This window comes from Melanotaenia boesemani, chromosome 17 (genome assembly GCF_017639745.1).
Source record: "Melanotaenia boesemani isolate fMelBoe1 chromosome 17, fMelBoe1.pri, whole genome shotgun sequence".
In the NCBI taxonomy this organism is placed as follows: domain Eukaryota; kingdom Metazoa; phylum Chordata; class Actinopteri; order Atheriniformes; family Melanotaeniidae; genus Melanotaenia; species Melanotaenia boesemani.
In genome coordinates this window covers 20,107,367-20,170,545 of record NC_055698.1, presented here as the reverse complement: position 1 = coordinate 20,170,545, position 63,179 = coordinate 20,107,367, and the positions used below count along the sequence as shown (strand labels likewise).

The following is a 63,179-nucleotide window of genomic DNA, read 5'->3' as shown; positions in this document are numbered from 1 at the left end:
TGGTTACAGACCTTCCATCCCCACACAATGTAAAACTTGTCTACTGGATTCAGGAAGGGGCTGCAAAGTGAAAGAAAAACCTTTATAAAACGCTGGGTTTTGGTGAACCACTCGCATATCAGGACAGGAACAGCGAAAGCTCACTTGTTAGTTGAATTCCAAACTTTGACAATTTCTAATTGATTAATTACTCATTGTTTACTGATAGTTAATTGTTGCTCCAGTTTGACCATTTTTAGGGACCCAAAACAGATCAGAGCTGAAAAGAGACATGGCCAAACTGAAAACTGGAACAATTGGATCTATTTTTACTTAGGTATGTAAATGTTTAAAATGCATACTCTAGTAAAGGGCACAGTATTTATCGTTTTAGTAAACAGACACCAGCATTTACTATGCATGCGTCAGAAACGGATACTTAAATATATCTCATATACAGGAGCCAAATTTAAACCTCAGATAATCAAATCAAGGATTAGACCACAAAAACACACCCTTGTTGTGTCAGTGTGTATTTCAGTGTGTTGATGGTGCTGATAAACAGGGTGCTCTGTCTGCTCTTTATTAGATTGAACTGCTTTTATCCACCAACATACACTGAAACTCAGTCTGCAACCATCAATCTCTGGGCATGTGCGTCAGAACGGGAAGATTGATGCTGTTTGAATTGGCAGCATTTGCTCCACAAGATCAACAACGCAACAACTATGTGTTTGAAGCTCAGCGTGTGTTCCAGTAGAGGGAGCTCTAAAATTAATGATTTTTTTTAATGTTATTCATTTATTTAATCATCTATTGATCTGATTGATGAATTAACTTAATCAAGGTCATGTTTATGCAGTAAGATTTTTTTAAATGTGACTTTTGAAAACATGACGCCTCAGTTTCAGAGTGCTGTGTTTGTTGAAAAACCTACTGGGTGTTTCTGGCCTCAAAGACTTTCTATGTCATTAATTTCCTATTCCGAAGCCCTCTACATTTTCTTTCTCAACATTATAGAATCTAAACCACTGCTTAGTTAAATCTAGAGCCGATGTTTTTCACAAATGGCTTGATGTTAACATGATTGTTTTCCATGCATTGGTCACTTGAAGCTATTGTTTATATTTGTGTTAAGAAGGCTGCTAAATAGTGGTGCAGTTATGCTGGCTCATCCACCCAAGGAATATCCACTTTGACGCATTAAGCATTGTTTACAACAAATCAAATCTAAGTTTCCTAATTAGTTAATCTGGTTTTTTTCTTCTTCTTTTTTTCTAGTTTATATCAAGGCTACATCAGAGTCTGTGAGCCAACTCCTCTAAAAATTCTAAAAATATTATTATTGATATCTATATCCACAAAGCAGTAACACAAAGTTTTTAATACTCTGCTGGATCACTGTTATAGAGAACATCTCGATTAATGTGACCTGGTAGTGGCAGTGTTTTTTATCAGTATTACAGTAAGTTTTTGCACTTGAAATCATCATGGTATACCACAAGGCTCTGTGTGTAGACCACTGCTTTTGAAGCTACTCTACCAAGGAGACATACTGTGTGATTTGTCAAATGGACTGTACTTATAAAGTGCATTCCTAGTCATGTAGACCACTTAAAGCCCGTTAACACTACATGTCACATTCTCTCATTTACACACACACACAAACACACACACACACACACACACACACACACACACACACAAACACACACACACACACACAATTATTCAGCATTTCTATTCAATTTACAAAGATACATAGTCTAATAAACTCTCCAAGAAATGGTTTGCTTTCAACTGCAATGGACACCTCAGCAGAAACGAAGACAAGAAAAAAAAAAGCAAATTGAATGGGGGGGGGGGGGGGGGGGGGGGGTCGGGGGGTATTGAACAACGGTAAAGTTTTTTTTTTTTTTTTTTTATTTACTCTGCTGTGATACAAACTGTATTGATTATTTTCAGGAAGAAAGCCTGGAGCTGCAGTTGACTGACTCCTTATATAGACTTTCTTTCTTGGAGCTTATCAGGCTCACAGTGATCCTCCACATGCAGGCAGGAAGAGATTTGTGTGATTTAATTGGCTGCCAGACTTTGGCTGGCTGGACATGGCGCAGAAAATAATTCTAATTTAAAAAGAAGAACAACAACAAAAATAGCAAGAAAAACAACTTCAGCTTGAAGGAGCTGCGTGTCTACTGCAAGTTTATGGTTTTCGTGAATTTATAAATATTAATAGAAGTAAAGAAAGCATGCACAAGACAGTCACGAAGCAAAAGTTTGAGGAAGTTTTACCTTATTTGTTTATGTAATCTGATAATGTAATGGGAAAGCTATTCACTGTAAACAAACCACTGCCAAAGTGTTAATGATAAACATAAGAAACAGTGTAATAAATAGTTTTAGTTAAAAAAAGTGCTTTATTATTTGGGTTCTTAGATGTAAAGATCAGAACAGGGCATAACAAAATGCATTAACCAAACATGGACAAATGTTAATACATGGTGCACAAGGATGCGTGTTGCATTCAGTTTATGAAAGATTTAAGGAATATAATGTGCCAAACATTAACATGGAATGTTAAATGTCATCACAATTAGAAGCTTTGAATGTTTTTTCAAGCTGTTTTCATTCCCACCCCCCCCCCCCCCACCCCACCCCCTCCCACTGTCAGATTTTTAGTTGCACTCCTGGTTTTTGTCAGGTTATTCGACTTAAATCAACACAGGCTTCTGGCAATCTGTGAAAAGCAAAACAGTCACATATATTTTAAATACAGATAAAAATACGTGACAGAGAAAAAGAACAACATGTTTACTTGTAACAATGATTCAAACTGTTGATGAAAACATGGCACCCAACATGTGCGGTGTTTGTGCAGGGGTGATGGGAATGGTGGAGATGGACGAATTTGGAGATAGAGAGATGGACTTTTCTGTGTGGGACATGACGGATCCAGAGTCTGGAGAGTTTCAGGTAAAATCCCTGCTTCTTCATGTCATCACTATGATGCAACAACTGAGAGAAGACATTAAGTTACAGTAGGTATTTAGCTGGTGGAATATTTCAATTGTGTTGATCTGTTTATGATGGCTGAAGGTAAATAAACACAGACAGACACATGAAGCACAGACTAAGGGTATTGGGTAGGGATGGTAACTACAGGTGTTTGTTGCTATTTGTGCTTTCAGGTGGTGTGTGTGTATAACAGCAGTTTAAAGCAACTGGTCATGCAGAAAGGTCTGAACTTCCAGTGGCCCGGAGGCTCTCCACCTCCAGATGTGCCCAAGTGTGGCTTCAAGAACGACAACCCAGCCTGCCTCACACGTACGAAATACACACAGACATATATTGATATAGCTCGAGATGCAACTACAGACACAACTACAGAGTACAGACACAGCTAAACACAATGAAATACTCATAGAGACACTGTAAAAACATACAAAGAGGCACACAGCTACTGTCCACAGTACAAGTATGAACTATGGACACATATAGTCACAAATTAACACAGCAGGCACACCTAAAAACACACCTGGAGGCAAACTTACAGACCTCATACTGCATGTATAAACACATTGACTGACCCCAGACACAACTACAGACTACAAACACACCTACAGGTCGTGTGCGTGGGACGGCGAACATGAGAGAACCCAAGTGTGTCAGCGAGGGGAAATCTGCATACAGGCAGGAAGAAGGTGATGAAGATGGGAAGACAGAAAAGGAAGAGGGAGGGTATTATTTTCATTCTGCAACCTCGCAGTTCTTTATGCTGCCGCCTCAACATGTGAATGTTTTGTTCGTTCAGTAAAGGCCCGGATGGGACTGAGCTGCAGGCAGAGATGAAAAGCTCTTTGATGCTTTTCAAAGCACTGACAGACTGGATTGAGCTCATGACCATAACAGTTCAGATTGTTTTTATTGCTGGTTTTCCCTGACCTCATTAAGTGGCTGCAGTGCCTGTGTACAAATACCACATGTCTGTATGTTCAGCCACTTGTTTTGGAAATTAGTCATTTGTTTTTCTTTTTTTGATCTCTTGTGCTTCTAACCACACAGGGTCCTGATTGGTTCTCATCCTCCTCTTCACTCCTTCCACTTTTATCTATTTTAATCATCTTGTTTGTGTTCAGTTTTCAGATTTTAATTTAATTTTTTTTTTTTTATCTCGTGTCAGGAATTTATTTCTTTTCTTTTAACAGTTTGACAGAATCTCTTGGAAGCTGTTCGTCACCATGCAGCTCCAGCTGGAGCAGGTGAGGGTCAAAGGCCGATCAGAGGCACCTCAATAAAGTCTGTAATGATGGGCATGTTATCTTGCACCTTTTCCACCCAAGCACCTGTTTCAGAATCAGCTTTGTACAGTAAAGAGCATTTTACAGTACAAGGAATTTCTCACGGTGACAGGTGCAACAGCAAAATTAAAGTGCACTAGATAAAAAGAAGAAAAGGTAGTGATGTACAGTTTTAATATAAACGCAATGGAATAAGGAAAAAGAGTTTGGGAATGAACCTGCCAACTCTCCAGTGATATGCTGACTTCTGTAATCTGCTTTTACTCAGACTGAACAGAAACTGCCTAGTTTGAGGTTCTCAGCTCACTTGAAGTATTCTGATTTAATCAAGCCTCTTTTCCACTTGTACCTACTCGACTCAGCTCAATTTAACTTGGTTTAGATCATTTTCCATTACAACTGAGTGGGAGCTCAATGTGGGAGGGGTCATCATAGCAAGGCGGCCTGAAAGTCCTGTGACATCATATGTATGTGACACAAACACGACACAACAATGGAGAACATCAGTGGCTTTTCATCAGACTCGAGCTTAAAGAAGAAAGTCAGACGATGAGGAAAAACATTCTGGAAAAGTCCAGGAGAGTTTGGTGAGGTTCGTGTAATCGCTTTCATGGCTCATCCTGTGACATCACCCTCTGGCCAATCAGTGGCCAGCAGTCAGTAGATGTCATATTTTCAGCTCGACTCGGTTTGGATCCAAGTAGATCCAAAGAGGTACTAATGAAAAAGGGCTGTAAATTAGTCCAGTTTTAATGAACTTTTGCACTTTTATTCGTACTACACTTTAGTTGCTGAAATGATCCTCTTTTAATTATTGTGATCTGCACGGACAGTTGTTGTTTGCAGAGTTAGAAATTGTTCAGGAAACGGCAGGTGTGTAAAAGTTAGTGATAACTGTGCTTAAAAGTCCAATCAGGTGTAACACTGATGGGAAAAATGGATAGCAGGTTTGTTTCTGCATGCTAAATCTAACTTTGTTTACTAGTTCTGCGTCCTTCAACCTGTTGAGCCTCTCCTCCTTCCTCAGTGCACTCTTCTTCTCCTCCGTCATATCTTTCTTCCCCACCATCTTTCTCATATCCCAGGTTTCTCTCCTCTCTACTACTGTACCCAGAGCGAGGGCCCTGGTCTCAGCAGCTTCCTGTCTCACAAAAGACCCCTCTGTTTCCCCCCTCTGAGCTTCCTTTGCTGCCACCCCACCCCCTTCCTCAACACCCCTGTGGTACATTCCCTCCCTCTCCCATGGTGCATTCCTTATTGACCTCTGCCGGCTGAGGAGTCCCTCTGTCAGCGGGCTCTGTGAGAGAACTGAGCCTTTTCTGAACTGTGGAAGCACTCGTTCGGTTTTCCTTTCAGCTCCAATCCATCTGTAGAGTTTCTCTCCACATATGGGTTGAGTAGTTAAAGTTCGGCAGCACCTTCAGAAAATAGAATAAAATATTTTTCTTGTGTTTGTGGCCAAAAATGTTCAAATGTCAAATCAGAAATTTCCCACTTATCTGATAATCCTAAAAAGTTCAAAATCTGTTGGATAACTGACATTTTAGAAATCAATACTTAAATTTATAGAATAGAATTACACAGCAAAAAAGACTAAATAGTTCAATTAAATTTACTTGATCCTAAAAAAAAGTCCACAATTTTATAATATGGAACACAAGTGAGTTGATTTTCTCAGGATTCTGTGTTAATAAGCAACATTTTCTTTATACTTAGACCCAAATATAGATTTTTGCTGCTAATTTGCAATAACTGAACGATTGGTACATTAATGACACAGTTTCAATGATCATTTGTGAATATGAAGCTGAAGAAATAAAATGGAATATATGAGAACTTGTCTTGTTTGAGTGCTTTTTTATTTGGATCCCACAGTGTGCATTATTCTAACTTTACTTATTATCACTTAGCAAATAATAAATTAACCAGGCAGGCTTGATAGATTATTATTGCCACAATCACCTGAAACATTTTACAGCTGAAGGTAAGAAAAAGCTCAAACAAAAACCAAATGATGTGTTAAAGTTGAGATGTTAGACGAGTAATTCTGGTTTAGTTAAATAAAACAAACAGACATACAATTTTATGTCTGGATGAAAACGTATTTTGAAACAAACTTTTTTTAGTGTAACATGTTTGTTTATTTCTGACCTGTAACTGTTTAACCCATCCCACAAATGTGTTTGTTCATGTCTAAATTACCTCGTTGAACCTTTCGGAACAACGCCTACCTCAAACGCTTCCCGGAGCCCCACAAAAAGACAGTTCTGCTCAGCTGATGTGTTGAGAACAAGCCATAGAAACTCTCAAACCAGGAACACGGGAACAAAATCACGTCATTTTGTTCTTGTGGCTTCGAGAATAAGAACAAAGTTCTTGCTTATCACAGAGAATGTAACAGGCTTTAGTATCTTTGGTCTGAACCAGCGAAACATTAGTGTTGCTGTGGCTCTGGTTTCCTGACAAGAAGCCAGTGTTTTAGTGGTCAAAAAGCAAGAACTGGGTCAGTTTGGGGGGTTTTCAACAGAATCCGCAGACTGAACCAGTTTATTCTGTTTAATCTGCAAAAGCTTTGTCTAGCATGGAAAATTGGTGCTACACTAGCTCCATCATTCACTGTTACGCTATCTGTAGAAAGCTGAAAACACAGCTGTGTGTGTGTGTATGCCAGATCTTTTTAATAAGCTGAGTTAGAGCTGGAACATTAATAAACAGCAAGCAGCTAATTCTTAGAAACTGTAGACATTTCTGTTGATTTCAGATACTGAGACACTTCTTCTTAACAGGCTGGAACGAGCTCCTGATTGCATCATTCTCCCATCGCTCCATCTCTGTGAAGGACGGGATTTTACTGGCCACCGGCCTCCATGTCCACAGGAACAGTGCCCACAGTGCAGGTGTTGGAGCCATCTTCGACAGGTAATATAGAGATGTCTTCATACAGAATAACTGAATTTTCTCTGTCATTTAATACACATTTACACAAAACCTATTGGGAGGCCCTTGTGCTTCATTTTAAAATCAAAACCACAAAGATTCTGCTTCTATTCAGTACAAGGATAACTTACTGTTAGTCTGTAATAAACTAATCAGGAAAAATTAGTAAAACTCATTTCATGGTAAATTAACAGGAGAAGAGAAAAGAAGTGTTTTATCAACATAAATTTCTTTGTCTCTTATGTTTTCATGCTCCCTGTTTTTCTACAGTAATCCAGACTGACATTTTCCTCAGGTTTAGCCTGATTAGTGACTGGGCTGAGAATTTAGGGTGGTGTCTCTTTCATCTTTGGTTGGCTGCAACTGCTGTTTTCTGCCTTGGCTGTAATTGGGTGAGAGATTTAGCTGCTGTCCTACTGCCTGTAAGGAGTCGGTGCATGCCAGGGAGGCTGGTGATTAATGCTTACCCTTAAACATGCATGCACACCCACACTCAGTCTTAGACATAGCACGAATCGTAGCATTTTTTAATATATATTTTTTAAATCAATATATATATATAATATACAAATGTCCCCTGAAACACTTGAAATTCTGTTCATGCATAAGTGTACATCCCATCATATGTTATAAAATTTCTTGTGGCATAGTTTTTATTGCCTTGAATTCATTTTTATTTTTTGTGGTCAAAACAGTTATTTAATGATTATTAGATCCAAATTCACAAGATGTTGATGATCATTAGTTATTTAAATGATTGAGACAAGCACTCTAAGTCTCTGTCTAATCTAGGGTCATGGATGCAATAAATTTCATAAAATTATTATAACTGCTGTGCTGCGTTTTTCACCCGGGATAATTTAGGAGAAAGGAAAGACGGTTTTGTCCAAGTGTAGGAAAATATCATGAAAGCACCAGGACATGATGCAAAAGGCTCACTGTGGGAATGGGTGTGTTTTGTTTACAGTATGTTGAGAATGGCAGATGTTTGGTGTTAGAATAATTTTTTTTATGAGCAGAACGCAAGATACAGGTCAGCAGAGGAGTATGAAGCAGAAACTTTCACCAGCATGCACTCAGAGGAGATTCATTCATTCATTCGTTCATCCGTCCGTTCGTTCGTTCAGCCAGCCAGCCAGATAGCTGGCTTTCAGATCTTCGTAAACATGAACTCTATGCACATTTGTGTGTTTGTTTCCTTGCAGAACATGTCTGGATAATTTCAGGACTGTGGTTCGTGTTTAAAGATGATTTATTATTTCTGGCCACAGGTGTGCTCTCAGTCCAGACCTTGTACATTTAACAAGTTTTCTTTAGTTCATGATCTTAAAATTTATTTTTGTGGAAAACAAAAACATAATCAGTCATGGCCTCTCCAGCTTTCTGCTGTAATGTGGCAGATTTATTTATTTATTTTTTTTATTAACTGCTTATAAATCCTGTCATAATTAGATACTACTGATTTATCCATTGAAGCCTTTTATTGACAGATTTTCATGTATTTTAGGTGTTAAAAGGTTTCTATTTCACTCTCATTTGTCTGGAGTAGAAAGTACTGTAGACATCAATACATTTAATACGCCAATCACATCAAAATGTGTTAATTCACTGTTAATTACACAGTAATTACGTTGTTACCGAGGATAAATTTTGAATCCAACAAGGTTTTTATCAAACTAACATGACTCAGTAATTTTTCCCTCAGATAATTTCCTCAAAGCTCTGCTCTCCTCTAGCAGCAGGCGTCTTTCAACTCTTTACTTCATTAAGGATGTACATAAAAACAAACAAACAAAAAAAAAAGCGTATTCAGGTTCCGAAGTGTAAAAGACAAAACTATCTCTTTACCACAAAACATCAGAAAACTAAACAACACTTAAACTGGAGCGAATAGATGCCTACTGCTTATGTCATTCTCAGGTAAAGGTTGTGGTTGGACTTTAAGTGTCCAGAGGAAATTTGCAAACCTTAGTCTGTATGGGTTCAGCTTATTTTTCCAATTTCAGCCTCTTCGTCTCTTCGTCTCTTCTCTCTGACATCTTCCTAACTGTGACCCAGAAAGCTAAAATGCATCAGAGAAGATAGGAGGCTTACACTCCAGTAGAAAAAAGTAACATGCAGGTGAATATATAACCAGAGGAATTGGGTTTTGGGTTATTTCCCGTCAATCTAAACTGTCCCACCCACAATATTGCATAATTATATGCTTCACATAATCTAAATGTTGAAGTTGTTAACATACAAATTCACCACCTTTTAAAATGGTCATTGATTAACAAATTGGCAATTAAGACATCTTAATTTCATGTCTTTAAACATATTAATTTCTGTGTTAATGTGGAACACTATTGATTTGCTCAATTTTTGCATGCAGCCCCAAGAGGTCATTGGAGGAACTGATGCTTTGCGACGTTAGTTTTGACTTCATGTTGAAATCTCGATGAGCAAAGGTTGGTGAATGAGGCCCAAAATAAACCGGAGCTTAAGACGACACAGCATGTAGCATGAATTCTTTATGTTGGACAATATTCATGTGCTCCTCTTAGCCCCCAAAATAGGTTGTTTTATATTAAATTAAGTTCAGGAAATTGCAGTTTCCTTAAAATGTCATTAACTTTAACTTTAAATATTTCTGCAGTTTTATGTAGATAGTGAATAACCTGAAATGTGATTCTCAAATTTAATTTAAAGTTTAAATAAAGGCTCATTTTCAGATGGTTAAATTTAGCTTTAATGTTTGTGCGCAGTTTTCCTCTTGCAGCTTTAGAGATAAACACAAAGACTTAAATAGTGGAGCTGATTTACTTCATTTTTTTTAATAGTTACCTGGTTTATTTAACTTTAATTACCATTTCATGCAGAAAATTAACTGTGCTAAAATTATTACAGCAAGCTGAATCTGCTTTAATTAACCATTAAAAAAAAACAGACCAAAAAAAAGTCACCCTTAATTTGCCTTGTAAGCTTTAAAACATTGATCCAGGCCATGCTTGGGTCTGTGGACACAACTTTGTTCAGTTCTTCAAAGACAGTCAGGATTATACTCAGAATTAAGCTTTCCTTTGAAGAAACAAAGCATTATAAAGTCATTTCACTCAATTTTAATGTATTTTAATAATTTTTTTATTAAATTATTATAGAAATGCAACTTGAATTAAGGAAGGTCTTACTAAACCAGAGCAGATGTTTTCACTTTTTCTCCTCCTTTACCAAGGTTTATTACAGAACGCTGAGACGTGTGAGTAGATTAGTAGCCCTTGTATTTTATTTAGTTATTATCTTGAGTATTATTGTGACTGCAGAGCTGCGAGGGTTCAGGCTGGATTTAACATGAGCACCAGATCCTTGAAGTGTATTTTCTCCTCTCGTCCACAGCATGTGGGGTGTGGACAAACAGTGCAGCGAGCTGTCTAGCCAGGTGTCCAGTCTGGCTGCCAATCTGAGGTGAACAGCCACTGCCAGTGTGTGCGTGTGTGAAATGTCATGGCCTTGTCTTCTTTGCATTTAAGGAATTCCGCCTTTAATGCAGCACACATGTTCAGCATGTTTTACTTTAGAGGCTTTAGATGTTTCATTTATTTAGAGACACAATAAGCTTAGCTTAAAATATACATACATATAGTTTTCATAATGACTAGAAGACATAACTTGTCATTAAAGACTTTTTACAGATAGATCATCTTTTAAGGATAAGAAATATATTTTCACCAGATTAAACATTTGAAAAATGTATAGTTACAAGCTAATCCATGTAGCCACCACAGTTTATTTACAGCCTTTACAAATTAGCATTTTAGTGTAACAGTTTAGGTTTTATTTAACCTCAAGATATAACTCGAACACCAGTTTTCAAATTGGCTTTTTATGCAACTTACTTGTGACATAACTCAGAAAGTTAAGCCTGCACTACTCACTTCACAGCTCACATTTTTTTTGAGCCACCAGGCAGGTAAATTACAGCAAAGCCCTCATAGTTCTACATTTTTCCCTGTGGCTAAACCACTGAAGCCCCTTTCAGACATGCGTTGCTTTTCAACAATCTGGTTGCAATTCAGCGTGTCCATGCAATTTTTTAACAAACATCCTGGGTTATCTGACCTATAAATACAGTATGTGCATCACTTTCAACATGTGCACATGCATGAACTGCAGCAGCGACATTAACAGACAGATTTGACACACAAGCAGCTGTTCAGATAATTTCAACAGATCATGTTATAAAATATCACTGTCTACACTGTGATTCTTCACAATTCGCCCTGTCAAAGCCTTTAAGTTGCAGCACCAGCTTGTTTTTATCAGTGTCTCAGTGAAATGAAGGGAAAAAAATTTGCCTGGAGCTGTAGTTTCTGCACACACATAACTGCTGTGTGCTTGTAAGGCTGGTGTTTCTATGACAAAAGGGTGTTATAAGAAAACTGTTATATCCTCTTTTTTACATGCTGTAACAGTGGAACAGTAGTGCAATTAAACCGTTAACTCTGACTGTTTTATAAGCTTAAACATACGAAAATTATATTTTCTGTCTTCATTTACTGCTGCTCTGTTTCATACAAACATTGTACTCTTAGCACGTTAATTTGAAATGACAGAAAGATATGGGATACATGACAAAACTGTGGCTCTACAATACATGTGTAAGGACTTTTATTTTAATAACTTATTTGATTTACTGTCTAGTCTCAGTCGAATTGCAAATTATTGCATGCAGACTCTGGCTCTTTGTCACTTTTTAAAGGAACATCTGCATAAAGCATGAAGTACATTAATGGAAAATTGACCTATGACTGAATGCTGCTGCTTTAACGGGTTGATGAAACCGTGCATATTGTGTGTCTCATGTCTAAAAAGGGCTTTAGTCAGCTAACGTTACACTGTATGCTTTTTTTTTCTTGCTGAAGTCATGTAAATGGCTTTAAATAATCAAACTGCAAATTCTTCACTCGTATTTTATTCTGCATCTCTGAAACATGCACAAATAAACACATGCAAGAAGAAAATCATGAAGCTTAGAATGATAAAAATGCTGCAAATTTGAACAGTAAACAACACAAAACCCTGTGATTTGTATGCATGCATGTTTTTACACTCAGTCTCTTACTTAGGAGGTAAAGCCTAGCCTAGATGTTTATGGTTTTTTTGCAATAACTGTAGCACAGATTTTGATTTTTAATAGCCACTGTACACACACAATGCCACTGTCCTGATGAACACATCTGTATAAATGCTCCGCAAACTGTGTTTGTAGATCAGAAAACAATCTTGTCATGTCTCATTCGTGGTGTGCTGCAAACAAAAATTGTTTCTAAAGAAGAACATTATTGCTGTTGTTTGAAACAAGAAACAAAACAAAAACATGCGTGCAATAATGTTTCACACCTTTCTCCACACATGCCTTCTAATCCACCTGTTCCTTTGGTTTGGGCTCCAACATTTTGTTTTCTTCCCACAGTGTTGGTTCTCCGTCCAACCTGCTCTTGGGTAGAGATGAGTGGTTGGGCCGGTACTGTATCACACTTCCCTTTTCCTGTGTGTCTGTGCGCTTTTGGCTGCCTCCCTCTAAGCATGTTACACAGGAAAGAGACGTAGTTCTGGTTTCTGCCGTGTTCTCTAACATGAGATTATTTTTTGTTTTTTCATTTTGTTTCTTCACATCACAGCTGACTCATTGCACACCACCCTGTCACACACTGATCATTTCATGCTTTCAGGCTGTTCTGTTGATCTTTTGGGAGCAGTTGGGGTGTTACTTCTGCTTTTAAAAGGCTACAACAAAAGATTGTTCTTGAATAATCAAGTGTTGCTTTTTCCTGTTGGTGCTGTGCTCTGTAATGTTGGGTTCTGTCTTGACATGAGTGGCCTTCTTTAAATCATGCGTTTTTGTCTAGTGGCTAAATATTTGTAATTTATTCATTTTTTGCTTTCCTCTTTGTTCCACCCCTTATCTTCCTTCCATTTTTTTCCTGTCTTTGTGAACCTCTTCTCAGACCGGTGACCAACATACATCAAGGTGCCATGCTAACCGTCAACACAAACTCCAGTGTGAGCATAAAGTCAGAGCCTGTCTCACCTGGCCGGGATCGCAGCACCCCCTGTCGTCCTCCATCTTCAACCACGCCGTCCTCAACCTCAGGAGGAGCCATCCTGACCACTCCACCCCAGTACCCTGGCTCACTGCTGTGCCTGGAGCCCCCGACTGGCCGTTCACCTGCAGACAGTGTAAGCAGCAACGCAAGCTCCTTTGAAGGCAGCGATCGCGATGACGCCAGCGCTGCAGGCGGCGGTGGCACAGGTGGAGGTGGCGGCGGTAGTGGTGGAAGCACGACCGGCGGTACCAGTGCTGAGCTCCTTAGGGTGTCAAATGACCCAGAGCAGGAGGGAGGGAACATAAAGCGCATGAGATTGGATGCCTGGGTCACATAGAGGCTCAACCTCTCTGCACCTGCAGTCAAGTTTTGGTGACTCTTAAACATTTAATAACACACACCCACACTTAATGTTAATCCCCCCCACTGACCCCACCCCACTGCCATGTGACACTATCATCACACATCTGCCTCTGTCCAGAATTATACTCCTCGGCTGCGCCACCCAGACTTATGAGGCTTTGCCAAAACACATAAAAACACAAAAATAAATTTAAAAAATCCTCTGGGGATCACGCTCTGATTGAGCAAAAGGTGGCTTAGAGCTCAGCTGGATTTACGTCCCGGGTAGGCCCTTGAGTAGAGGGGGCAGTAGATTTTTAAAGCCTTTTTGCTTGAATGGACTTCTGTATCGTGATTTTTCTTTTGTTAGGAATGAGGAGTTGAGCCTTTTTGTTTTTTGCAATCTGACGAAACCACGTAAACATTTCTTTCACATGGTTTCTGCATCACATTCTCATATTTACACGCCGCTCTTACGTTGTTCACAATGTGATTGGTGGCTCGTCAACCTTATGGGACACCTGCTGCATGACTCGCCACTTCCTGCTCTTTACAATCCAACATCATTTAAATTGTGTGTTGTTCATTCTTCCGTAAGTCACTTTCAAACTGCACTAATGGAAACGACTTGATGTGGGCAAGTTTGAGGACTGAGCGCCTATCTGGCACTAATGGGACTCAGACCGAGTCTTTGTGGGTATTGATAGTGCTGCCACTGTCACCGACCTCATGCAACCAGGCAGTCCCGAGCCCTCAGGTGGCACTCTGTGGCTGTGGAGTCGAGCACCCTGCCAGAGTGCCAATATCAGCTTCTCTTCAAGGGGAAAAAATGCCAAATGCCTCTTGCACACAGTGCAGGAACACTGACACAGGATCAGTCGTACTGTCATGGAAAAGTTGAGAACTAGAAACTGACTACAGGCTTTGTTTAAGCCGTCACTTTGTCCACAGACTGGGTGCTCCTCCCATTCATTCACCTCATCTTTTCTGGATGGAAATTGTTGCAACAGAAATCCAGCCAGTCACTCAGCTTATCACAAGGAGTAGATGCCATCCAGTTTAAATGCATAGGAATTTTATGAGCCTCCTTTTTGTTTTGTTTTGGGGTTTTTTGTTTTGCTTTTTGTTCGTTTTTTTTTTTTTTTTTTTTTTTTTTTGAGTAGGGAAGTGTTTGGTTCCTTCAGTCCAAGTGTTCTTTATCTGTTTGTAATTGGAAATCTGTTTTAAAGGTCCATTAGTCGTCCAGAGGTAGAAAATCTGACTTTGTATAAAAATCACTCCTTATACAAAAGCTTTGATGTCCTCCTTAGCTCTCTATATCTCTCCTTAGCTCTTTGCCGTGTTTCAAAAAGTGAAAGGAAAAGACGTTTTCTATATTTCTACTGCTTCAAGTTGGCGACAAAGTTAAATAGCTTTTCAGCTTCAACAACGTGTATGTACATATGAATATATTTGCATAGACTTTGCTAGGTATCCCTAAAAACAAGCAATGTGTTAATTCTCAGTGGATCTGTTTGCATATATGAGTGTGAATTTGATATGTTTCGAGCTACGGTGCAGGAGTTACGCCACACTCTGTAGTGTTGGTGAATCTGACTTGGTTTTAGTAACCCTATTTTATTCTAGTGTTGATGGTGTGCGCACTTTGTCTCACTCACAGAGGCCTGCTTGGTTGTGGTGTCATCATATTCTCTTGCCACACTTTTTTAAAACCCTACAATTGAAGGTAAATTGTACACAGTGATGTAAACTCATTATTATTATCATTATTATTATTATTATTAGGACACTGCCATTCACATATATTGTAGTTATAGAGATAAAAATACACTTTGAATTGAGTGTATTGTATAAAATATTTTCCACATTAAGCAGACAGATATGCCCATTTCCCCTTTTTGAAATTAAGTCAATATATTTCAAAGATTTAATTGTCTAAAAAAATATTCAAGTTGGTGTACGAGTGTGTTATCCCATTTAATTATAGATCATAGTTTCTCTTGATTGCCTGACCTTTTTTTCTTGAGACAATACTCAAAAGTGCACACTAATGTGTCAGTTCATGCTGACTTTAAAGTCAGCGTATGTGAGGCAGCTGCTTAATTTATAGATGCAGTCAGAAGCAGCCTGCAAACCACAGTTCTGTACCGTGGTTTGTTGGTGAGGACGACACGTTAAAAGGCTGTGTTGTTTGCCACGATCAAATAAAAGTGGAGAGCGTTTCACTCTAAGTTCAGGATTGAATATCGCATTCAACAAGCTAATGTTGAAGTAAATTTGAACCTTAAAGGGATTTTAATATTACCGAAATGTTATTTGCTTTCTTGCCCAGAGTTAGATGGCAAGGTTGGGAGCTCGAGTTTTATTTGTGTGAAGAATATGAAGCTTTAGACAGAATCTAGTTTACCCTCCTAAGAAACTGCTCACTCTGCTCTGTCCAGTGCCAACACAGCTCATGGGCTGGTAAACATCAAGCTTATTAAATTATGTCCAATAGTAATTGATTAGAAGTGAAACTGATAAGAAGAATCAGAACATTTTCACATTTATTAACTTTTAACTCCATTTGAGTTGCCAATCTAAAAGCAATAAAAAATAATAATAAAAGTAGGAAAAATCTAATAGTAACCTCCAAAAGTACAAAACAAACAAAAAAAAAAACACAAAACATTATAATTAATTTGGATTTGCAATACTTAACTGCACCAGTACTGACATTTAAAAACAAAAATTATATTCATTTTAATATTTAATTTTTGTTCAGATATTTGTTTATAATGTAATGTGACTGCAATTTACTTCTCATCATGTGTGATTTCCTTTTTACTCTTTTACTGACCAAGTTTCTCCAGTTTCTTTCAATGTGGTATTTTAAAAGTAATTTTGGGGCCTAAAAAAGGGAAACAAAAGCCACAACAAATGGGGCTAACGATGGATTTTTTTAGTTATTATATTTTCTGTATGTGTTGCAATAATATTATAATTTTTTATTTTTGTGCTGCTTCTGTGACAGAACAAGCAAACCTCAAAACAAATCTGATAGAACTAAAAATGTAGGTCACATTTTCACATGTAGCAGCCAGGTTCAAGTGAGTAAACTAATCTGAACTTATCAGATGGTGGAAGATGATACTCATGGATTTAATAAACAGTATTTATTACTGACCTTGAAACTGAAACCAGTTGCCTGAACCAGATATGAAAAACCAACAACAGAGACCTTCATGTTTTACTCTAAACTATGCGACTCAGTTGAATCAGTTGATTTGTTTGCAGACCAAGACATAACATCTATTAAATTCATAAATGATTGTTTATTCTCTTCAGTTTAAAATAATTTTAATACGTTAGTCTTACTGCAGCTTTAGTTGTGCTGACTGTCAGGTTTTGTTGTTTTGGACAGAGCTGGGATGGCTGTTTCTCCAGGTTTCTATACTAAGCTAAAGTAAGCAAGCCTTCTTCTTCAGCTTCAAATTTACTGTTTACACAAGAGTGAACTTTTAAGCTCTCAGCCAGAAAACAAAAAGTGGTCCAGACAGAGACAAATAACAATTTCATTGCCTTTTTTCCCACCCTTTTACACATAATCTCCATAGCAACTCTTTGTGGTTGCTGATGGTTAACTGAAATGTGACACCACTCCGATTGGCTTTGTCCATGTACAAAAAAAAAGGTTCTCTGTCCAATCTAGCAGTGTAGTCAAGAGACAATCTATATGAGCAACATGATAAAACCTGCACCCCTGTTACTTGTTGTGTACAATGTTTTTTAGAATCTCACTATTTTTGGATTAATTTGTGCTGGTGACAGTTCCATTGTCTACTATTACTATGATATTATTATGGAGCTTTTCTTTTATTGCTATTTTGTGTAGGATAGCCAACTGTTTTTATTTCCTCTCTTCTTTTATCTTCCTTATCATAAACATACAGTACTGGTTTCCTTTTTTGAAACAACTTGCTGAAAATTGCACGATCAGTTCTTGTGGTATTAGCAAATGCAATGAAGGAAATACCAGTTAAATGCTGCAATTTTAATCAAGATATAGAATATATTTATAACAATGGGACATAACTGAAATTAGTAAATCATGAAATTTGAAAAAAACAAATGCATGGGATACAGGTAACAAAAAAAGCTTATGTTACATACAGTAATGATAAGGACATGCGTCACAAATGAGTTCTAAAACAGCTCAGAATAATGTAGCATATGAAATACTAAAGATGAGATTTATAGCTAATATATTGTCGAGCTGGTGTGCTTTGGGTTTTATTGTAAAGAAAATATTTCTTTTTGTTGTTCTTTTCTTTTCTTTTTTTTTTTTGAGAATGATATACATTTGTGTATATTTTCATATACAAAGTATGCACTGATATGTTATTGAAATTCTATACCGCTTTTACAAAAAAGTGTTTGTTGTACCAAAGTATCCAAGTTCCTTGAAACCTTATCCTTTTTGCGTATGTTTTACCGTATTTTATATATTAAATAGACAAATTGAGTGAAATGAATCAGAATCTGTGGTTTATTTTCTGGTTGTAACAGCAGTGCTTGGGTATGTTTTTCTCGGATCTCCCCTCTTCATCCTCAGTTCATTGTTACAGCTACACAAGCTTCACTTCACACATTTGGTGATAACTAGACAGCTAAATTTAGCTGATCTCTCATGACCCGTTTGGATAAAAGCTGCAACAACAAATGAAATAAAGAAGGTTTTTTAATGGTACTAAAAAGTAGATTTTCATCCTGTTATGAAACTATTTTGCATTACATTGTTTTGTTTTTCTCTCGACTGCTTTTCATTTAAAGCACATTGATCAAAGAAGTCCAGAAAGGTTAATAGAAATTTTACTTTAAGTAACAAATTCATGAAGTACAGATTGTGTTTAGCTAACAAAGAAGAGCTTTTACATAAAGAAACTTGTGTTTAGTAAATTTCTCTTCTTTATTGATACTAATTGGTGTCTAGTCACCTTTACAACAAGGTATAACTTCAATGTTTTGGTATTCGTTCTTGTTTTGAGATAAAAGTGCTGCTAAGTGTGTGCCAGTCACAGGTGTATGACTGGCACTTCACTGAGAGACAGACATATTTGCATGAGATTTTGGAGCCAGTGGTGATCCCAAATTTCCAGAATCTGGGACTTAGCTCCTTTTTCCAGAATGACAAAGCTCTCCCACACAAGCCAGAATCATCCCAGAATACCTCCAGAATTTGGGAGTGGAGAGGATGGAAAAGCCTGCCGTGAGTCTGGACCTCAACCCAGCTAATCATTGTAGGATCATCTTTGAGACGTGCTGTTTGTGTTAGAGCAGGGCTCCTCAGTCCTGGTCCTCGGGGGTCAGTGTCCTACAGGTTTTTAGAAGTTTCCCTGCTATTATACACCTCCCTCAAATTAACGAGTAATCAACAGACTTTTACAAGTCAGGTGTGTTGCAGCAGGAAAACTTCTAAATGCTGCAGGATGGCCCACGAGAACTGGGACTGAGGATCCCTGAGTGACCAACAGAAGCACACTGGTCGATCTTCAGCAACTTCTGGTTGAGGAACGGAGGTCATCATATAGCTAAATGTGACCATCATGAGGAGATGCAAAGCTACTGTGGGTGTGTATGGATCTTCCAGACACCAGTGGAGTGTAAAAATCTCCTTTTTCTCATCACTGTGGAAGAATGCAATCATCCAATCCACAAAGCAACTCAAACAAGGCTGAATACCAACAGGAGAATATATATCCACACATTTAGCTGTGTTGCTAATGATCCTTCCAAGTTTATACGCTGCTGTGAAGGTGACTAATCAGGCTTTTCAACAACATATAATACAACACAAACTGGTATTAGAGAGAAGAAATAATCAAATATTTAAAAATCACAATGTGAAAAAAAAGTGATATTATATTGGAGAAAATAACCTATATTGTCTCTGGAAAGGAGTTAGAAAATGTCTGGAGACCTTTCATAAGAGTTTCTGAAACCAATGAAAATTACTTGGCTGTAACTTTTTTTTACGGAGGGATTTTATTTGCTCAGTCAGGGTGAGTGTTAAAGCGTTGGAAATGTCAAAACATTTGAATAAATATACTCAAGACCAAGTAATATCTTTAACTTTTATAAAACATTTTTCTTCTTACTTTTAGGTTTCTGTAAACATGACCAGTGTGCTTATAAGTCATGTTTCGTCATATTAAATTAGCATCTTCTCCAAAAAAATTTTTAATAAAAAACTGCTCTGAATAAAATAAATAAAATAAAATGTCTGTGTTAGAAGTGTTGCTGGTAAGATCAGAATGTAAAACAAAAGCTAGCAAATGCAGGAGCTTTTTGGCTTTCCTAACATTTGAGTGCAGTTTTAGTTTGGATTTACTGAAATTCTTACTCAAGTCACAACAGGCCTTGTGCTGGAAAAGACTGAAAAGTGATGGGTGTGTGCACATACAGTTTGCACAAGATCAGTTAGGGGGTAAACAGATAAAACAGTACACACATATCTACTCAAATGAATGGACAGAAGTATTAAACATGCACTTCCATCAGCTTCTGTCCATATTATTGTGTGTAGATGATAAACTATTAAACATTTAGCATATATTAACAGGATGAATAAGTAGGATAGACAACACTGATCTGCTAATATTTAGCCTGTTGATTCAGTAATTTGAGCTACATTATTGAGCAATAACTAATGGTCATACAAAAAAATAAAAAAAAAAGGCAAACGAACAAAAAAAAAAAAACCTGCAAGGACCTAAAAGTGAACTGCACTATAGAGAATTATGAAGTCCATGAAGAGAAAAACCTTTTAAGAAATCTTTACTGAAGAGATTACTCTGTCTTGAAATGAATCATATTGTAGAAAATCAGCAATATTTCAGCTGTGCCTTTTACGTGGGTGATTTTTGAGAAATCCACCATGTAAGTGGCCATTACGAGATAAAAGATAAGCAGCCTATTGATTTGTTACGTTTATTTTAATGTAGTATGAAGTGGAATGGCAAGTGGTGCAATAGCAGCAAGAGAAGAGAAACGCAGTGATTCTCAAACTGGTGGATTGGCCTCATCCGAGGGAATACCGCAAATACTAGAGGGTTATAGATGAGAAAGATCAGAAACATGGAGTAAAACAAAATCAAGTATGATAGATAAAAAAAAAACCTGTAGGGATTTGATTTGTTTGCCAAGTTTTCACTTCAGCAGTTTTGAAGAATAATTTGTGCCTCTTAAGACTTTTTGTCCTTTCTTTTCTAGGTTTAATGTAGCTGAAACCTACCTCATGTTCCAAACTCACCTCTTGAACTTTGCATTTTCTTTCACATCCAACCCCTTCTGTACTGGACAGTTGATCAATGAGCTATAGTGCAGTCCCCTCCATCAGTCTTTACATCTGAATCATCAGCTGCTACACTGTTCAGCATCGTGTTTCATAAAGCTTTATTTAACTAACTCAAAGCCCAAATATTGATATTTGCTTTTCTCGCCATTCAGACTGCAATATATATTTATATCCTTCAAAAGAAAGAAGAGATTCTACCAAAATAGCCTCGCAGTTTATGCTGCTGTTAAAGACTTTGATCAATAAAACAAAGAAGCATTCAACAGTCTCAGTTATAAATACCTCTTCGAGTTCCACATAGCATCAGCAGGAAGTCATAGATACAACTTGATGCTAACAATTTAAGTAAATAATTTTTTCTTTCCTTTTCATACTTAGATGAAAATCCAAAGAAGGAAAATGAAGGGAAAAATGTTCCATTATCCATTCATTAATCCAATAAAAGAGATAAAATAATAGCTCATTGATCACACATTAGACCAGGGATCCGCATTTCCTGGCCCCCGAGGGCTGGATTGAGGATCGCTGCATTAGACATTATGCTCTGGTCATACAGAAAATGCAAAACAGACCAGAGACTGACACTGAATTTGCTATTTATCATACTTGTGAGAACTGACTACTTTGCAAGTGGAAAATGTGCGAAAATCACAACATACCATAATAACCTAATTTAATGCATTGACATTAGCTTTTACAATTAATATATAATAAATGCAATATAAAAAAAAATCCATAAGTTCTGAATTTGTATGATCATACGACAGCAGTTGGGCTGATAGGTAATATGTTGCTATGGAGACTGAGTCGGATGCCAGGCAGCAACATAAATCCCATTTTATATTTAATATTTTGTAAAATATGGTGACTTCAGTATTTCATTTACTTTTTATTCTATATCCCTGGATGTATGTGTATCTCATAATCAGGATGGGGAACGTGCGTGCACCAGGATCCTAGAATTCAAGCCCTCCACCTAAACGGAAAATAAACACATGCCTTAAAAAAGAAAACGTAGGCTCAGTTTGCAGCACTCAGTAACTTCCTGGACGTGTGCACTGCGAAAGGAATAAACAACAGATCTAAACTTGCCTGAAAATCAGAAGATTTAAAGACTACTTCAGTATCATAGAAAGTTTTTTTTAGATATAAAATGCACAGTAGAATATTACTCTGTACATCAAAAACAGCAAACTTGACTTTCCAAAATATAAACATGTCAAATGGGTCTAATGTTGCTGCCCACGCTCAAACCATGTATCCATGGCAACGTTATTCTTGATGTTTCTTGCAAACGTATAAACCTGTTAACCAAAATGAAGAGTGCAAATGCAATCAAGCTCTGGGTTCAGTTCACTGCTGACCTGTACTGCACATTATTTGACTTTTTTTCCCCCCAAATTGTCTCAGTCTCCCTCGCTTCTTTAAAATTAAGGTGTAAAATGCAATGCCTTGACGTTGGTAGTTAAGCTTGTATTTATAGCTGGGTATAAATACAAGTACCACCAGTGCCTCAACATTACTAGCTGCAAGTTTATCATTTGCAAAACAAATATCCCAATCATGTAAATCAGGCAGATAAAACATCAAAACCAAATTTAGCCCCGTTTACACTTCCTTTTTTTTGCTTTAGCATAAAATCCAAAGTGCAAGAAACATCATCTCATCACATCTAAAAATAAATCAAACAGCTGTTTAAGATTCCTGAATGGAAGATGAAAGGTACCAAATTAAAACAAACAGGCCATGAGAATTTTTTCCTTATTAAATGAAAAAAAAAAGGAAAAAAAAAAAAATCAAGACTTTGTAAACTTAAAGACATCTTAAATTTAAATCTTGTGAAAACTGTTTCCTAAACAACGGTCAAAGAAAATACTAGAATGAATACTATTCAAGTATAACACAGTTTATAGTCAGCATTCAATATATTTACAGAAAATTTAGAAATTTATACTGAAGCTTTTTTTCCCCCTTTTATTGGCAGTGCTGTTTGTCATCCCCAGAAAAATATTTAGGTTTCACAAATAGAGAGTGGGGTTTTATCTAGTACACGACACACCTTTGTATTGATTTCTGGTTAAATTGGGTCATTAGTGCAGTTTAGTTCTGAGGGCATGTTCACACTCAACCAGTTCACTTTGATGGAAACGTTTTATCTGACTGGACCATTTTGAAGAAGCTTGAATGGCATCATCCGAATCTTGGTGTGCAGCAGACAAGTGGACCAAGGCTACTTGAAAAAGTGGGTCTCACTGTGGTCTGGCTGACGTCAACGCAGCAAAGACCTGAGACATAAAATACACAGTATTTGATTTTTTTTTCTTGATATTGAAAAGAAATGACGATATTTCAGCTACATAATTAAACCCTGAGTTTTTTTTGGCTGAGCTGTAAACAGATACACTAACTGCTCATCATTTCTAATCAAGTAGCTCATTACAAACTGTGCCTGCTGTTACCATGGCACCCACGAGGGTCTTCAAAATCAACGGGGACTGAATTTTTTGAGGGTTACAACTTTAAAAGAAAGAAAATAACAAACAACTCTGGTTGTGTGTGATGTGATGAGTTTTGACAGCTTCTCGCTGCTTTTTGAACACCACTCTTTAACCCCACCAGCGCTGCTTTGGGGGAGGTGCAGTCGTGGGCGGCGCCACATCAAAAACAGAATCCTGTCCCTCAGATGAGCACACGAAATAGAGATTGGCGCCCAGCATGACCAGTATGGGGAAGAAGGAGAAGGCGAAGCCGAAGCCCCTGATGGTACTGCCAAAAGAGAGGCAGAGCCAGTAGATCAGCCTGCAGCACAAAGATATCATGTTAGAGACCAACAAGAGGCTGATGAGACTCCTTTCTATTCTCTGCACATTAACAGTCAACTGGATTTAGATAAAGTAGCTCTAATCACTATTCACATCAGCCTTTTCAGCAGCTTCTTCACACTTTTCATCAGTTTTTCTGAATGAAACACTTGATGATTCAGAGCTGGATTATTAACTTAATGAATCATCCTTATTTTCTCGCATTATATATTTGTTTCTGCCCGAGAGTCTTTTCAGAGCCCACAATGACAACAAAAAACTTGATGCAGACATTCAAAAGTCTGTTTTTGTACATCTCAGTATCACAGATAAATAGTAGATAGATTACACAAAATGTTACTGGCTTTGATAAAGCAAGTCCTATCGATTATGATTATTTTTAAAGTATAACCCTGTGAAAATGTTCAACTGTCAAAGATCAGAAATCAACAGGTGCATTAGTCATGAGGAGGCAGATGACAGGCTTGAATGACTGTTTTACTGTCTGACAACAAGCAATGAGCAAAGTTACAAGACTTATCACATAAGTTAAACATTTACAGACGCCTTCATTCTTGCCCGCTGTAAGTAGTTTAGATAATGTGCTTTAACTGGAGACTTGTTCTCATCCTTCCTGGATCATTAGTGATTTTTCAGTGCAGGGTCATGTTTGCATATCTCAGGCTCTCTTCATTAAAGACAGAGTGTTAGCAACAGTAATTACTTATCAAGCTGAAATGATCAAATTTAGATACAAGACTTTTTTTTTTATACGCTAACAGTTTGAAAAGAAAGTGTGTACATTGTGTAAGCCATAACTCATTTATCTGAGGACAAATAGATGCCTATGAGATATCTGCTAAAAATGAAAGCCGTAACCTTAACTTAAGTTGATTTATTTGTCTTAGAGATACTTATATATTCTGGAAATATAAAGTCTAGTTTTAACAAGTCATTTTCTGGTGTTGCCTTAGTGGCTACTAGTTTAAATATGCTCATTTTGGGATTTTGGGAAATGTCAAAGTTCAGCTTTACAGCTGCAGGCATAGTTGTGGACATAAAACTTAATCACATTTAGCTTTTTAAGAATCAAACAAAAGCTAATTCATAAAAGATTAAGACATTCAAATCAAATATGCAACCAAAAATGTGACAGCTGAAGTGACCTCATGCATTGACCCCGTTAGACCAGCTGGACCGTTCTGCATGGAAGTTATTGTTTGCAACACATTACTTTTTTTTCTGAAGAAATATGCATGGGCTTAAAGGCAAAGGTAATAATAATAATAATAATCCACCCTCCCTATGATCCCACTTTTAAGCAGGTCAACACAGGAAAATTTGTGTTGCAAACGAAAACCTTAAATAGAAATCTGAGTCTCAATCAGAATAATTCCAACCAACCAGACGCCTCTTTCTTTCCTTAATATCCTGAACACTGTCAACACGGTGCTGATAGAAGGAGACATACCTGCCAAAAACAAATATGATGGTGAGCAGTGGCACCAGTTTAACCAGGTCCTGGCTGACGTATGTTGCCATGACAGCCAGCTGCAGGAAGTAGAAGAGGAAGAGAGCCAGGGATTCGTTGACGTAGTGCCAATGTATGATCACTTCCTTGTTAACTAATTTACTCTGATAGAGGGGGTTCAGGGAACTGTGACGCAGCCGTGCCATGCCCTGGACCACCACACCTGCAGACAGGTGCAGGTTATTGCCTTTTTGGTCATACATCAAGCACAGCTTTCAATGCACACTTAAAAAAAAAAAAACAAAAAAAAAAACATGGAGGTCTCACCGAGCAGGATGGGGATGATGGCGAAGAACGAGCAGCGCAGAGTGTACAGCACCCTGAGGGGGGCGCTCTCCAGCAGGGGCGAATCAAAAGGAAGCCAAGCGTAACCTCCCCAAACCAGGAGAGGAAAGAAAAGCCCTCCAGCCGCCACCGCTAAAACCAGCCTCAGTTTCTCACTGCAAAAATGCTCACACACATCTGAGGAAAAGAATAAAAGTTTATGTTTATTCATTTCTTTATTTCCCTTAAGTAGTGTAAAAATATAACAAACTGTTTAACTTAACAGAAAGATGGCAGCAGAAAAATATGACAAAAGCATCATTTCTCACAAGACAAAATTAATGAACAATGAAAAAAAAGAGCCTTATATTGTCCTGTTCAATCATAAGTACAATTAATTTAAACTGGCTTACATGTGTAATATGTGTGTTATTGTGGATAAAAGTTGCATATTAACAGGAATCAAAGTTTGAGGATTTTTAATTAAAAAAAAAAAATAACAATGATGTTTTTTCTGAAATCACTATCTTTATGTCCACATGCAAATAAGGCTTATAAAAGAGAAAACATGACAGATAAGACACAGCTGCTGGTCACATGATGAGGCAACAGCAATCTGTTCATTATTTATGGGCTCAAAGTTTTACTAAAGTGGATTGTCAGTGGATTACAAGCAGACCTTTCATATGGGTTGTTTCTACTCTGTATTGCAAGAGTTTTTGCATCAATCAAATCACAAGAATCTCAGCTTTTTTTGATGACTTTTTGCATGCGTACCTACTGGCTGGCCATCAGCAGAGGAAGTGGACCGTTCTGTGTCAGCCAACAGAACAGAAAAACTTCTTAATATCATTATATAGCATTATAGGGGTCAGGAGAATATTGCTCCTTACAAATTACACCTTATTGTAAAGGTGACTAATCAGGGTTTCCAATTATGTAACATACAACACCAACTGACATAACAAATGGGAAAAAAATAATCAACTAAAAACAAATGTCCTTACTTTTTGTGCTTAGTTTATATTTGTAGTTTAAATAATCAAATTTATGACTGAAAACAATAATGATTGAAAAAGAGTTGGTGCAAAGTTGTTGCTCATTATTTCTATTAACTCCAAATACAGATACTTTTTAGGTTTTGTTTTCATCTTCTTTTACTTATTTATCCAAATATCCATAAATATGTTCCTACTTATATTATTTCTTTATCTTGTAAATTGTTAGTGGTTATAAATAAACTTTCATATGAATATAACAAGCACTTTTTTCCCCAAAATTTGTTTTAAATAAAATGCAGACATAAAAAAAGACAATAGCTATGAATCCAGCTGTTCATAATTTTGGATCCACATTCTGTGTGATACTCACAGTACTTGTCATCCTGCTCCTCCCAGTCTGGGTAAAACTGTGCAGCCGAGTCAGGCTCCATCTTCGGCTCGTTCTCCATCTTTTTGTCTGTAAAGTACGTTCTCTCTTCAGGTGCATCTTTACCAGATGGATTCACAATCATGACATGTGGGGTGAAACCCAAAGCAGGCTTCTCTGAGATCCACTCCTCATCCTCTTCTTCCTCTCCCTCCTTCTCATCATCTGCGAGTGAGCCGTCGCCTTTACTGCCCTGCTGCACCTCAATTTCATCCTCCGTCCACCTCTCACCCTCAGGCATGCTCTCTCTCCATTTGGCTTTGCTCCTCATGTCACTCTCTGCTTGGCTCTGCTTCTCCGACAGGTCTTGGCTGCCTTTGCTGATCCCTGCGTCCTTGATCTCCAGCCCTGAAACGCCATCACCCTGGTCCAACAGGAGCTTCTTGCCTTGGTCTCCTGGCCATGGTAAAGTGCTTGGCTCCAGATGAGCAGAACTTGTCACTTCCTCCTCCTCCTCCTCTTCCCCTTCATCTGTTATCTCCTTCACCTCTTCACTACTAGGGCTGTGTTTTGGCTTTTTACTTCCTTCTATTTGTGGGTCTGCAGTTGGACCAGAAGGTAAAATTGCAACCTCCTCATTTAAATCAATGACTACAGCACCTTGCCCAGACATTATCGGTTCTGGGAATTATATTTTCTCTCTTTTCTGTCTATATCTGCATAACAAAGGTTTACTGTTAACAAATGGAAGCCATTTTGAAAAGGTGATTTTCCTGTTAGGAAGAGGGGAAAAATTTTTTCAAAACAATATTGTGCACCACATTCAGCTTCACAAAAACATCAAAGTTCAGTGTTTATCATGGGTGTGTTATCTTATATGGCGTGTCTTTCCCCCGTCACAGTCCAACATAGTTCATACAGTATGTTTGACTTTCTGAAGCTCTGATTTGTCTGACAGAAAAAAAAAAACATTTAAAACCTCTTTTAAAGATTCCAATAAAGTACAACGTTTGCTTGATTAAACTGTTAAGTAAAGAAGAAGAAAATGTACTTGTAAATAAATAATAAAAAAAACAATAGATAGTGGACTGAAAACCTGGAAATATGTCATATTTCTGCGATTTTCTCGTGTAAAAACAAAGAAAAACATCCTTTGCTAAAAATCTTTAGCAAGGGCTCCAATGTTTATGAAATGACTTGCTTTGCGTGATCAAGGTTCAAACCCACACGTTAACAATAAGATAATTCCTGAATTTAAATACCCTGCTTTAAAAACGATGAAAGTTTGTGAAGCAGATGATTCTCCAAACTTTCTGTTTTAGTCTAATATTGTCCAAAAATATGAATTTCTCCGACATCACAAACTGTTCTCACACTGCGTCTTATGACTTTAATGAAGGCCTGCGGAGCCGCGAGGAATGTGGTCTCAGGGTGAAGCTAAAACGTGTTCAACTCTCTTCTTACCACAGAGTCACTGTCAATAAATATTATTAAACGTTAATAATTCTGACGTACCTGGTTTTCCTTTGGTCGCATCACCGAAACATCTCAGCTTTGTGTTCAAGCGGTTAGCTAGTTGTTTCTCACTGGTAAAGTTAGTTACCTGGCAGGTGGAAAGGCTGTCACTAAATCAACTCGTTAACCAGAGCAGAGCAACAGCGAGGAGGTATCACTCTGATGTTTTTTTCAGTACACTAAAAACGTCAACGCTAACGTAACCCATGCTCAAAGTTGACGTCATTGTAGTCGTTTCCTCTGGTCGAAAAACGACTAGGAGCTAACTCGGCATATAAAATTTTTAAGATACAATAAACAAACAAAAAACAAACAAATAAATAAAATGATACTTTATGCAGTTTGAAAACCAGAAATAATTTAATAAAACTTTCTCTTTACCTTACCAAGCTCACTATATACCCCCCCCCCCCCCCCCAAAAAAAATTTAAGTTACGTTTATAACACATATTAAACTACCCCATACTATATTAATCAGGTATACACTTTTGCTTTTAATGCTTAAAAAACAAAACAAGACAAAAAACTAAATTCCCAAAAAACAATGCAATTATGAACTTCTATGAAAAAAAAACATACAAATATATCTATAAAAAAAGACTAAAACCTTACCCTTCAAAATGTGAGAGGGGTCATTTAATCATTTAATATTTAGGTGCAATTTATAAGGAACACTAATGTAAAACTAACACAGGAATCCTGCAATTTCATGAAGTTTCTAATGCTGAATTTGTGATTATAACTTAAAGAACCGTGTTTTCATTTTGGCTCCAGTTTGTGCTGCTGTTTTTGCTGACTTTGCAACCAAAGCTTTGACTTTAATATCAGATGATTCAAATTTAGTTGGTGAAATAATCAAAGCCAAAATCAGACTATAGCAAATTATAAAAACGATAAAAAACCATGCAGAAATGATGATGGAAATATGACATCTCAGCTGTTTTTAAAGAGGTGAGGGAAATTATCAGATCATATTATTTAGGTCTGCTTATTCTATGTAATATCTGTTAATGGTTTAATAAGATCAGAGTGATATTTATATTTTATTTCTTCACCAGTGATTCTTCTATTGCTACTCAGTTTCTGATCCCAGCTCAAATGTATTTGTATGGCATTTTAAATCACATGAATCACAGAAATGAGTATGGAAATAAATTCAAATTTAAGATTAAAGGGGTTTAAAAGTACAGATATGACATCATGTCAACATAATAATCATAAAAAAAATCATACAAGCTGTTGCTGAGTTTACATGACTCAAGTTATTCATTTAAAAAAATCTGTTACAATTTATTTAGACAAAAAAATAAATATATAAAAATAAAAATGCACTGATCTGGTTCGTCCTAAACAGAATGAATATTCCCTAAGGCTACAACAGATGGTGTAAAACTTGTAAAAAATCATTTAGTTGGTCAAACACAATCGTAAACACAGTCTGATTGCATCTCTTGTCAAAAACAGAAAAATTAAAAAGTGTCACACACTCAAGTTTATGTATCTTCTTCTAATATTAATAAATATGTCAGACTTCTTAAAACTAAGTGCTACATGACAGTTGTGCTATGCTCTCCCTTTTTATTAATTATAGCAACCATGTGGCGGCATTATTCGATGGCTGCCTCCTCTGGGATTCAAATATTTACTAGAAAACAATCATCCAGAAATGTAGCCATTTAAATTTTATTACAAGCCTTGAGCCCCCTAACTCCTGTGTTGTGGGTGATGAAGGCAGTATTTTGTTCATGCTATAAAGTCTACTCGAAGGCAAGTTCTGTCCTAGAGAGTCACAGTCCTATAGTTTTTAGATGTTTCTAACACAGCTGATTTCAAATTAAATGGACCCAACAGCTGATCAAGTTCTGCTCAGTGACTCATTAATTTGAATCAAGTGTGTTGAAACAGGGAAACGTCAAAAGAATTTGCAGGACTCCGGCCATCAAAGACCAAACTTGCCCAACCCTGACTTAAACTTACCTGTTAATATCTATATATAAAAAATGATCCTTATCTTCTCCAAATGCAGTCATTTTATTCTTCACTTCAATTAAAATAGCAGTTTTAAACACACAGCTACCCAGGAAAATGTCCCATCATTATTGAAACTCCATCATTAATAATTTTAAGAGTTGTGGGTCAAACATCTCTTTCAATATTTCAGAATAAGAGTTTTGGAGTAAAGGAAAGATTTGTAACGTTTATTATTTCAGAGCTGAAAGTTCTTAAAATTTCATCCAGTGAATTGTGACTCGGTTTGGTTTTCTAGTTTGAAGTGAGTCATCTTTTCAAATACACAAGCTTTTCCCCAGCAGTGACTCAGGTGCATAGTCCACCAGTGAAGTCACAAACAAGACTGGTGAGGGTGGAGCTTTTAACTTAGTCTTAAACAGCCAATCACTGTTTATGTGTTACTCTACATCACCAGTTATATAAGCTGTCTGGAGGCAAACAATGACACAAAACACAAATAAAAAAAATACACACCGGGAAATAAAACAGCTAGATGAACATTTTTATTTAAATTCAATTGTAATCTCACAAATTAGCTTCTTTAAAACACAAAAATCCAAATGTCCACTTTAAATACTTTGATCTCACAAAGCCAGGTCAAATTTCACGTTTTTTTTTTTTTTTTTTTAAACTGTCCTCTTTCTCTGACTTACAAAGCTGTTCATATCAGTAAAAATGATAAACAAGTCACACTATACAATGTAGTCAAAGCAAAGAAAGGAAAGTTTGGGAAATAAATCTAATTAGATTTTATGACATTCCCAAAACATAAAAAGAGAAAAGGCCTTACAGCTACATTTAGAGAAAAACAGTAAAAATGGCTCCAACATGTTAAAAGTTGAAACTAAATAATTAAGGAGAAAATGTTCCTGTGAGCAACAAGAAAGTGATCCAGAGCGTTTAGTCCTCTTGAGGAATGCATGTAATGAACTTGAGTGGTACATTCAAAGCTTTGGCAATAAGGCAAAACAAATATGTATTCATGATCAATTGTGAAATGGCATTGACAGAAAATCACAACAATAAGACATCGCTTCACAGATAAGAAATCAGAAAGAAACAAGGATCTGTTTTAGGAAGAATCTTGGCCCGGACACGTGATACAAAAACAATTAATCTCAACATTTTTATAGTTATATAAAATTTAAATAAAACAAAGTCATGATAATCATAAAAACACTGGGAATAAAGTTTAACTAAGTATTATTTTAGAGCCAGCATCTTTGAATGTTTTGTGTTGTTCAAAGTTTTAATTTTAAACTTCTTAAAGTTGATATTTTGGCCGTCTAAGGGCAAAAAACACAAGATGTGAGCACGATACTCACACTACTCAAACGACATAGTAACTTACACTTATTATATAAAAACATAAATATGTTTTTTTTTTCAATGCAGTTAAATCAAACGTTTCCCATTTTTAAGGCTTCGGAGACAAGCCTGCAATCATCATGAGGATGGCGTTACACCGTTCGGTCCAGGCTGCGGTAGACATCAGTTTCTGACAACGAGCACCTTCTGAGATAATTATTTTTGACAGGACCACAGAGGTCAGCCCGGGGAGTAATTTAACGCTGGACTGAACGCCAAATTAAAGCTTTTCCATGGCGATCAAAAGCCATATGTTAGAGGGTGTTGTGATGAGGACTTTAATATAGACTTTGGCCGTCAAAACTTCAAAATCTCCATTCATTGACCTCTCAAGCCCTGGTGATGAGAACATTGTTAAGCCTGGAGAAGACACTCCCATCATGATGAACATAATCACTCAGAACAACTATGTCCTGGTTTCATCTGACCCTTCTCTCTTATGCATAACAGACCCAACACACACCCAGGGTTGAGCTTTTCCCTTACTTGACCACCTATCTGAATCATCACATTTGAACCTGATGGTGAAACAGTGACAGAAAAACATTATTTGGCATCATCTTTCTGATGATTTAATGTCAAATACAGATTAAATTGAAATCATGTGTCATATCTGGCAAACAGCTTCTACGATATGCCAAATATAGATTTTTAAAAATATTATTTTCAGTATCTTGCTATTAAAATCCCTTTCATCTCTCCTCCTGTGCAATATTACCACATTTTGATAACACAAAGGTGTATACATAAACCTAAACTCAACAGAGTTTGAGGGGGAACAAACTACATTTTCTTATAAAATCACCCATTACAAAAAACAAATAAAAAAAAAACCTCAAGAAACTTTTTTTCCTCAGATGAAGCCATAAGTCATAAAGAGAAAAGCTAAAAAAATACTGCACTTAGCTACAGAAACCTGTTAGAGTTTCACTTGCTTTCTTTCATTTTTACCAACATTAGGATTTTTTCCCCACCCTCCAAGTCATTTCCCATCCACTGGATTACTATGACTAGATTCACAACACTACATCTGAAGGCTGGATGAAAACTGGAACAATGACTCTCAAAAAAACATAAAAAAAAACAAAAAAACAAATCACTTCCACATGCCAGCTCCAATAAAAAAAATTAGTTCTTCTGCTTACTAATGACAGAAGCCTGTATATATATATATATATATATATATATATATATATATATGTGTGTGTATATATATGTATACATATATATATACATATATATATATATATATATATATATGTGTATATATATATATATATACACATATATATATATATATATATATATATATATATATGTGTATATATATATATATATATACACATATATATATATATATACACACACATATATATATATACACACATATATATATATATATATATATATATGTATGTATATATATATACACATATATATATATATATATATATATAAAGATGAACACGTTAGTCAGGAAAAAATAGAAGAGCTGTTGAATATCTAACCTAGCCAACTGACAAAATGTTAAAAACATGTTATTTTCTGGACAACAACATATTCTGTTTTAACAGCAATAACTACACCAGCTTCTTTTTTTGGGGGGGGGGTCAGACTGGATCGTTCATCAAGCCTGGTCACTAATATCAAAACTTACATCCTGAACGATGACAGTTTCTTCAGTCTCCTCTCCGTGTTTGATGGGTATCGTCTCCATGCTGTGCTCCATCTTCTTTGCTGCTAGCTCTGCTTCATTTTCCATCCCAACATCGGCCGAATCGCTTGCTGCTTTTGAGTGGTTGGGGAGCGTGCTGTCGAGCTGCGATTCACTTCTGGCTTTGTTTTTGTTGACCGAGCCTTTGGGGCGGCCTCTTTTGCGGGGGGCGTCATCTTCATTTCTTACTGAGCTTGGGGGACGGCCCCTTTTTCTCTGAGGTTCAACGCTGAGGTTTTGTGGTGTGGATGGAGAGACGGGCAAATTCTTGCGCAGGTGAGCGCCTTTCTTAGAATCTGACTTGCGGGGTCGACCGCGGCCTCGGCGAGGTGTCAGTAGAGCTCCCACTGGAGGGTCAACACGTGGATATTTCCTCGGCCTTCCCAGCGGCTTCCATACTTTTGGCTTCTTAAGCTCCTCAGGTGATGGCACAGGGTACTTCCTCGGTCTTCCCCTTTTGCCTGGTTGCTGTCGTGGTCGACCACGCTTCCTCCCTCTTCCAGGGAGGCCCGATACTTTTGAAGGCCGGCCTACCTTACCACGCCCCCTATATACAGAGTGTTTCTTGTTCAAAGATCCTTTGGGCCGACCTCTTCCCCTCTTTACCTGCTGGGAGCCATCTGAGCCCAGACTGACACTCCTCTTTTCCATACTTTTTGTGGGCCTTCCCCTTCCTCTTCGAGGTAACAAACCTCTTTCTCCTTCGCTGCTCACCAGCCTGGATTTCTTATTGAGAGAACCCTTTGGTCGACCTCTTTTCCGAGGTGTTACGGAGCTGCCCTCTTCCTCTCCACTCATTTCTGACTTGCGCTTCGATCCTTTTGGACGCCCTCTTTTTGGTGCATCAGAGCCACCGTTCAGTAAATCTTCAGCAGCAGCCGTCTCAGCTTTAACTGATTTTTTTGGCCTGCCTCTTCTCTTAGAAGACTGTTCTGTTGCTAAACTGTTTCGATCAGTGCTCCGATTCTTGGACCCCTTGGGCCTTCCTCTGCCCTTGTGACTTTGCACTGGGCTGCTGGCGGGGTCATCTCCTGATCTTTGCTGCCCTGTGTGTTTTGTTCCAGAGAGTCTTGGACGCCCTCTTCCTCTGCGGGACTGCGTGGGCTCACCATTGGAATTAGCTGAAACCAGCTTGGTCATGTTAACGTCTGTAACACAAACCTTCAGCTTCTTAGTACCTTGCGGCCTCCCCCTTCCCCTTTTAACTGGACTGTTGGACACATCTCCAACGGCCTCTCCTTCATTGCTTACAGTATGTCCTTGTTCTTTCTCGGCCATTGTGAGTTCCTGCTGCATACTGTTGTCTTCAGCTTGGAACTCTGTTAGTCTGCACCTGTTTACTGACAAAAGGACAATTATTATTTAATCAATAAAGAATGATGCTGTTTAACACATCCCATTAAACACTAAATTAGCATATAACTAATACAAGTATCTAAATATTTTGAAGAAACCAATGAATATTTACCATATTTTTCCTTTATGTTTAAAGGCAAACACTTCAAAATCACAGCTTCTTATTAGGATTTATCAAGTCCACCTTAAAAGTGACTCACTCCCTGCAGAGGGCAATGCTGGTCAATCTTTACTGACCAATAAATTAATGCTAGAAAAAGTTGGTCTTATTTCTTTAAATACTCTTTCATGTGCTTTAAATACTGAATTTGAATATACATTAAAAAAAAAGTTATGAAAATAATGCATGATAACAGGATAATAAGCCGTCCTGTGTTAATAACCCTTAAAATTTTAGTCATGCAGTTTGTCCCTTTTTATGTAGATAGCATAAAGCTGCCAGTTTCTTCATATCAAAGTTCTGTCCAGTCTGAACCAACCCAGTTAAACAAAATATAATCCTAACAATCAGGCAATCCTGGAGGAAATTGTGCGACATCTTCTTTCGAGGTGCTCTGACATTCTTTAAAATGGATGGATGCTCATCTGAAAATGATTTATACCTATTACTCAATTTAGTCCTATGACTAGGGCCACAAGGCAGGTTTTCAATGTATCCCAGCTCCAAAACACATTACTCAAATGAATGAGTCATTGTGCAGAATTTCATGGGTTACTAGATCCATTTGTTTTGAGTCAGGTGTGTTTCTTATGTTGGATTCAAACTCTCAAAAATGCAGGTTTTACAGTGACTAAAGACAAATTCAACTGATGGGTACATGGACACTAACAGAATGACTTGTGCAGACAGTCTTTTGAATATCTTATTATATAAAAAATGCAAATATTTGTATGTGTTATATACAAATAAGTCCTTAAGAGAATTACGGATGACTATCATTTTTATTTTTCTGATATTAACATTAAAGCCAACAAAAAAGGAACGACAACGTGGTGCAGTTTTGTTGCTATGTTGACTTTTTTTTTTATTTTAGAGAGATCCAGTAAAGAGCTGTCAATTTTCTTTTCATGAAATATAAATGGTCATAATGGTCAAACAAATAAATACATACTTCGTGTGCATTTAAATAGTTAATCCCTACACCCTTTATGATATGAAATCCAAAATACTCCGCAACACCAGTTTCTATATGTGGTGTCATTTTCCTAGAAACTGAGAGGTCATCAGGGCATGTCTTAGATCAAGCTGACACTTATTCACTCTCTCCTGAATCTTGAGGCAAATCACTTCTAACAGTCTGCATCAGTCAATACAGCATACAGCCTAAAACATTTGGGCAAGTCCCAAAATGATAATGGCCACAAAACATTTGGTACCATCTGTGCAGTAAAATGGAAGGAACATATGGCAGAGGAGTGAAGAGGATGATCCACAATGTCTTAAATATAAAGTTGGATTAGATATTAGATTAGATTTTTTTTCCTCATGTGAGAAAGTGAGACTAAACATGTAACTAAAAATATAAAGTTTCTACACAATCAATTTCAGATTAATGTGCTCAGTAGACATTAAGGTAAAATAATAAAGTCTTTGTTTTGTTCTGTTTCAAAGTTTTATAACTGTAATGACAGTGACTTAACCAAAACAGATAAAAAATGCAAATGCAAGCGTTACTCATCTAATTAAAAATAATATTTAAAAGTTGTATTTCAGTTTTTTTTTAATAATATACATTTCTATTTAAAGACTTGTTTTTTTTATTATTACTATTAATATTGACCATATAGGCCTATTGGAAAACGACGTAACGACGCTCTCTGCCGGCACAACGGCGCTGTTAAGGTAGACCGGAAAGTCTCAGAAATAAGAAGCCAAGTTCCCAGTCAATGGATTGGCACTGCACGGCTATGTCTATTTCATGGACAGCAATCTTCTAACGGCGGGAAAGTGGACCAGCACTTGAGTCTGCATAAATATCATGGCTACGTGAAAAAAGCTTTAATATTGCAATGTTTTTTTGGCGAATGTTGTCAATATAAAAAATTTAAAAATTATTATAAAAACGTTAAAGATCTCATATTGTGTAACTGCAACTGCAAAACAATGCATTTAATTATATTTAGGGCCTTAAAATATTGCTGTGACTATGGTCCAGATTGTTTTCCAGGTAGTAGTCAGCTTCTAAATCGACGGCGATGCATAGAGAAGCTAGCGGTGTGAAGATGATAAAACACTGCAATCAACAAAGTGCACGTCTCATCTTAAAGTAATGACCTGTTATATTTTTGTTTAATTTTTCATAAAATATTGATTCAGCAGACATACCGTAAAGTGAAAGTGCGCGTTTATTGTCGCTGTGATGGCTGTTCAAATTTGCGACCGCTTCCGGTCGTCCGTGATGTTTGGTAGGTTCTGAAAGAAACCACAGCTTAGCTTTTCTGTTCCGGCTGAGCTCCGCTGACTGGAGGAGTGCTGCTCGGTTTTTCTGTCGCATTTCCTTATAGCTTTGACATTGCTATCTACAAAACACAGTACACGCCACCCGGTGTTATTCCCTCAAATAATCTTTTAAAATGATATGATTAAATGTCTGGTTTGTTTTAAATTATGTTTCACTTACATAATGAATAGTTTGTTATGCATAGTTAGAGATGTTGTAAGCAGTAAAGTCATTTGCTTGTGCACATGCTCAACGTGAAGAGCAACCTTTGATCTACTCTGCATAACTGGCACAAAGAGCATTAACGGAAAGCAATAAAATTAAACCTATGAGGAATCGGTAAAAACACGGCACCATCCTGTCTTTAAGAGAACCTATTCTTTTACATTTATTTCTATTTTTCTTTTTGACCCTTCAGCTGTGTTGTGAAAGAAATTATACATGTGCAATGGCATGGATAATGTAAAAAGACAAAAACAAGTGTTTTTCAGTTTAGTTTTAATTGAGATTTTGCGTATTTAGCTGATTTAAATGTACTACTTCCTCAATCACTGACCATATCTCAGCCCTGCCCCCTAAAGACAAAATTAAAGAGTCCATACTTTAAGTATAACAAGCTAAGTATATGAAACTCTAGACATACAAAGACTTTCTCCTGTAGAATTCAATAAACACAATAAACTCTATGCAAAGAAACATGTTGCAAAAAATTATTATAAAATACTAAAAATAACTAAATTTAGTTTTAGGAAAATAAGCGTTGGTATGTGGACTACAGGCACAAATCCAAATTAGAAATACGCAAACTCTAATTGACAAAAAAAGAAGAAGAAAAAAAGTGACGCTCCTGTTGAGAAGCAAAGCTTTATTCATAGTTATTGTTGTGTGATTGATATAACCAAAACTTCAAGTTTATCCCCTACTTGCATTTATGTTACACCTTTTTAAGCCTTTACCATTAATTGCCACTGACAGGCAAAGTGATTATAGCATTGACTTAAATAAAAGGTTACAACATATGACCTGACTGGTGTTCTGTTCATAGTCATTTTATTGTGGCTAATTTTTCATTTAAAAGTATTTTCAAGAGAAAACACCTAATATGGATTCATAAAAACAGTTTGTTATGCACAATACCCGAGTGTAAGGAGATGTTTATGCTTAGTGTGCATGTGTGGTACAAATTTGGATATATTTTTAAAGGGATATACATTTGTATTTAAAGATGGTGCTGATTTAGAAGGTGGTTTAGAAAGTATGAATGTCCATGTTGCAAGTCTTCTTTCAGATTGTTTGTCACTTTTAGCCGTTTATCCCACATCCATACTATGAAGTCCATCTTGTCTTTATCATGCTTTTCTATAAATGGTGATCATGTTGTCTAAGAACAAAGGCAGTGGGGTTGAAAAGGATAGAAAAAAGGCAAGCTAGACCGAGGCAGATTATGTTGCACAGGGTGGTTAGATAAAGGGGTGGAGTTTGAAGTAAGGTCATAGTGGAGAGATCAGCGTCAATAAGAAGAATGCAAGAGAGGAAAAATAAATATGCTAATGTGTTGATATGTGTGTGAGAGAGAGAGAGGAGGGAAGAGACAGAGAGAGAAGCTGTCAGTTCAAAGAAGGGAAAAAGAGGCTGAGAGACAATGACAGACGTGGCCGGAGGAAAGGAAAGGAGCGTTTGAGAAAGACAACCCCAGAGAGACTGTGCGCTGAACCCGCTGCCCCGTCTCAACCCTCCTCCTCCTCCTCCCCCCGCCTGTGTGCTTTGCCATGGTTACCAGACAGGGCTCCCAATGCAGCCAGTTAATGTGTTTTTCAGCAGCAGGAGCGAGCTGGGTACTAATGTGTCTCAGTCTGTCTCCTGCACAATCAATGTCAGCTGTCCTGGGATGCACAAATACACAGAGGGCTGAGAGCCAGGGAACACTGAGCCACCCTGGCTGAGTGTCAGGGCAAGAGCCTGAGAGAAGACCATGTTATTTTCATTTCATTCACCTGGGAGAGTTTACTTGAGCTTTCCGCAAGAAAAAGATATTTAATGTTGATTTTAACTACACCGATGTGTTTATCATCTATTACATTTCAGAGTGGATAAGAAAAATGTATACCATGCTGCTAATGTGTCACCAGACATCAGAGAAGTCAAACAGGGTGACGTTTATATATATATATATATATAGATATATATATATATATATATAAATGTTCATTTTCAGAATTATTATTTCTTGTACTTATATGGTATTTAACAAAAACAGTACCAGTTTTTAACAGTTTATACATTTTATTACCATATTTTCAATTTATAATAAAAAAAACATCAAAACAAGATTCAAATCATTCATTCATAAAATCCTGTAAATGTAGAGCTTCTGCAATCACCTCTTACCTCTGCTTATATTATAATCAGAAAAACTGTTTAGATTTAATTTCTACTCAAAATGTCAAGTTTGCGCTGTAGGAGAGAAAACATTATTTGAATAATCCTCTTTTATTATTTAGTAAAAATGTACAAAGTGAAGTAATTATACAAGATAAAGAGATATACTGAGTAGAAGTAAAGAAGCAATAAAATGTCTGCAACTGATTCTTAGCTGCTGTCAAAAGCCTCCCAGTCTGTAGAGCCTACAGTGATGCAATTTTTACAGCCTCTGGAAACAGATTTAAAAATCCTGTGTGAGTCATGATATCGGGGTCACAGCCCTTGGCTGTCTTTTTATTAAAACACTACAGTGTTCAATGCACAAAGCCAGCCAAAAGACACTGTCCCCTTCAGAAAAGCACAAGGTCTCTTTTTCAGTTTTCCATAACAGGAAAGTATCTCTCCAGATGGGTGTGTACCAGTCGAGGTGCCTCACTTTGTGACTGAAGCTGAAGATATGACACATTTTTTTATGTTTGTGGGCGTCATGATTTTAGACTTAATGTCCATACATGCTGCAGAAGTGAATGTTGGTTCATATTTGTCAATTTTTTTTTTGTCTTTTGGAAGCAAATGTGTGAAACTTTGTTCCCAAGGACCTCACCTGTGACCTTTTATATCATCACAGGTTAAGGGTCTCAGGGACAACGAATAACACCAAGCGGAGCATCTGATGGTCAGCTACTCAGTCAATCTGGTCCAGTTAAACTCCAACACAGAGACTTGGATGTTACAGAAAGCTGTGAATGTTTTACATAAAAAAGTACTGAAATATGGTGTACATTTCTACATGAATATGTCATGTTTGCCAACATTATTTTGTTATTTAAGCTCAGTGAGATTCAATTTTGACATAAAACTTTCGTATTTATTAAATTTAAAATATTAAAAGATGCATAATATCTTAGAATAAGAAAAAAAAAAAATCTCTAATATGAGGGAGTATATACATCACATAGGGTGATTACCGTTATCGATGCGTTCCGCTATGAAATATTTCATCTTGTGGTTTCTTCACAGTATGGACTCGATCACATCCTGTCAAAAGAGCCACATTTGGTTAGAGTTCATACCTCAACATACAAATAATATTAAATATATTTAAACAGCGTTATTTAAAAGCTTTCAGGACCCTTTTAATGTCTGCCTTCCCGACATAGCCAGCGCCTGTTCGTCAGTGCAGTTAGACATTCAAACATCTGTCTGCCCCCTGCCGACAGACAGATAGACAAGCTCCTGAAGACAGACACATGCACATGTAATAATCTTCTTGGGCTTGCGGATGGAAATATACATTAAGCTTCAACAGAGCGACCATACATTTTATACATGCACATGCATTTGAGTCTTTGCTTGTGCAACGTGCACATCCATGTAACATCCACAGACAGCTGTGCCTGGAGCCGCAGATAACACTGTCGTCTTATATTTTCTACAGGCCTTGTGATCTCACAGGATTATGCAATCATTCCCCCATGACAAAGATGTTCAGCCTTAAGGGAGTAATGCTGATTTACTCTTTCCCAGACAAAATACATGTCACACAAGTCTGACACCGCAATTGCCACATGGCGAATATGAGCTAGAGTTAAAAAACTACCACCCAAGTGAAAAGCTCAGCTTGCACCAGATGACAGCTGCATCATCTGCTAGCAGCCCAGAACATGTCCTGAGCTCACACAGTCTGTCTCTGGACAGGTGCACACACATGCAGGCAAACATGCGACTCCACAAAGGTACACAGAACACAAAGTCTACTGCTGTCTACGTATTTACGCTGCCTCTCTGTTTCCTCTTTGTCTCTGTGCTTTGAGATATTTTCCTCTGCCCCAGTTTTATGAGTTGCTCTGTTGCTCTGAAAAGCACAAGAGACAAAAAGCAGATAATGTGAACCAGAGGCTAGAAGGAGAATGAGGGAAATATCCTCATGTAAGGAAAAATAACTTAAATCAAATAGAATGAAACATGAAGGTGGACACAAATGAAGGAAGATGGCGAGTGGACATCTTCACCCGAACTGTTTGTCTCAATTTGTTAAGCGGCCCGTTTAAGTAATTCTGAACTCACCATTTGCTTTTGCCTGCTGTTCGTTACATGAAAGCACACGCCCGTTTGCACCCATGCCCATGTGCAAATACATACAACAAGTGCATACACAAAGAAAAGGTACGTGCACACGCACACATACAGACACACAAACACTAATAACCCAACATACTCCTACGATGAGTTACTGATCCATTTTTCTTCTTAGAAAAAAACCCCCCAAAAAACAATAAGTAGTCCATTTGTTAAGAAAAGCGTTTGATACAGCCTATCCTGCCCCAGCTTCACAGTCTTCCTTTTTTTCTGAGTGCAGAACGCAGCGGCGAACAGAAAAGCTTTTCCCCATCTCGCTACCCCTTCATTTCTCAATCTCCCCTTTTTGTCTCTTCTCTTCTTCTATCCCTCGCTCAGGCGCTGTCCCTGGCTCTGTTTTGTGCCTGTCTCCCTCTGCCAAGTCACATCACTAATTCTCCAGGCGATTAGAGTCCGAACAGGCAATGTCTATGAGGCAGGTACACTACACACACACACACACACACACACACACGCACAGCGGAACACACTCACAGACAATTGCATTGATTCCATTATCTGGTGTTCTACCAACTCCCCCACTTCCTCCAACCCCCAACAACTATCAACAACGCTGTGACCCCCCTTTTCATAAATCTGTGTCACCTGCATACATCACACACAAACATAATCGCACACACATGCATACACACACACACGCATACACACACACACACACACACACACACACACACACACACACACACACACACACACACACACACACACACACACACACACACACTCAGTCACAGACACTTATGCAAGCATGCAGTATCTCTAGCTATTGCTCTTTCTGTTCTCTTGCCTGAACACCCGCTATCACTCTGTCCCCGCCTCCTCCTGCTCTGTCTCAGCCCTTCCCCTCATTTTCATCTTTCTCTTCTCGTCTCTCTCTTACTGTCTAACCCTTCACACTTTTTTCAGGCATGACGTCCCGTCTCGCCTGAAAATAAAAAAAAGACAGAAAAAAACCCCCACTATCTTCGCATGATAAAATGTGTCTCTATGTATGTGTCTATTACCATGTTGTGTGTGTGTGTGTGTGTGTGTGTTTGGACTGCGCTGCAATGCTCTTACATCTGGAGGAGAGAGAGCCAACGTGTTCAAAGGGAGGGGCGTGTTTGTGAGGTGTTTGCGCACATTTATCCTTGTGCACCGCTCGCCACACACATGCATCTGTGTGAAAGTGTTTGTGTGTGTAGGAAGGGAGGGAACGAGTGGGAACGAGGCAGAGGAGGGAGTTCAAAAGCTGTGGATTTTACACAGTATGAGGATCAAAGCCAAAGTGAGCGCAAAGGTGATTAACCTCCCAGTCGTTCTGACCACAACTCTGCTGCTCTGCTTCTATATTGCATCTGCAGCCTATTTTATGTACAATTAATATTTCTCTACTTCTTCCTAAATTGACAATTTTCCAGTGACAAGATGAACAATTAAACGAGGATCTTTACTCAAAAGTACCAAAAATGTATTGGGACAAATCTACGAGAAACAATGATATAAAAGGAATAAACATGTGAACTATTAAGTGACAAGAACAAAAAACTGTTACTATAACAAAAACTTGCATAAAACAAAAATCTTTAAAAATATAAAATTAAACCCAGGCATCTTCTGTGACACAGCAGGTGGAAATCAGCTGTGTTTTGACGGTTGAATTTCCCCTTGAGTTATAAATGTTGGGGAGTTGCTTCTTTGTGTGCGTACAGAAAAGAGCAGTGCTCGGCAAAGATTGCTGATATGTGCTTTTTTTTTCCTTCCTTGCTGGAGCACTGCAACGCAATGCGGATACTGGGTGTCTGAGCCACTAGCCAGACACACTGGGGGACAGGAGCGGGTGGGGGTGATGGGGGGGGAGGAATGCATGCAGGGAAGAGAGGGAGGCGGAGGCAGTAAGCAAGTTCACATACATCCTCTTGCTTCAGGACACAGTAACGTCTGGACATTCTTATTATCTGCCATGACTACACAGAGCAGTAGGCTCACACAAATAGTTCAGTTTTTTTAGTTTTTTACATAAACTGAGATGATGAACACTGAAACCATTGTAAAATTCTGGACATGGCTCATGCCTTTGTTTAAAATCAAGTAGAAAACAGAAGTGTTTTGTCATAAAATTTTATGTTTTGGTGCATTTCAGTAATGAAATATGAGAAAAATCCAAGGTTGTCTTTAGTTTTAGTTTAAAATTTGTAAATTTTTAAAATCAAGGCTGATCTATCCTGATAACATATTACCAAGCTAACATAATCTCCCTTCCTTTTTTTCCTAGTTTCAAAATTTTCCATCAAACTCCAGCTGAACATAATCAGAAACGATATTCTGTGTTCTTGAGAACATGCCACAAACGCAGTGAAAGAAACCCCTTAGACAGCTGAGACTACGCCATCTCGGACTGCACCAAATAACAAATCAAAAAGCACTGCAGAGCAAGGTGGTTATATTGATGACTGGATTAGCTGGATCGCTAAAGCAAAATCTAATTAATCCAGATGTATTAGATTTAAAGTAAGTGCTGAAACTGTTTTGTATCTTGCTTTTGTGTCATTATGATTACTGGCTTAGAATTGAATTAGAATAATTTTAGATCTGGTAATGGATGTGATGTGTGCAACTTTCACGTCATCTGCTCTTCACAGAAAGAGACATCAAACCTGATCTGTAGTAAGAGACAGCATGAAAAAGTAAAGGAAAACATATCTGAAGTATACCAGTCAAATACTATGAAGAGAAAGTGCGGTATGATTTTGTATTATAGTGTATAATTTAACTACAATCCTGAGACTGAAGACTACTTTGCAAGGTTTGATATTAATTTTACTACATTTTTTCTTCTATATTCCTTAAAAAAAAAAAAAAAAAGAAAAAAGAAAAGTTGGTTATTTGTATAACTTTCTGTCCTTTCTTGTACCAGTCTTCATACTTACCACATCAGGCTGGAAGGCTGAGGGTGTTCACGTGAAGTCTGAGTGACTCCGCAAGGAAAGCTAGAAGGTTGTACAGTTATCTCCAGGCTGTTTATTATGCGAAACCATACAACCAACTACCTCACACTGCAGAGCACCGGAGTAGGGTCAGAGACAGTCTGGTGCATCTCCATCCTCCATGCAGTCTTCTCCTAATTTACTCCTCCATGTTTTCTTCTGTCATTTGTCCTTCCTCTAGCTATGTTTAAAATTAACCCGATCACATCCTAGCATTTCTTTTAAAAGGAACTGTACATTATCCTCATCACATTACATGAAGTGTGCAATTTCTGTCATTTGAAAAAGAAATAGGTACATATATTTGGGTTAGGGAGTAAAGAACAGGGGTTTTACCGGTCTATAAGTACTATAATCAAATTTCACTCTGAAATGACTAAAGGTGAAGAGCTGCACTCTGCATTTCTGTGGACTTGTCTCCCTCTTGTGGGAAGACGCAGTACAAAGACACCCCCTCCCCCCACTAAGGGCCACAGCAGACCTTCACTGTCTGGAATACAAAGACAAGCACTTAACCTGCAGTTGCTTACTGTAGGCGTCTGCCTGACCTACTTCTGCAAGTGGAGCTGCTGGAATCTTCCATATCCTCAAAGATTTGATTCAGCTCTACAGAGAGCTATTTTACTGCCTTTCAGAGGTTAAACTCTAAGTCACCTTTTGCTGTTATTGTTTTACTGATCCAACACTCAGATTCCAGTGCTGCCACAGTCTCTCGAGAGGGTTATCAGATATGATCTGTTCAGCTGATCAAAGGAAAACCAATTCTCTGTTAACTCAAGACTGACAAAGATTCTGAAGCTTTGATACTATAATAATAATTAATGCTGCCCCTGAAATATCCTGTCTTTGATCATAGATCCAAGAAAACTCCAAGACCAAAAGATATTTGTGCATTTTACAATTGTTATATAATTTTTTAAATAAAGTTTTCTATTGTATGAGACATAGAAAAGTAGCAAACTTTCACCAAGCAGAGCTGATATACTATACCTTCATGTGCTGCTAATAAATTTTTGTAATGGACTAATTTATTCAATTACTCATCATTTCACATACATGAAGGAAACACTGATGTAAACTTTACGTTAATGTTTTAACACCCCCCAGACTGAAAATATTGTTGGTGTACTCATATGGGGAAAAGGCTCAGTTACCTTTGTTGTGCATATCTGTACATATGAGGAAACTCCCTCCAAGCTTGAGATCCACTGAAATGTGCACTTCTTGAATTCATTTACAAATCTCCCTGCAATATATGTGCATTACAATTCTGACCTTTTCACACTTTCCGTGTATATAACTGAGCACAACATGTGAATACCACATGTGCCTTGTGAGGGTGGATTGTTACCTAATCTCATTTCTCTCTGAGACTACATATATTTGGGTTAGGGAGTAAAAACAGGTGTTTTACCGGTCTATAAGTACTATAATCAAAACTAAAGTCCCACTTGAAACTAATTTGTATGGCATGCAGCATTATTATGACAACTGCAAATAACTATCATTTTGTAAAATGTTGCACAACATTTTGCTTATTACTTCCCATTCTATCATTCTCCACTGTGAGTGTCACATAAAAGGGAAATTATAATGTGTAATGCTCCCAACAGGAGCAAACTTGACTTGGTAGTTGATTATTGTCAAATGTTGCCTAATACAGTTCTGGTAGTAGTGAATAACACATCACTGTCCTGGGGTCTTTACATTAATAAGGGCAACCCACATCACTGATCTAAGGCACCCTACAGATGTAACAATGCCGCAGAGAGGCAAGTAATGATGATGCGTGTCATCTGTAGAGATACACTTTCTTTAGCAGCCATAGACAGGGCCAATATGAATAAGAACATAAATGAGAGAAAATATGATTGAACACAAATGACTCGATGCCTGCACTTGAAACTCTATTTCTAAACAGTATAAATAGAGAAATGTTGCAGAATGTGTCCAGTTAATGTTTGGTGGTGTATATATTTACCCTTTCTTAATCAGAATCTCAGCATAGGGTCTGACAGCGCTTCACATTAAAAGGAGGAAGCTCATTTGTGCTGCATAACAAGGTACAATGAGAGTAATGTAGAAATGGGTACAATTTATATTTTCTGTGTATGAAATAGAATCTAATGACTAAGTAATTGGATGACAGTTTGGTATAACAGCACCATCTAGTCGAACTCTCTCATTATACTCCATAAATAATGGGGTGCACCCACACATTCGACATGTTGCAGAGGTGATCTCCAGCGAAAGCAGCAAATTGGCTGCTGTTGGCAGTCAATGGCTGTGTTTTGACACGGCTCCTGTGTGCCTCAAGGACTCATTGATTACTTTATAGCCGCCGTGCTGCTGAGCTGCAAGGCCACTATTCAGCTTGGTCAATGCACCAAAAATCCAACCATGGAAGTAGACATCTGAGACCCCACATATAAGTAGTATATTACCGTACTGATTACTCAAAAGGTAACTTGCTCCTTTGCGAGAACTATGCACAGCAGTAGATGTGTTTATAATAATCAGTGTATTGTGATTTACTGAAGAGGAAAAAGGAGTTGTCTATATAGTTCCAACCCAACGAAGAATGAACACTGATAGGTATGGCAACACCATATGCTTGGGTTTGGTAACACCAGATGCTTAATAAAGACTGTTTTTACCCCTTGTTTGTTTGTTTGGCTAGCTTCCAAATACAAACTTATTCACCTCATCTCTCTCCACTGCCCTCTGCCATTTTAAAAGCCCACCCTCTGCCTACCCTTCATTTTCTTTCACCGGCTGTCCTCCCACTTCTCTTTGTGTATCTTATTTGTCCTTCATCACTAAACAATTCAAGTCCTAAAATCTTTCACAACTTTGTTTTTCTCTGACAATCTCTCTGTTCATACGAACTAAGTCTCCCCTCTTCATCCTCTTGATTCCTCTCCTCCCCTTTTCAAACCTCTCTCACATTCTCATTCGCAGTCAGATCACGCATGCATGCGGCATGGTTGTGCCAATGCCAGGTCTTTGCCAACCTGTCTGGGCATATTTGTGTGCCAGTGTGAGGCTGGTGGGAAGATTTTGCACCCAGGGCCTGGGTGGCTTATGAGCCCAAAAGCCAGCTGGTGTTGGGTCAGGTGAGGGTTTGTGAGAACTACAGTTACGCCTCTTTGTGTGAGCGAAAACTAATTAATTATGCTGAACCACAGAGCATGGCACAAAAAATGTTAATGAATTTGTAGAAAACTTGCTGCCCTACCAGTACAAAACAATAATTGCTGACCTAAATGCCAAATTTGAGGTGAGCAACAAGAAAAACAATTATGCAAAGAATACGCAATAAAAACTCCAGTCTGTATTATGGACAAGGATATCGATTACCATCACCACCACATGTTTATCTAACATTTACAGCTGAGACAATTATCGCAATATACATCACAGTTCATCAGTTTTTAATACTAAAATAATTAAAGATCATCTTGCAATGGTATCACACTAGATGTGAAATCCATGTTGACGTTCTGACAAAGAAATAATCATTATTCATAACTGCATCATTACAAAATTACTCCTGTACTAGTAACACCACATTTCTTTAACCCCCAATTTATTTAACCTTCATCAAATCATATAATTTATGACGTATTCAAGAAAGAACAAAGATCTTGAAAATGAACTTTTGTTTCTCTTAATTTAAGGAATAAAAATTCTACTAATTTGTTAAAATAACTCTAAAATTCTAAGACTTCAGAACTACATATTAGCTCTTGTTCACTTGATCTAAATTCAATGTTATTATCTGTTTTGCATTATTATTTACTTCTAAAACAATTAATCTCAAGAGTGAATGAGGAACACTAAAACGGTCATTCCTGTTTTAAAATCTTTAAATACGTACATTATATATTAAAAATGTGCCAACAGCAGTTGGCTGCCAGAAGGGAGAGCAAAAAAACAAACAAAAAAAAGAGCTTTTTTTATATAGTAAAAAACAAAAACCAAACAAATCAAGCAGAGGGATGATTATTATCATCAAGCAAACATCTGCTTCATTTATATCAACTGATGAAACCAATTTTTACAAATAAAAATTCATGCCCACACACACACACACACACACAAATTATTTTCTGCTATTAAAGACAGACCAAATATCTCAGGTCGCTCTCCACTGCTCGTCTTTGATAGAAGACATACAGACTGTGACAGGGGAGGACAGGATGAAACTTAAGGGCAAATGACAGCAAATAACTGGAAGTGCCGAGTAGACAGGAATGCAGGCATTAAGACAGCAGTTCCCAAACTCAGGGCTAAGGACCTCCACTGACCCACTTCAGTTTACAGATAGGTGAACACTTTTTGGGGTGACCCCAATTGTTCTGTAGTATGCAGTCAAAGTAAAACTAATGTAAGAGATTACTTTTCACTATCTTTGTGAAACATGAGTATACTGACAAATAGATAAGTCTGATATTCTCAGAACATAGATAACTAACTTCTGAGCCCACAGTATCATTGATGCTCCGCTAATTATTTTAGAAAAGATAAGTCATTTAAAGACTAGGAATGAACACAAGTTTCTCCTTATCTTTATCTCTTCTTTTTTTTTTTCCAAAGTAAGATATGACTGTGTGGTGAGGAGCCAGACCTGAGATCCCAACTGATGTGGATCCAAATCTTTGGTAACAGTCTTTCACAGGCCATAAATCATTAGCTGTCTCTACTGTAAATATGATATGAAACTGCTTCTCCCAAACGATTCAGTTTCTCCCAAACCACAGCTTTTCACTCTCTTCGTACCTTATTTACAAAGGCAGAAAACGTTACCATGGGAACAGAGTACCAGGCAACCTCATTGCCTTGGCATGATGCCCAATGGTTGCTAGGGCACTGTTGTCAATGGCTATTGGGTTGTGTGGGCCAGTGTGTGTGTGTGTGCATGTCCTGCATGTATATGTGAACTGCTGTGAGAGTAGAAAAGAGGACTGCACTTTTATACTTGTGTGTGTGTGTTCAAGCATACAACATTTCCAACCATAAAAACCATAAAAAAAGTACATTAACGATTTAATGTTTGTTTTCTTTAATGGGGGCTTTTACATGCATCCAGTATGTAATTATTTCAAGTAATGTGTTCCATTTCATATTGGTTTTCTTATTGCTAGGTTGCCTCTGGAAGTAATGCAAGGCATTTGTTAAATGAGTATTCAAGAAGGCCGTTATATGAGGCGTCATATGTAATTATGTTAAAAAAAACGTAAATGAATGATTCTCTGATTAAGTCTTCTTCCAGCTGGTCTAAATGTGTTAAATCATTAGGGAAGAAGACTGTAGCAGTAACTACAAAACTCTGCTTTTAACACACAATCATGAGAGCAAACTTGTGTTTTATAATGAGATTGAAAATACAAAAGATGAGGAGACAGAGATGGACTGTCAAAGAATAAAAAGGAGATGAGAGACATGGAAATGTCAGTGTGTGTATACTGACGTCCTCAGTCGCAAGCCATTATCTATCCAACTGTTCTCTCTTTCATGTGAATCTTTGTTGCTAATAACATAAAAAACACACGATGTTGCAGTATTTACCTCACAACCAGGATTTAGTTTTCCCCATGACTCTCTTCTCACTGACCAGGTAATATGGTTGACCATGGCAGTCCTGAAACCAGCAAAGCATCATGCAGATTATTCGCAGACCACAGGACAGTCCGAAGAACATCAATAAACAAACTGAGCTGAAGATAAAAGGCCAGACACAATTTTATCTTTTATCTAGGCAACATAATTTACAAGGAATGTTTTTAACAAAAACTCAGAGACAATAATGAAAGAATAATATAATTAAATCATAGTGGATCAATTCCTGCATCTGACAGCACTAAAATACTCTAAACGAGAAGGCTTTAAAACAAGCTGCTAAGTAGGAAATGGATTAACAAAGAGGTAGATAAGGGTGAAAATAAAAACCATGCCATCAGCAAAGGATGAATGAGAGGTTGGTACAACAACACATGTACAGCGGAGACAGTTAAAGGCAATAGGGATAAATAATACATTAATAATGATGAAAAATACAATCCAACATAATTAATTAAACAGCAGTCAGCCCAACAAATGCAATAATTATGACATTGCAACACAATGCAAGACAACGCAGATGAAGATGTGCAGCTTTTGTCTTGGTGCGTGCTCATTAATTCCCCCATGTATATGTATATATGCCTTTGTGTGTTTCTGTCAGCGTGCACTTAGAAGGATCTTAGGCAGGGTATTGCCTGTGGTGCATCTTATCTGATATAACTGAGTGAATAAACAGTTTCTACCCCTTGCTTCTTTCCTCTCCAGCCCTTTTAACTCAAGCCATTGCTGGAGATGTAGTCTGACTGAGCACAGCATGTCCTGAAAGGAGGTCAGAGGGCAGGACAAACAGTCTGGTGTCATAGCAACTTGATGCCACCATGCAAATATTTTGAGTGATGGACAGTCAAAGAAAAGTCAGGTCAGCTAAATGTAGATTGAGACCAATTGGGACAATTTTCCTCAAAAGAGTTAGATAAAATATTTATATCAAGTACAACTTGATCTTAATATAGCAAACCTTGATGTACTTCCTTCATCTATGCAAGGCTCTGGTGTGAACCACGCTGTTGCGATGGGCAGTAAGTCCCTTTAGAAAAGATTAACATGGATTCCACTATACTGAGTGGTTAGAAGCATTAATTTGTTAATACACGTCTTTACTCTGTTTTAATGATGCTTGCAAGATTAACAAAAAACAATAGAAACCAATAGCTTGACAGTTAGGTAAGTGGGTTAGGTAAAGCAACAGTAGAATCTACTTATAAGATGAATTGTCAACTATTTAGCATATTTTGTGTTCGTAGGACAACCTCATTAAAAGGTGGAGAGGGGGCAAATACAATGTTGTTCAAATAGGAAAACAGGGTAAGACTTTCATAGTGTTGGCAGCGTTAAAAGTGCCAAAAGGCAGAAATGTTGGCAAATTAGTAGAACTGCAATTGCTACAATTTCTAAATTACATGGATTAACAGCATCCATTTAGTCTGTTTTTAATTAGTTTGTTCTTTAAAAACATGTATATGTTTCTGATCCATGATTACATTTTTCAATATTTGCTACGAAGCAGATTGAGGAAAACTCATGAGAACAAAGTGTAGCTTTATACTTGATTGACTTCATTTGATACTTTTACACTTAAGCCCCTGAATGGTTTTTCAGAAACCTACAATTACTGCCACAAATGTCACCTTGGCTCATATCACTCTCTGCACAATAACCATGAAAATGAACTCCTTTCATTTCTTCTACTAATGACTCTGAGTACAATTCAGTAAACCTGAGAAAAGAACTGCAGCTGCAGCTGTGTCGCCTGCCAGCAGCAGCTCACGTCTGCCTATGTTTGCATCTTACTGCTGAAGTGTTGGATCAATACAGAAGCCAGGTTCTTTTGTATGTCATCAGCTTGGTTGATGCTTGAGCTCAGACCCCTCCAAATCACCATGTCTCCAGCCTCTTAAATCTGTCAGATAAAGAGTGTGATTATAGGTGTGTTTGCACAGAGTGCTTGTGTGTGCATGACCTAAAGTATAACATGTTTGAAAAAGGGGGGTTTAGCCTTTTATTCTTCAGGTATATGTGCATGTGCACGTGTGAGGCCTGCAAGAGGCGAGCATGTGCTGCATCTGTAGGCTTTTGTGTGCTTGGTGTGTCCTTGTGCTTCCTCAATGCGGCAGAGGGTGGAGAGGCAGATCAATAGGAAACAAATGAATTCAGATCAATATTAAGCCAGCGAGTGAAGGAGAGAGAAGGAGAGATTGAAAGTGAGTGAGTGGGGTGATGCACCATGGAGGAGGAGGAGGAGGAGGAGGAGGAAGAGGAGGGTTGTTGGTGGGCTGGACGGGTGCTGTGTTACCAGCAGCTCAGCGACTAACTGTACACTTGGGAAAAACCACTCATTTCTACAGCCAAAACCTCAGTGCCTTGAGGTCATTGACGGTTAAAATGGATGGTTAAGCGAGGTAGGAAGGAAACAGAAAGACATGAGAGCAGCAAAGCACTAGAGAGAAAAGCAACAGTGGTGGTCTTTAGTCAGCAATAGTTGTTAAACGGCACTGAGTACTGCAGTTTGTAGGTTCACCCCTGGTAAAAATAAGCCATCATTTCTATTATTTTTATTTTATTTAGCTATGTTTTATTTTCTCATATAATGCCCACATTTATTGATGCTTGCAGTGGTAGTATAATGACTGTAAGAAAAAAAAAGAAGAAAAAGAAACTTGATTTAAAAAAAATGACTACCGATGTCTGCACACAGCATTGTTAGTTTAAGTTAACTTTAACGTTTTTACTTCTATTCTCTGTCTAAACAGCAATTTATTTCTCTTATTTATAAAAGCATGATGAGATAAGATATCTCAGGGTAGTGACAACTTAATTCTGACCTTTCTATTTCCAAATCTGTAAGGACCAAACACGTTCAGACAGGAAAAGGACAAGACTTTTCAAGTGTAGTCCCTCATTGTTTCACTGCATGGTTTGAGAAATGGTAAGCTTTGCTTCTGATGAATACTTCCAACACTACTTCTACCGCTGCTACTACTACACATTCATGTGATTTCTATGATTGCTGAACAAGCTCTTTAAATGATTACCAACTTATGGTAAATAGGTCAACCGTCTGAGTCTAGACTGTCAAGGACATGTTACTAAAGATTTGATGGACAATTGTATTTTCATTGTTGTGAAAATGATTTTGTGCAGAGCAGTACAAATGGATGAATTTCAGAAGTAGTGATATCATCTCCTGGAGAATTTACTTGTTTTCTTCTCATAAAATATTTTGTAATATTTGAACAAGATCTATAAGGCACAACTGTATACGTTTTCAACATATTTACCATTTATTCCGTAGTAGGAAGAGGTTAAAACTAACAATGGACACATACTTCATTTCTGTACTTCAGAATAATTTTCAAGTCTTCTTGAGTGCTTATTTTCTAAATAATGTTCTACTATCACCTGCTAATGTATTAGATAGAAATCAATTATTATTTAATTAATATTTAATTAAATAACTGATAATTTGCTATGCCTTCCCATCATTAAGATAAATGTAAATGTACATGAATGGGGTTGTGACATTTAAATAATGATCCATTGGCCAATCCATCAGCACATCAGACATTAAAAGATGTAATGACATAAAATCACAAAACAGACTCAAATGTAAAATCAATTAAATTAAGAGGCGGTAATGAGCGCACGGATGAAAGTGAACCAAACAACACAGTAGACAGAGAAGCAGGTTATTACTCATCTGTGATTTTTTTCACAGATTCAAGATTTTCACATTGGAACTGAAAATAAACAATAAAGAATGTTCAAAGAGTTCGTATCCACGTTACTTAGCGCTAAGCTAGAGCTACATGATCCAGTTTAATTTGAACAGGAGGCTAGCAAGGCTGCTAGTAGATTTTAAGAAAGACAAATAAAGCCTGTGACCAGTCTAATTTTGTATAAGAAGATATAAGAATGAAAAGAAAGGGAGATATTTATGACTTTTTTGCAAGGAGAAGGGTCAAAGATCATCAAAGAAATCAATTATTTTTGTTTAAGAGGGACGAGGAGAGAACCCAAATTTGGTGCAGATCTGGATCACTTTCTACAACTGCAAGAAAGACTTTAGCTACGTACTGAGCTCTTTGAGTGCCTTTTTTATGATAACATTGATCAGTGTGAGGTCTATTTTTAGGACTGATTTTAACCACTGCTGAAAAACATGCCTTAAATTCTCCTGCTTTGGAGTCTCACCTTGAAACTGCGAACACGATTGCTCTTTTTCACTCATCTCCTGGCTGCAATAAGCTTCAAGAGCCATTCGGGAGTCGGAACTCAATGTGACTTTGAAGTAATAGCAGCAAAAACAAACACATGGGTACATGGGTGAGTGTCTGTGAACAAGTACTCTCTACCTGACGCTCAAGGGTCCTCAGCTAGATTTCAGTTGTAAATAAGTTTGATTTTGTTGTTTACACATGCTAAAGCCTTATTGTGCAAAGTGCAAGTTATTTCTTACTGTTCATGTATAAGATGTGCCTGAACTTCCATGTTTACAGTAAGATAACACAACAATGTATAAGGTAAGTTTTAATAAAAGATTTTTTTTTTATCAATCTCATATTAAAAACTGTTATGTTTCCTGCATTTAATAATAAAAAGCATTTCCTCTTGTTTCCATTGTGACAGTTACTATTAAAACACAAAAATACTTCCAGTTTTTATCTTTATAGTCATTGCAGACTAAAAACATGGAAAAAACTACACTTGTACCTCTAATATTTTTAATAATCAGTATAATTATGATCAATTTATGTCATCTTTTTCTTAACACGTGGTTTAACTGTTTAATTTGGAAAATGTCTCTGTGAAAGACACAGATTACAACTGTCAAGTGCCAGAGATGAAATGCTATGAAAATTACTTCTAAATTACTTTGAATTTTTACTTCACTGTCTTTGATGACTAGCAAAGACAGAAATTTTTGATCAGTCAGTTGTATTCAAATCATTGCTTAAAAATGACAAGTGCATTCTAAAACCTTAATATCAGGCTTTTGTGACTAAAGATGTTAAAAAAGACATTTTGCTCTTGTGGAGATATTTCAAATTTAAATTGTGTTTTAATGGCTACATTAATGCTCCACAGCTCTTTATGAATCATCGTAAGTTGCATATTTTGTAGCATTCAATGGACCCAGGAGAGACTTCTGAGTCAATCTATCAAACTTGTGTAAGGAATAAAGTCTGCGAAAGCAAGCTCAGCTTGTGAAATTTTCACCTTTGGCAATTTCAATCAGTGAGTTGGATATAAACAAGATTAAGAGAGAGCTCATGGGAGAAGTTAAAGGTAAAACTATGTGGTATGTGTCCAAAAGGGCCATCACATTGTGAGTGACAGGGAGGAAATTATTATTTTTTATTTCTTTATATATCAATATTTCTGTTTATATTTAAATATTACACTTCACCTCTTTCTGACAGCCAACAGTGAGAAAATAAACATAAACAGAGAGATGGTCATGTCAAAAATCCTCACCTGAAATTAGACAAGTCTGATTGAGGATTGATGTTTCAGTTTGTGGTACGACAATAACCCTAAAGAAAAAAGTATACTTATATATTTTACGTTTATGGTAACAGCAAATGGAATTAAATGGAAGTAAAGAAGTCTTTATTTCTGAGAAGCCAATAAAAACAAATATCTAAACTTGCTCCTTACAACTTCAGAATAGTAAAAACACTCTGATTAATCTGCTAATGAACTGTGCATCAGTTTTTCCCTTTTCCCCCATGCAAAAACCTGCTTGTATCCTAATATAGATGGAGTATAGAAGAAAAGAAGCATGTGAAGAGTCTATGAGAGACAGTGGTAAAAACCTGAGGCAGTGATGTAGAACATAAACTCCAACCAGACAGTCTGCTAAAAAAAAAAAAAAAAAAGCATGTAGAGGCTAACATTACCACATCTCTCAGCTTTTCCTGCTCTCTCTTCGCTTTAATCTGACACCCCCCCACCCATCTGTCTGTCTTTCTCTCTGTCTCTTTGTGTGTCTCACTCTGTCCCCCTGAGCTGTGTTCTGTGTGTTCTCTCCCTGCCTCTCTCCATCTCCCTGCTTCTAATGTGCTTTGGCGTGTGTTACCCACGGGTGCCTGAGCGCCGCTGCCGCCATCCTAAAGCCGGGGCAGGGGTGCAACTAAAGCTGCCCGATACTGTCTGTGACATCATCAGTCACTTCTATTAGTCACATCTCACCTCCTCTCACTGTCTGAAACTGCCAGGGCTCTAGGTGCTTGGTGGCAAGCCCAAACACCACAACAAGCACACACAGATTCATCATGTGGTCAGAAATACGCGAAACAGTATGTGAAAAATTAAAAATCATCAATCTAATCTACTTAAAATTGTTCTTCACCCATAATTGAGACTGAAATTAGTATAATTAGCTAAATTAGTGTAATATAAACAGGTGTTTACAAAATAATGAATCTCATATGAAATCACTTTCTCCAAAATAATTCAAAACGCAGCTTTAATCTAAAGGCGACAAGCTGGATGTGACAAAAATTAAAATATGTTAACTTGTCTTTACTTAATTTTGTGTTTTTTTATTTTTTGTTAGTCCATTAATATATGGTTTGGAAAATAATATGTTACAATATTGTAAAAAAAATCCAATTGCACATTTACAAAACTTGACGTAACGCACGTTCAGATTCTTTGTGTTGATGAATTGTTAATATCTTTTTTCTTAAAAATCAATTTCATGAATAATCACATAATTAAGAAATAATTTTCATGAGTCATGACGATGATAATTTTATTGTAGTAATGTCTGATATTCTAATTAGATTTTTTTTTTTTTTTTTTTTGGTATTTAAACTTTTACCTAATAATTTCTTCTACAGAGTATTTAGGATTTTAGGATAAGATGGTTATGCTGTTGTTGCTGATCACAGAATAGCAGGATAAAACAGCCAATTCAATTTAGTTCCTAAAATTTCCTGTGCTCGGCATTATCTTGTCAACTGTAAATGTAATTTGCCACTCACGAAAAGAAAAAACACTTTGCAAAACAAGTGATTTTCATTTGCATTTACCAATAGTATACAAAGGAACAAGAGAATCTCCAGATCTGGTGTTGCTTTCCTGTTAGATTTAGTATTAAACTGTGCACATCTGTATAAAAAAAAAACCAACACACAAAATGTGCCTTTCTGTCAGTAAGCAAGGGTGTGAGACTCAGACTGGGTCAAATCACCAACATCTGCATCAGCAGAAACACTTCGGTACCTGGGGGTCTGTCTGTCACCCCTGCTGTCAGCCAAGGAAGAGGGGAAATTTTTGCTAACTCCTCCACTCAGGAATACTTCTTGTATGACCGTCTCTGAGCTGTGTGTGGAAAACAACTGTATAAATCATACATGACCAGCACCACCAGGTACCCTATACCATGTTGCTGTGCTGCATTAATAACATTAACACCAGCATTCGCAGGCATAGAGAGAATGTATATGTATAACTCTTTTAGTCTCACTCCCCTGCAAACCCTGGCACGTCCTCCTGAAAACACTTGCAGCACTGAACTAAATGTGCCACAGGAAAAGACAGGAAAATGAGAAAAGAAATGGAGGTGAAGAGTTTGAGAATAGATACACCAAATGACAATGGCAGAATAATGACGTCTGGTGCATAAATACCCAAAGGCCATCGAACAGCTGAAGAATAGAAACACAAGCAAAGGAGCATGGGGACAAATAAAAGACAAAGAATGGTGAGAAAAAAAATGGCAAAGTAGACAGATTAACTAAAGAGACACCAGAGAGATAAGAGCAAGGAGAGCAAAACAAATAGAGAAAGAATGAAATTCAAAAGAAAGGAAGAGGAGAGGGAAGGACTGACTTAAGCGGTGAAACAGAAAAAGCAAGAGTGGAGAAAAAAAAAACGTAAAGCTAGCAGTGGCCATGCTAAAATAGGTGGCAGACTCTTGTCAGTGCAAGTGACCTCGTCGCGAAGGACTGAGGAATTTCTCCCTGTTGACCCGGACACATTCCTCCGGTCATCAGACATTAACCCATCCCACACCACCATACTGCAACAGATTCTCTGTCGTCGACCCAAAAATAAATCACATGAACTCCAAAGGAGTCCACATTAAAAAAAAAAAAAAAAAAAGAGCAACACTGACGAGTCTCATTTTGAGTGGAATTTATCTGTAAATCTAACAAACGTCCTGCAGTGTATTACAGTATTAAAAAAATGAAGGAAAAGTTCGACAAAATCTCTGGACAAACACCTTCCCCGGGATTGGTAATATATCAGGTGACTGCTCAGCTCGATCAGCTCTGAAATAAAACAGCACATGCTTCCAGCAGAGTATTGTGTGCACATGTGTGCATAGGGCTGTGCAAAAACATTGTGAAAATTTTAGGGCAACAAGGGCTCTATTGTATGGGAGAGGCAGAATGTAGCTCTTATTCTGGTGCTTGCTAGTATGAGGGCATGGGGTGACATCAAGCACAAAGACAGAAATGTAATGTGAGGCATCTCCAAAGCTAGCTTCAAGGCTAAACCACAGGCCTGTCTTATGCCAACAGTCTCTCACTTTTCAACAACATCTGATAATCAGGACATGACCACCTGATGACCTTTACACTTGTTATTCTATAGTATTACACCAAACTAACTTAAATAGGAGTGCTATGAAATGAAAGATTATCTGCCTGTTGCTTTCACGCTGGCTGCGGTTAGCAACATATCTGTCAGGTTAATCAGACAGAATGACTCAGAGAAGAGTTATTCAATTATACTGATGGTGCATTGACGTTTCGAATCGGGCCACAGACTAAAATGGCTGACACAGGGCTCCTGACTGCTGAGTGCTATTAGGCAAAACTCTGTTGAAGAAATCGCTTGATTTACACAGACCTTTACAAAATATACACTCGTTTCAGAGAGAATAAATAAAAATGGCTAATGTGTTTCTCATTGTGGTCTCCTTTGAGGAATAGAATAGTTTATATATCCTTACCTTATAAGTCTTGGTTGTCTCAGGCTCATTCTGAAAAGCAAACATACATTACATTACTGAAAAAGTATATTTTTAAATGGTATTTATGATGTACTGTACTTTGTAAACCTTCATATTTTTGGATAGAATTAATATTTTTTTAGCCGTGACTTATTTGTCAAAGGCAACATGAATGCAGCAATTGATGTGGAAAACAGAGCAGTAAAACATGCAAATACTATATAATATGCTATGTCATAACTTTACATATAATATTTTCTGTCTTACAGCTTCTGTTATTTAAAATCTTTGCAGTCCTCTGCTAACTGCAGCTGCTCTTTATATCATAGGCATTTTTGTTGCACTGTTAGTATTAACACCAGCCCTCTTGCTGTTGCACTAATCAGTTTGTCATGTTCAGCTGCAAAGACACGAATCAGAAGCACAAATTCAGACCTTGCTACACACAATGGCAGCTTGCATGGGAATTCCCTGAGGTCTGTTCGATCCATTAATGTATGCTTGTGGTTGAATGTCATCAATTATGAATGAGAAACACACGAGACTCACAGTGAGCTGGTGCAGAAACATGGGAATGGCAAGGGATTGTAGTATCCAAGATAACTGTGGCATATTGTGCGAAAAGAAGGCAAAACAAACATTTTAAAACAATTATAATATTAGAGGGTGAAATTAATCTTAGCTGAGTGACTGATGTGTGTTAATTTAGGATACAGGAGCTAGCCTTAAGCTTAAATACGAACAGATGAGTTTTGGAAAATTACATAAAGATAAGCAGAATTACTGAATATAGTAACAAGCCTGCAATCTGTTAAGAGATGGAGTAATTCTAGTTCATTAGCCTTTAAGTCTTCTATAGATACTCCAGTATCTTTATACAGAAGGGGTCTCTTTCCCTTTAAGTCCCAGGTATTCAAGAGTGTGCTGACCCTGCCAGTGAGTTCATACCATAAGCAGACCCATATAGCTTCTCCTCCAGAGCCTCTGATCACGAGCCTGCTGAGCTGCTGCCTCAGTTATGTAAGATTGCATAACACCAGGTCTGTCTGAGTAACATTTCATAATCTAGGGGTCCTACTACACAGGGGCATAACCATCAAATCCCCTTTGGAGTGGTTTCAAAGGTGCTAGGCATGTTAAAAAATAATCTTAATTACAAACAAATAATTACAAGTTTTACTTATTCAAACAGATGTTTGGTTCCAGTGAAATTTTTGTCATCAGAAACTTTTCTCTTTATTTTATTGAGCACATTTGTGGAGGTCAAAAAAAGGTTGACCCAGGGACACCATTAAAAAAAAGCATCCTCCCCCTCTTTGCTTATCAGACATTGCAGGGATGCTGCCTGCCCATGAAGGTCACATCATTGTGTATTAATTAAATCATCACATATGAATTTTAACAGCTCACATTTAACACACTGATGATTATTATTACAATAGGCCAGTAACTCTTATCTAACGGTCTTTTACTACATAGTTAGCTTCATTTTTACCTTATCTGCAGCATAGCATGTAAAAAAAAACAAAACAAAAAAAAACAGTTTTTTTCAGTCAAAACTAAACTAACAAAATCTTTCCCAGATATGAAGAACCTTGACACGGTGAAACACGCATCCATTTACTCCCATCAGACTGATTCAGGCAAACAATCTCGGAGTTAGAAAGCGACTGTGCCCAGAGATATTGAAAATGTGTGCAGAGATAACAGACGGATATGTGAATAAAAAAAGAGAGAGAAAAAAAAAAACGATAAGCCAGAGCAGGCAGACATATAACAGAGAAGAAGGAGAGATGCCAGAAGATTTCTGAGGCTTCGCGTAGCATGTTTGAAATAGGTATTGCTGCTTGTTAACACAGAATGGACAGTACCAGACTTGTGTTACGTATCATATCTCTCTGTCTATTGCTCAGCTTCATCAAGACTTGCTTGTTACATAATAATGAATTCAAATAATCTACTAATGTCGACATCTTTAATTTACAGATACGTCCTCGTGTATAAAAACTCTTCTGTCTTTAAAATGAACGCTGTCAAATACAAGTAATCTTCACCAAATTATGTAAAGAAAAACTTACTGAAACTCTCCTCAGTCTCTGGAATAAATCCACTCCTAACTTTTGTCAATGCTGAATCACATGTATCTGTTCCTTCTTTAAAAGCAGACCAACAGACAGATTGCAGATACCCGGATGAACGGGTGGAAGATAGGGTGAAAAAGGGGGTGAAAGCATGGGAGGAGGGAAAAAACCCTAAAAATAATTCTTTAAGTATGTTCACGTCTATATCATTCATTATTTTAACCCCTTATCTTTTATTTATGTGCATTTCGTAATGATCAGCTATGCACAATCGCTCCCAAAATATGAGAGAAGATTGTGCACATCGGCGCATGCGTAAGAGGGAGTGACCATCCACCACTGCCGGCTCCATCAACTCTAAATCACACCCCAGCATATTAACACACACATGCACAGACACACAGATACACATGACTGATACAAATGCACATACCCTGCCTCCTTCGTTTGCTAGCCTCCCATTCATGGGCCCCTCTATAACTGGATGCATTTAGTGATCCTTTTCCAGAGCCCTCATCTAAATGTGAGCAGAGGTAATCCTTTGAAGCAGAGGCAAAGAGAACAGCGATAACCAAAGATAAAGAGGGGTTGAAGGAGGAAAGAGAGGGAGACAGTGAAAGATGGTGCGAGGTGGTACGCGACACGGGATAGATGAAGAGGATGAGGGGAGTATCAACTTAGGAAACACATATTTTAAACAAGAGAAAAAAAAACAGGAGCATTGAAAAAAATGTGAGGAAGAAAAAAGGAAAGGCTAACAGAATATGAGCATGGGAAAGGATAAGGACAGGTACATTCGTATACTCACAAATGAATGAGCGGGTGACCGCAGAAGTGATGACAAACCATGTCAGAAAACAAAATTAAGGGCGACCAGAGAGTGCAAGTCTGAGTTTGTAGAGCGGTCCAGTTTCTTCTAAGAGTTTTGCTTTTTCTCCTCTTTCCTGTGATTATGCCAATTCCTATGCAGCTGTCCCTCCTCCCGAGTCTAACCCCTACTGGTCCCTCTTCCCTCTCCCGTTTGTTTTTCTTGCCGATACTCTTTCTCCTACGGATCTCTCTCTCCCTTCCCCTGTCTTTCACGCTTTCTCCCGCAGACCACGTTCTCCGTTTTCCCCTCATTCTTTGCCTGCTTTCTTCATATGTCCATTCATCTGACACGATTTTGCTTCCTTCAACTCTCAGCTTCCTCTTCTGAATACAGATACGATTATTTAAAAAGGTTTCTGGATAGTAGTCGAGTTCCACGGTGGAAAAAAAAAACAGCAGCAGAGAAAAAACTGTTGACAGGAAAGGACAAGCGGCTTGTGGCATGCAGTCTAATGCGGGGACAATCCACGGCCTACGTTTTTTCAGGGGCGCCACACATAGTAAGCGTGAGCGTCTGAGTGGTGTTTGTTCCATAAATGAGGGCACAACCGAAAGCAAATATAGGTAAGCTAAAGAAAAGTAAAAGGAAAAAGCTGATTTCACTGCAGTTGGTTTCCAGTGAAAGTGAATAGTAAGGGCGCGTGAGGGAAATGAGTGGGAAGGAGTCCGGGGTGTGTGCATGTGTGTGTGAGAAGAGGTGGGAGGGGAGAAAAAGGAGAGCCAGAGAGAAAGCGAGAGACTGGAGGTTAATGGAGAAATC

General features: G+C 37.6%; 3 protein-coding genes across 4 annotated transcripts; 1 reads left to right on the top strand and 2 right to left on the bottom strand.

Annotated features, from left to right (window-relative positions):
* The first annotated feature begins 10,135 nt into the window (after positions 1-10,135).
* LOC121656935 (myocyte-specific enhancer factor 2D homolog) lies at positions 10,136-18,155 on the top strand. 2 transcript variants are annotated; one of them, XM_042012177.1, is made up of 3 exons: positions 10,136-10,661; positions 12,670-12,720; positions 13,205-18,155. In XM_042012177.1, exons 1-3 carry the CDS (start codon positions 10,594-10,596, stop codon positions 13,638-13,640), a joined length of 555 nt encoding a protein of 184 aa, XP_041868111.1. In that variant the 5' UTR covers positions 10,136-10,593; the 3' UTR covers positions 13,641-18,155. The 2 variants fall into 2 exon arrangements, with proteins under 2 accessions (XP_041868111.1, XP_041868112.1); XM_042012178.1 differs by lacking the exon at positions 12,670-12,720.
* A 2,904-nt stretch (positions 18,156-21,059) lies between these two features.
* Positions 21,060-28,598, bottom strand: LOC121656558. The gene is made up of 5 exons (XM_042011604.1): positions 28,461-28,598; positions 26,949-27,718; positions 25,581-25,775; positions 25,254-25,476; positions 21,060-23,780 (listed from the first exon to the last, which is right to left on the bottom strand). The coding sequence occupies exons 2-5, from the start codon at positions 27,616-27,618 to the stop codon at positions 23,588-23,590; spliced, it is 1,281 nt and encodes a 426-aa protein (XP_041867538.1). The 5' UTR covers positions 27,619-27,718; positions 28,461-28,598; the 3' UTR covers positions 21,060-23,587.
* Positions 28,599-33,279: 4,681 nt separating this feature from the next.
* Positions 33,280-37,367, bottom strand: LOC121656557 (sister chromatid cohesion protein PDS5 homolog B-B-like). Its single transcript, XM_042011603.1, has 2 exons — positions 37,235-37,367; positions 33,280-34,892 (listed from the first exon to the last, which is right to left on the bottom strand). The coding sequence occupies exon 2, from the start codon at positions 34,846-34,848 to the stop codon at positions 33,466-33,468; it is 1,383 nt and encodes a 460-aa protein (XP_041867537.1). The 5' UTR covers positions 34,849-34,892; positions 37,235-37,367; the 3' UTR covers positions 33,280-33,465.
* Positions 37,368-63,179: the final 25,812 nt, after the last annotated feature.

Bases quoted from the DNA above. Each gene is read 5' to 3' on its own strand.
- LOC121656935 (XM_042012177.1), top strand. From the start codon at position 10,594: ATGTGGGGTGTGGACAAACAGTGCAGCGAGCTGTCTAGCCAGGTGTCC. The intron at 10,662-12,669 runs GTGAACAGCCAC...TTCTTCCCACAG, and splicing joins AGTCTGGCTGCCAATCTGAG to TGTTGGTTCTCCGTCCAACC. The intron at 12,721-13,204 runs GTACTGTATCAC...ACCTCTTCTCAG, and splicing joins AGAGATGAGTGGTTGGGCCG to ACCGGTGACCAACATACATC.
- LOC121656558 (XM_042011604.1), bottom strand. From the start codon at position 27,618: ATGTCTGGGCAAGGTGCTGTAGTCATTGATTTAAATGAGGAGGTTGCA. The intron at 25,477-25,580 runs GTGAGACCTCCA...ACCTGTCTGCAG, and splicing joins CATCATCCCCATCCTGCTCG to GTGTGGTGGTCCAGGGCATG. The intron at 23,781-25,253 runs GTATGTCTCCTT...TTTGTGCTGCAG, and splicing joins ATCATATTTGTTTTTGGCAG to GCTGATCTACTGGCTCTGCC.
- LOC121656557 (XM_042011603.1), bottom strand. From the start codon at position 34,848: ATGCAGCAGGAACTCACAATGGCCGAGAAAGAACAAGGACATACTGTA.